General features: G+C 40.4%; 1 long non-coding RNA gene across 1 annotated transcript; it reads left to right on the plus strand.

Annotated features, from left to right (window-relative positions):
• The first annotated feature begins 37303 nt into the window (after positions 1–37303).
• Positions 37304–38772, plus strand: LOC129013772 (uncharacterized). Its single transcript, XR_008494074.1, has 2 exons — positions 37304–37390; positions 37968–38772. It is a non-coding gene; the product is annotated as an uncharacterized LOC129013772 (long non-coding RNA).
• Positions 38773–72089: the final 33317 nt, after the last annotated feature.

Raw genomic sequence — 72089 nt, forward strand, 5'->3', positions numbered from 1 at the left:
AATGCTCTAGGAGGGAAGAAATCATGGCCATGGAATTCATTATTGTTAAACTGACACATGCTCAAAATATTTAATTAACTAATTATCCAAAATAGTAATTATCCCTCACTTGCCAAGCCCACTGAACCTAAGGGATGCGCAGGGAGTGGCAATCATAATGTCCAAGAGGACCGGAAAATTTGAGGGTGTGAATTGAGCTGAACTTGGTCTACAGGGAAACTGCTTAAATAGGCAGAGTCCCATGTCTGCTAGCAATTTCCACTACAAACAGATTCTTCCAAACAGGCACAGAATCATTTCAGTAGCCAGGCTTTCAAGAGCAGGATCCCTTGAAGAGGCTAAAAGGAACAAGGCAGGGACTTGGGTACCAACCAGATCATCAGACCACCGATTTGATCTGTGGATGTGATGATGAGCTGAAAAACCAACCAGAACTAAAAACTGTTTTTAAATGGGAAGATTCTTGGGTATCTAGCTCTAAAGGCTCAAAATGAATAAAGTTGTATTGATGAACTCCCCAAGGCAGATGACATACCAGGTCTGCAGATGATTCCAGACTGACTCAACCACCCCAGTAATTTTCTGAGATACTTTAAGGCATGGATCTCTCTGTACTCTCTATGACCATGTACAAGTCTCTTAAACTTTCTTTACCTTGGTTTTCTAATCTTTAGAATGGAAATCATAAATAGTGCCCTGCAATGTTATTCTAAAGATTACATAATATATCTGTGAGGACTCTAGTATAGCCCCTCGCATATCATAGGAACTTAATATATGGCGACTATTATTATTTAATGCTTCCCAACTAAGCTAGACCAGGACGCAGGGCTGAGACCTTGCCCTGGAAACTCATACAACCATGAAATCAGCTCCACAGAACTTAACTGGCTTAATTGCTGACATCTCTGATGGCTGTTTTGTCATTGAGTACACCCAAGTCAAAAACATAATGTGGATCTTGAGACAGACGGTTGTTAGGTCCTTCCAGAACAGTGAAAATTTAGCAAGTTGTTATGGGTTGAATTGTGTTCTCCAAAAATTCATATGTTGAAATCTTAACCCCCAGTACATCAGAATGTTACCCTATTTGGAAATAGGGTCATTGCAGTTGTAATTAAGAAGGGCAATGTTGGTTTTAAGGTGGCAGAGAACATGGCTGAATTGTGTTCTACTGTTTGTGGAAGGTAGAATTTGTAAGTCGTAAACTTGGCTATTTAGCTGAGGAGATTTATAAGCAAAATGTTGAAGGTGTGGCCTGGTTTCTCCTTGCTACTTATAGTAAAATGTGAGAGGTGAAAGATAAATTGAAATAGGAGCTGCTGAGCAAAAAGAAACCAGAATTTGAAGATCAGGAAAATTATCAACTTATATATATTACAAAAAATTTAAAAAGTATGTTCTGGAGAAAGCACCTAGGGTGTGGCTGAACAGGTGTTTGCTATAGAAACTAGGTGGAGCCAATCAACCACCTCAACAAAAATGTTGCCAACTTGGATGGAAGGGGACAGAGACAGGAAAAAATGAAGGAAAGATGCCAGACTTCTGGGCTTCTAAAGGCAGCAAATGGGCTTATAGAGATGTCTGGTTACAGATATGTGTTATCTTTCAAGAAGAAGGAAGAACGACCCCAAGGGTGGGGCCACCTCCTTGGTTCCAGAAAGAGAAGCCACCTCCTCCATTCTAAATGGCAGAACCGTTACCTAGGGTGGAGGGGGTGAGGTCACCGCCCTGGCAGGCCTAGAGGATGGAACATTCAACCAAAGAGGATTATCCTCAAGCCTTGAAATCAAATGGAATTTACCCTGCTAGGTTTCAGGCTCACTTAGAACCATAACACTTATTTTTTCTTCTGATTTCTCCCTTTTGGAATGGAATATCTATCCTATACCTGTCCCACCATTGTATTTTGGAAGCAAATAACTTGTATCACAGGTTCACAGATACAGAGGAATTTTGCCCCAGGGATGAATCATATGGTGAGTACCACCTAGACTTAATTTAGATAATATGTGAATGAGATTTTGGACTTAGACTTGATGCTGGGATGAGATTACTGTATTTTGCATGTGAGAAGGAAGTGAATTTAGGGGTGTCAGAAGGCATACCATTATGGGCTAAATTGTCCTCCCCATCCCCCTCAAAATCTACATGTTGAAGTATTAACTCCCAGAACCTCAGAATGTGACCTTATTTGGAAATTGAGTCATTACAGATATGGTTAGTTAAGAAGAGGCCATACTGGAGCAGGGTGGATCCTGCCCAAGACCGTGGGAACCCACCTCTTGCATCAGCGTGACCTGGATGTGAGACCTGGAGTCAAAGATCATTTTGAAGCTTTAAAATGTGATTGCCCCGCTGGATTTCAGACTTGCATGGGGCCTGTCACCCCTTTGTTTTGGCCAATTTCTCCCATTTGGATTGGCTGTATTTACCCAATATCCCCACTGTAACTAGGAAGTAACTAGCCTGCATTTGATTTTACAGGCTCATAGGCAGAAGAAACTTGCCTTGTCTCAGATCAGACTTTGGACTGTGGACTTTTGGGTTAATGCTGAAAAGAGTTAAGACTTTGGGAGACTGTTGGGATGGCATGATTGGTTTTGAAATATGAGGACATGAGATTTGGAGGGGCCAGGGGCAGAATAATATGATTTGGTTGTGTACCCATCTAATCTCAACATGAATTGTATGTCCCAGAATTCCCACGTGTTGTGGGAGACACCCAAGGGGAGGTAACTGAATCTTGGGGGCCAGTCTTTCCCATGCTATTCTTATGATAGTGAATAAGTCTCATAAGATCTGATGGGTTTATCAGGGGTTTCCACTTTTGCTTCTTCCTCATTTTCCCTGCCACTGCCACGTAAGAAGTGCCTTTTGCCTCCCGCCATGATTCTGAGGCCTCCCCAGCCATGAGGAACTGTAAGTCCAATTAAACCTCTTTTGCTTCCCAGTTTCAGGTATGCCTTTATCAGCTGTGTGAAAACAGACTCATACAGACCCCTAATCCAATTTTACTGGCGTCCTTATAAAAAGAGAAAATTTGAATGTAGACATGCACACAGAGAGAATACCATGTAAAAATTGGAGTTATGCTGCTACAAGCCAAGGAACTACTAGAAGGTGGGAGAAAAGCCTGGAATGGATCTGTCCCTAGAAACTTCAGAGGGAACATGGCCCTTCTAACACCTTGATCTCGAACTTCTAGCCTCTAAAACTGTGAGACAATACATTTCTATTGTTTAAGCCAGTCAATTCTCAGTTTTCAGTACTTTGTTACAGCAGCCCTAGCAAACGAATACACAGGTTCATATGAAACTTCTAAACACAAATAATTTAAAATATACTTGATGAGATTATCTTGGGAATGTTGCCATTAGAAAGAAAATTAAACTCCTCACTGAAGAGCAATTGAATGCTGTCTACATGGAATAGCTCAGTCCTTCTGAAATTATTACTGACTTGTTAAGACTGAGTGATTACATTACATAGCAGATTAAGATGAGAAATAACCCATTTTGAAAAACTCCAAACTAGAATGCAAACTTGTCTACACATTCATACCAAATTCTGTGAACCAATGAGCGAAGGAACTATGGAAAATCTGAGAGCTTTTGTGTAAAGCAATGATATAGAGGATGTAGACATAGACACACATATATACTACATGCATGAACACACACACACACACACACACACACACACGGTTGTCCATTGGTGTCCTCAGAGGACTGGTTCTATGACCCTTCACAGATACCAAAACCCATGAATTCCCAAGTCCCCAACATAAAATAGAGTAGCATTTGCATATAACCTATACTCATCCTCCCATATACTCTAAATCATCTCTAGATTACTTCTAGTACCTAATACAATGTAAATGGCGGGTAAATAGTTGTTATACTGTATTATTTTTATTTGTATTATGTTTTATTATTGTATTATTTTTATCATTTTTCTCAAAAATTTTACATTTCTTTTTATTTGGTTGAATTTGCAGATGTGGAACCCACAGATATGGACGGCCAAATGTACATCTATGTATACATACATATATACTCATACATTATCTTAAAGCTATACTGTCTTCTCAATGTTAAAGAAGTTTATCACTCTAAATATTGATGAGTGTTTACCGTTCTCAGCCTCCAGTCCTTGTCTCTTCTAGCATTGCTCTGTTTTGAAGCTAAGCTGGCTAGCCGGGACTGCTCCCAGAAGCACCGGTTATCAAAGGGCCAATCCCTTCCTGTTGATTCTGGAGACCAGCAGCCACTTAGAACATTCAGCCTTTACAATTCAGACGTGGAGAAACAAGTCCAGAAAATAGTTGCACTTTAGATCAAATGATTTTGAAGGGAAAAAAAAATGGGAGACCAAGAGCAACTAAGAGTTAGAGGAACTGATTCTTTCCTCACAAATGAAGTCGAGTTTATTCATTCCTGCCCTTTTTTTAAGGACAATTAATGGGAATTTCTAAAACTCAGAATGTCGAAATCATTAGTGGCTGATCACTTGAAGCAAGAATGCAGCTGTTATGATTAATGGCTGAATTTTAAATATTTCAGTGGGATCAAGGAAATCTCCGCACTGCCGTGCACTCCACTGCTTGTCATATGTGCCTCCCCAGGGTGCTACAGAGAATGTGATGACATCTCAACAGGTTCTTTCCTCACTAAAATATTATGTAATTCCAAAATAAAATCTTAACTAAAATTCAAATTCACTCATTCATCAGCCAGCATGAAGTGAGAGAGTGTAGTAGAAAGAGTATTTATGAACCTGGAAGGAAAAAACATGAATCTCGATCTCTGCTTTGTCATTTTATGCAAATGTTCAAATACTCTAAGTCTTGATGGTCTCATCTGCAAAAGGTACACTGTTCAAATACTCTGAGTCTTGATGGTCTCATCTGCAAAACAGAACTGGGAATGAGAAAGCCTTCCTTTCCTGATGTACAGAGAGTTTATGCAAACTATTAAGTGCTATTCAAATGTAAAGTATTAGTACCTGCTATTTTCAAGGAACATGGACATAGGTGAAACAGAATAGAGAGTAAAGAGTGCTAAGGTTTTAAGAATATACAAGACCTGGTTCTGCCCTCAGGGAGATTTCAGGCTTGTGGACACATAAGCTCATTTTATAGATAATTATAATTTCAGGTAGAAAATGTAAATACCATAGAGATGGGGTCACTTCGGCCTTGGGGGCTGGTAAAGAATTAACAAAGGCTCCAGGGAAGAAGTAATATTTGTAATAAAGGCAGCTGAAACCTGGAGGTCATGCTTCCTGAATTTTGCCAAGTTTGGGGAGTCAGAAGGGAAACCAAAGCCACTGAGGCAACGTGAAACCTTCCAATTCCCTTGTCGATGTAGGAACCCAGTGTTCTTGTGAAGCCGCCTGAAAGCATGGCAAAAATAGAACAGGTCAAGTGTGTCTCCATATCAAACCATTTCCATCTCTCCAGCATTGCTAAAAATGAAAGTCAGGGTGACATCTGGATAGGGATGATATGCCCTTGTTCTTGTCTGTCAAATGCTCTGACTCCCAAAACCAAAATGAAGAAAATGAGACTGGCATGGTGGATAAGTCTGTTGTAATTTGTCTAAAAAAGGAATGGAAAAATATAAAGAAATAGTTAACTAGATGGACACAATGGGGGACCATGCCGGGCCTTCTCCCTCGGAGCATGAGAGTCCTGCAGGACCTCCAGCCCAGTACACCCTCACACCTTGCCAGGTTAATCTCCTTCAAATGCAGTTCTGATCACATCTCCAATATGCTCAAGGACTTAGGCATGGCTCCCTGGTGCCTACAAAATTAAGCTCACATTTTTAAAATTAAAATCTGCCACAACAGGGTCCTAACCAATCTTTGCAACATTATCTTCTTTATTCATCTTCATTATCTCTTCTTTTTTTTTCCAGCCTAACTGACAACATGCCTTCCCCTGAATCTGCTCTGAATGCTCCTGCCTGCTGCTCAGGTTTTTGTTCTCTGGTTCTTAAGGCCTCTCTGTCCCACAACTACCTTCTGAAATTGTAACCATTGTACAAAGTCCAATTCAAATTTCATCCCAATCTGATTAAACAATCATTTGCTGAGCCCCTTCCATGAGCTTTTTCCATTGGGTCACTGAATGAAAAGATGAGTAGGACCTCTCCTGCCTTCAAGTTGCCTCCTAAGAAGAAGGAAGACAGACACATAAACAATTAACCATAAGACATTATGCTGGTATGTATAGTGCATTGTGTGGGCACGGACGGACTTTGAAAAAGTAATTATTATTTCTGCTAGTGAGAAGGATCATGGTAAGGCTCAGAAGAGGTAGCACTTCAGCTGTAAGGTAGAACAGTGGATTTCCAGGTAAAGACAAGAGGACGGTGTATGCCAAGGCACAGAGGCAAGGACAAAACATAGTCAAGGACAAGGACAAGGTTCCAGATTGTTGGATCCTGGAATATGTGGAGAAGGAATGAGACCTGACTATAGAAAGGAATTCTGGGACCAAGAATGGTCAGTTTTCCAAGGCATGAGTTCAGACTTTAGCCCATAGATGTGAGGGTATTTTCAAGGCTGATTTTAAGAGTGATGTCATATTATATGGTTGATGCCACCTGATAACTCTGGTAGTAGTATTGAGGGCAGACTGAGGACAAGGACAGCAGTTAGGAAGCTGTTAATAGTCCACACAAGACATAATCAGGGCTTTTAGCACAATAGAGGCAGTATAAATTAAAGAGGGGGTGTATATAAGAAACTCTCTTCTATTAGGACTCTACTACTCTACCCCTCCTCCTGGTGCGGATATTATTTCTTCCTGCTATTTCACTTAAGCCACAACTCATATTTTTATGTGTATTAGCATTTTTGACTCATATCATATTGAATTTTGTCTTATCCTCACAATTTAAAATCAAAAGTTCCTGAGTCTGATTTATAGTAGGTTCTCAAGAAATGAATGCAGAAGGGATATGCATAAAATTGCCTCAGGATGGTTCTGTTGCCAGAAATTAAATTCCACTCAATATAACTCAAAGAAAGGGGGGTTTATTACTGAGATATAGGGAGAGCTCACAGAAACTGGGGGCAGGAAATAGAATCAGGCCCCAAGAATGACATGATACTTCTTGGTTCAGGGACAATTATGAACCAACTCCCAGGCTCTGAGTCTCTCAGTTCAAATTCTTAAAAGAGAAGATCTATCTATCCCAGAAAGAGTCAACTGTGGCAAAAGAAATGGGGCCCCATGTTACAAACATGGCAAAAAGAGTCCACCCTTTGGCTAGGGTTGATAGTTTCTCACCTGTAGAAAACATCTTTGCTAGAGATAGTAATACTTTTCAAAATACTTCACAAATGTTGGTCTCAACTATGCACAAACCTCAAATCCTGTGAAATAGGGATGGATTTTTTTTAAAAAAATCTCTCTTTTACCAGCAAGTAAAGAGGCTCAGAGAAGCTAAGTGATTTGCTCAATATCACACAGAAACTCATTGGTAGAGCAAAATATCCAAATCCAGGAATCTACCTTCCTCAAACCCAACACTATTTTGATCACTTTCAAAACATTCCTTTCCATTCATTCACTGACCAATATTTGCTAAGTGTGTGTGTATATATATATGTGTGTATATATATATATGTATATATATACACACATATATATATGTATGGGCTAACTCTTCTGCTTGAGACTAGAGAGGTGAATTCTTAAAAATCCATTTTACCCATGCTGATCACTGAAGAAACAAGGTGATATCTTTCAGTTTACCACTCAAGAAATGTGACAAATGGGAAAATGGGTTATTAAAGTACCGAAACTTCTCCTGAAAGTTTCTATAATTAGTGCAGGTACTTAGTGATATTCTAAAGTTATTTTATTCAGCAATAATATTTAAGATTAATATATTCCTCTGGTATCTATAGTAACCGGTCTTTCGGCATAGTATTAAGGTTGGGGATTTATTTATATTTAGGCTTCACCCAAGAGGAAGATTTTTGTATAATTTATTGCTACATTTAGAGAGCATAAAACCTTTAGGCCACAATGTGTAGTTAATATTCAGAATTAAGTCAGTTTATTATGCATCAACTGGTAGGTCAAATTCAGCTTTGTGTGCTATAATTTATAATACAGGTTTTTGCCTGGAGCAACATGGAAGCCCTGAAGCAGTGCTGTGAATTGTTACAACTAAATCGGGCACTACCTGCCAAAATATATGCCATTGCTTGTATTTCTATTGCACGAAGACTATAAACATGATTTCCAAGAGCTCTGTGCTGCAAGGACATCTAAATAAAATATCAGTTTCATGACCGGTGTCAGCATTTAGAAACTTATTTCCTGTACTTGCAGCTGCTGCAGGTCTGGGTTTCTGTGGCAATTCACATCTTAGCCACTTACAAAATGGCAGTTTATAGGTTTTATGACTACACCATGTAAACATATTTCACTCTTTTAATGGGTGCACAAACTACACTGCAGTATAAGCATTACTAAAACTATTTGGAAAGCAACCTTAAATATGGCATTTAATAAGCCAAGATATTTTAATAAAAGATATAATGCATACTTAAACTATATTACAGATTTCTTTCCCTGAACACCATTTGTGTTTTTGATAACTGTTTACCTAGTTCCTTGGCTAGGATTTTGAAACTAGAACATGAACAAGCTCTTTTTGGACTGTGACTTTCAATTGCCTTAATTCCAGGGGATATTTTATGGTCTGCACTAAGTCTAGCAAATGCAGTCACCTCTTGATTATGTATGAGTGAGTTTCCTATTTTATGGATCTGTAAAAATTATAGAAAATCATTTAAATCTAAACATTCCAAAGTAGGAGAAGGTTAAGTAAACTCTGGGACATACAGTCTATGTATATGGCCATTTACATGATGTTTACAAAGACCATTTAATCAATTTTTTAAAATTGTTGAATTCTGGCCTAGCGTTTACCGGTGAAGGTCAAAGTCCAAAATTAATGCCAGAAAAACAAGTGAAGGAAGCTTATCTACTGTAAAATTACATCACACGTTCCAGGCACTGGGGAGATGAAATAGGTTTCAGTAATACATGTCTCTGTCTTCTCTCTAAAAGGGGTGCCCAGGAGTCTGTGCAATTGGCATTAGCGGGAAAAGCATCAGCCAAGAAGGAAAAGACAATGGGGAACAGATTTTGCCCTAACCTTAACCCTAATTCTAAAAAATTTAGACATTTCTAATAGTCATAACTGACCAAAAGTCTTCAAATAGAACAGTGAGGGCAAAGCCCCTGGGGTGGGAATCAGTTGGCATGTACTAGGGACACGGAGAAGGTCTTTATTTGTAAAGAGAAGAGTCCTGACTCCAACTTTTCATAAACTAACAATTTTAGTCCAAGATACTAAATTTTTAGTAACCTTTAGTAGAGTACTTTTTAAGATTCTACTAAGTAAACCTTAGTTCTATACAGAAACAGAAATGAAAAAAAGGGAAAATAAAATCTTTCTACAGACACACCACTTGTCAATAAGAACCAAAGAAAAGGAATGCAATTTAAAATCAAATCAGAGAGTTGAACACAAATCAAGCTTTAAGAACCACTAGATAAAACCAGGATCTTTTCCTTTTCTTCTCAGTTAGCATAGCAGGGGTTGCCTGTAGCTGGGAGCCTATGTCATCAACGCTGCTCTGCTGCTCTCCCTAAGATATCTAGGGATTCCAGGGAAGACACAATCTGTGATGTCAGCATCGGCTGTCTCCTGTGATGCAGCAGACAGAAGGCAGACAGGCAGAGACAGCCATCCAAATAACAGTGGTCCCCTGGGTGGCTTAATTGGATGACATTTAGGGTCTTTTCAACACTGCAGTTCTATACAACTATGCCTCCTGACTAAAAGGACAGGATGTACCACTTACTCACCAGACATGTACGAGAACATTCTCCACCATGGCACACTGCTTCCAAAATGGCAGGAAGCAACCTCAAAGCAGCGATTGTAGTTAATATGTGTTTTATGTCCTTTTGGCTTGAGTATGAAGCACACAGGTGTGGGGAGAGATTACCCCTGCCAGCCACAGGGGCCCATCCTGGCACCAGAGGTGCAGTTGCCGCTTGTCACCTGCAATGGGTGCTCTGAGCATGTCTTTGAAGGAGAAATTTGGCTCATGCCATGAACATATTTGCTTGCCTGACTAAAGAAAACAGGTGTGTAACCACCTTATGTAAGGGAAATTGCTGCTCCATGGGCCGTGTGATGAGCAAGCTGGAGCAGGTGTGCAGCCTGGCAGGCAGACCCCATACATGCTCCCAGAAAGATATTAGGCAACAACTGCAGCATGGTAACTGGCTGTTCCTTTGTGCTTGCCTCACAAGCCATGAGGCTGAGAACATGCCAAAATCCTTGCTACTCCCACATCAGAGAGAACTGCACGCAGCAGCCAGTAGGTTTGGGATCAAAGGCAGATGATCTTTAGGGCAAGTAATCACCAACTTGAGGGTCTCCACGCTTCAGGAAGCCCCCAAAGTTCCAATTCATACAGCTTATATATAGAAAAAATTTGATAGAGCTTTTTCCAAATTTTACAACAATTCTAGAAATTTTTGATATTGCCAATAACTATGTATGAAAATGAAACTAACTTTTCCAAACCACAAAAAATAAAAATTACATTTTGATCAAATATGGTAAAGAAAAGACTGAACTAGCTTTCTATTTTCTCTTTAGAAAATACTATAAACTTGTCATATGAAGAAGATGTCAACTACAGAGATGTGTCAGGCAATTAATTATTAAAGTATAATGTTATTTTTCTGGATTTTGTATAATGTTTGTGGTATTTGTCAGCTTTCCGAATCCATAATTTGTTGTGATTTCTTTCCTTGTTCTAAATAAATATTCACTATTTTACCTAATTTTGTATGTGGTTGATTTATTACTTTTCTTAAAGAGGAGCCTTCTAAAGTGTATAGGCTTCAGATTCTACAAAACCTTGATCTGCCCCAGTTTGAAAGTTAACAGCAGGAATGGAAATTACATGGTAAAAATAAGGCAGCATGAAAAAGAAAAGATTTAAAAGAATCAAATTTGAAATCTAGAAATAAAAATATACAGTCAGTGAAAAAAGTTCAGTGGGTGAGTTGAACAGAAAACCAGACAAAACCATTGAGACATTAAGTGAATTATAAGAATAGACACAAGGAAACTGCTCAGAATGCAACACAGAGAAAATATGAAAAAGGGTTAAATACGTGGAAGATATAAATACGTGGAAGATATAATATAAATACGTGGAAGATATAATGTCCAAATGTACATTAGGAATTCCAGAACATAGGAAAAGAAAAAATAGAAAAGAGTTAACATTCAAAGAGATAATACTTAAGAATTTTCCAGAATTTAAGAAAGAAGTCCTCATATGGCAGGAACATAAAAATTCTCAGACAAATAAATTAAAAGAAACCCACCTCTACACACATATCAATAAAACAATAGAGTATTATAAACAAAGCCATTCAGAAACAAACAGAGAAATTAACAAGCAATAACATTAGGCTAAGACTTTCTGCCACAACAAAGGATTCCAGAAGACAATGGAGTATGTTATCTAACTAAACCAACATTCAAGAGTGAGCACAAAACAATGGTGTTTTCAGAAAAAGACAGAGAGTTTACTACACAAATCCTTTCTGAAAGATCTGCTACAAGTGTATTTCAAGAAGAAAGAAAGTGAACCTCAAATGATAAAAAGGCTTCAAAAGTAACACTAGGCAAAGATACTGGCAAATATCTTTTGAATATTTCTAAAATATCCAAATGAGATTTTTCTTATTTAGATTTCTTTTGGAAACATCTAAATAAGCATTGAGTACTAATCATAATAACAACGACAAGAGTGGGAAGGAGCCAGGTGCAGTGGTGAGCATCTGCAATCCCAGCTACTGAGGAGGTTGAAGTGAGGATCCCTTGAGCCCAGGAATTTAAGTCCAACATGGGCAACATAGTGAGACCCTCATCTCTTATGGGAAGAAATCAAAGAGGAACTTAAATACTGGAGAAAAATAAAATGAATAGCGTCGGTGCAGAGATCAAAGCTTAAGTTCTTATATTGTTCTGGAAGAGAGTGAGGTAATGAATGAGGGTTAGAGTTTTGCTAAATCAAAAAATGCGTGCTCATACAGAAATCAATAGCCTTCACATACATAATAACCAGTTATAGAAAATAATGGTTAAGAAATTTACAACAGCAAAAGATTAAATATATAGGAAAAAACCCAGCAAGAAATGTGCAAAATCTCTATAAACAAAACTTTAAACCTTTTGGAAGACACGAAAGTAAACTTAAACAAATAGAAAGAATCTATTCTTAAGTAGGATGACTCAACATCATAAAAATTGTCAGTTCTCCTTGTTAATTTATAAATTTAATGTTAACTCAAGAAAATTCCAACAAGCATTTTTAGGGAGTTAGACCAGTTGATACTAAAATTCATATGGGGAAAATATGTAAGAATAGCCAGGAAAGCACTTTAAAAAACATCAACAGAGGCCAGGCGTGGTGGTTCATGCCTGTAATCCCAGCACTTTGGGAGGCCGAGGCAGGGTGGATTACATGAGGTCAGGAGTTAGAGACCGGCCTGATCGATATGGTGAAATCCTGTCTCTACTAAAATTACAAAAATTAGCCAGGTGTGGTGGCATGCACCTGTAGTCCCAGCTACTCAGGAGGCTGGAGGCAGGAGAATCACTTGAACCCAGGAGGTGGAGGTTGCAGTGAGCCAAGATCACACCACTGCACTCCAACCGGGGCAACAGAATGAGACGCAGTCTCAAAAAAATAACAACAACAACAAAAACAACAGAAAAATGAAAACAACAAGGGGGAACTAACTCTGTCAGACAGACATTAAACCATAATGTAAAACCCATATAATTAAAGCAGTATGGTATTTGCTCATGCATAGACAAATAGACCAGCCAAATATAATAGAAAGCTCAGGAATGGATCCAAGTACACATGGAATATTAGTGTATTAAAAATATGACATCTAAAGTAACTGGGTCAAAGATGGACTTTTGTTTTTTGGGTTTTTTTATTTTTTATTTTTTGTTTTGTTTCTTCTTTTAAAGACAGACTTTTGAATACATGGTGCTTAGGAAACTGGATAGCCATTTGGAATGAAACAAAACAAGATCCATGCCTCATTCAAGAAATAAAAATGTTTTATGAAATAAATAAAAAATAAGTTCCAAATAAATATAAATTTTAAAATAGAATCATACAAGTACTAATACATATATATATATATATGTTTATATATAGTCACTTTTCCCATGCTTAGGTTAAACAGAAAGTCACCCATATATATGGTATATATTAAAAATTATTCTAATTATGACTCAAAATCCAGAGGTAACAAAAGAATAGATGGATAAATGTTTCTATAGAATTTTTAAATAAGAATAAACAAACATTTATTGTTAAAATTTTAACTATTTATGGGAAAGACAAAACATAAGCAAAGTTAAAAGACAACTGACAGAGAAAATACTTTCAGCAGATACTACGGACAGGGCTAATATCATTAACATATAAAGAACTTATAAAAACTGAGGGACAAGGTATCAAAACCGCAATACAAAAATGTGAAAAAGATATGACAGACAATGTACCAAAAGAAAGATATAAATATGACCCTCAAACATAAAAAAGATGTTAAACTCACTCATAAGTAGAGAAATGCAAATTAAAATGACATTCCATTTCTTATCAGATTAGTGAAAATTAAAAAGACTACTTCTATTGACAAAACTGTGGTGAAAAAGAAAACAATTGCTCTCAAACACTGCTGTGAAAATGGAAATCACTACAATCCTTTTGGGGTTCACAATATCTGATAGATTACACATGCACTACCTTTTAATGTAGTAATTCTACTGTTAAGAATTTACCCTGAAGATATACCTCCATCAATACAAAAGTACACATGCATGAGGTTATTCATTGCCACATTCTTTGTAATTGCAAAATACTTGAAACGTTTAAATACCCACACACAGAAGAGTAATTGAATGAACTCTGGTACATTCGCACTATGGAATTCTATGCAGCCATAGGAAGAAAGAGGAAAATCTCTATGAACTGACATGGAACAGTGTCCTAGTTTTGTCTACTAAGAGAATCTAGAAGCAATGCACACCTAGCAACCATATCTTGTTTTAAAATTTGGTCTCCACTAATAGAACCAGAACTCCTCGGAGAAATGGCAGACTTTAGGGCTAGAGCAGGAACAGTACAAGGTGAGCCTGAAACATCTCATGTTGCCAAAAAGTAAAGAAACGCTCAAAAACTAATGGGGGCATATCCACAGGAGCCAACTTGAAAATGCTCCCAATGGCCAAATCTGAAACATTTTAAGCAATAACATAAATCATGATTATAATGGATTACGGCCCATAGAAAAAACAAGCGAGTAAATAATAAGAATAAAAAAGTTGAATAAGGAAATGCAAAAAAGGAACAACTCTTCCTTATAGTATATTTTAGTTAATAAAAATAAAAGAAGTGATGGTGATAGAAACATTACCATTTTGCAAACACTGTCATAAGTGTTGCAGGCAAGAATCATCAATGGATGCTAACAGTGACAGATAAGAGTATGACGATGAAAATCAGGATGCTTTCCTGTTTCAAGGCATCTTCCTACAAGACATATCTCAATTGGAAAGGAGAAATGGTAACATTACAGTGGAAAAACCTGACAGACATCACCATAACCAAGTGACCAAAGTTAACATCACCAGTAATGAGAAATTGGTATCATGTAGTACTAAGAACCCATAGTGTTTGCGGTATTCATGCCCAAAATGCATAACTTGAATCTAATCACAACAAAACATCAGATGAATCCAAAGTGAAGATCATTCTGCAAAATATATTTGGCTAGTATTCTTCAGAATGTCAAGATCATGAAAGATAAGGAAAAAGCAAGAAACTGTCCCAGATTAGAGGAGACTAAAGAGATAAAACAACTAACTGCAATAAATGATACCGGATTAAACCCTGGTCCAGGTAAAGGACACTAGGGGGACAATTGGAAAAATGCAAGTAAGACCTATAAATTAGTTAATAGTATTATATCAACGTTAATATCTTAGTTTTGATGATTTTACTGTGATTATGTGAGATGTTACAATCTGCAGATGAAGAAGGATATGTTGGAATTCTTTGTACTATTTTTGCAACCTTTTGTAAGTATAAAATTATTACAAAATGAAAATTAAGAAATAAAAAGTACATTTAAAAGATCGCATATTAAAATTTCAGGAATACCACCAGAAAATAAAAACAAAGAAAATAGAGAAAATGAAAGCAATCCAACAGAAAACAGGAAGCAGGGTGGATGGGGGGTGGGAAGAAGCAAAGAAAAAGCTTGTTAAATACAAAACACAAAATGAAATAGCAGAAATAAGACCAAATATATCAGTAATCACAACAAATTAAATTCATTATTAAAAAGCAGAGACACCTAGATGAATTGTTGAATCCAGCAATATTCTGTTTTGTTTATCTGTTTTTTGAGAGGGAGTCTCACTCTGTCACCCAGGCTGGAATGCAATGGCAGGATCCCGGCTCACTGCAACCTTCACCTCCCAGGTTCCAGCCATTCTCCTGCCTCAGCTTCCCGAGTAGCTGGGATTACAGGCAGCTGCCACCATGCCTGGCTAATTTCTTTTTTGTGTTTTTAGTAGAGACCAGGTTTCACCATGTTGGCCAGGCTGGTCTCAAACTGCACATTGAAAGCAAGGTTGAATATGAAGGAATTGATAAGTAAAATTTGAACAAAAAGCATTAAAATATATATGTGATATACATACATATCATAAAGGAATATATTTCAAAATAATTAATGCTAGCTTTTATGACTAACAAACCTCTGAAATGCCAGCGGGTTAATATAAAAAGATTCATTTCTCACTTACATGAAGTCAGTATAAGTTAGACGGCCTGCTTACATATTTTAGCTATGTCATTTGAAATGTAAGGCCTCCAGATCACCATGGCAGGGGAGGAGAGAAATGAATGAGGCACTGCAGAGCCACACTTTTCCCCACAGTTTTGAAGAAGCACACTTTTCCTCACATCTCATTCTCCAGAACAGGTCACATGGCCCAACCTAAGAGCAAGAATGTAGAGTACTAACTCTCTCTACCACAAAGGTGGAACACCATGATGATAAAAGGGAAAAACCACCCAGGAGATATACCAATCATGAATTGTGTGTGCCCAACAGTATCTGCTTAGGTAAAGCAAAAAATGACAGAATTACATTAACTTGACAAATCAACACAGATAGAAGGAATTTTTTAACACATTTATTAGTAAGCAATTGTATTAGTCTGTTCTCACATCGCTATAAAAAAAATACCTGAGACTGGCTAATGTATAGAGAAAAGAGGTTTAATTAGCTTACAGTTCTGCAGGCCGTACAGGAAGTATAGTGGCCTCTGCTTCTGGAGAGACCTCAGGAAGCTTCCAATCATGGTGGAAGGCAAAGGGGGAGTGAGGCATCTCACATGGTGGGAAAAGGAGCAAGAGAGAGAAGCAAAGTGCTACACACTTTTAAACAACCAGATCTCATGAGGACTTACTTGCTATCATGAGGAAAGTACCAAGTGGGGGTTGATGCTAAACCATTCATGAGAAACCACCCCCATGATCCAATCATCTCCCACCAGGCCCCACCTCCAACATTGGGGATTACAATTTGACACGAGATTTGGGCAGGGACACAGATCCAAACCGTATCAGCAATCAAGCAGACAAAAAAATTAGCAAAGGAATAGATTTGAACAGCACTAATATCAATCTTGATCTAACAATGACACATAGAACCCAAGTGCAGAATATATATTCTTTTCACACACATATAAGTTGAGCACCTACTAGGTCATAAAGGTTGTTTTAGAAATTGCATAGACTCTATGTTAAAAAGAACTCACAAATCAACAACAAAATAATTAAAATAAAATTGAATAAAAAATCATAAATTTGGAAAGCAAAAATCACACACCTAGGTAACCAATGAGTTGTTTGTTTGTTTGTTTGTTTGAGACATTCTTGCTCTGTCACCCAGGCTGGAATGCAGCGGCACAAACTCGTCTCACTGCAACCTCCACCTCCCGGGTTCAAGCGATTCTCCTGTCTTGGCCTCCAGAGTAGCTGGTATTACAAGCGTGTACCACTAAGCTAGGCTAATTTTTGTATTTTTAGTAGAGATGGGGGTTTCACTATGTTGTCCAGGCTGGTTTCGAACTCCTGACCTCAAGTGATCCACCAGCCTTGGCCTCCCTAAGTGCTGGGATTAGAGGTGTGAGCCACCATACCCGGCCACCAATAAGTTAGAGAAAAAAAATCACAGTGGAGGTTATAGAATATTGGGAACTGAATAACAATGAAAGGACTATATATCAAATTTATGGGAGTCAATGAAGACAAGAATTATAGAGAAATTTATAGTCTTAAATCCATGTATTAAATATTGAAAATAAATGAGTTAAGTATTCAAGAAGAAAAAGAAAACATTAAATTCAATGAAAATAGAAAAGAATAAATAAGAGTAAAAGTAATGGAAAAAAATATTAATGGTCTGCAAAATTAAAAGCTGGTAGTTGCATTACTAATAGAAACGGAAAAGCTCAAGCAAGCATGCCCAATTAGAAAGAAAAAGGGATGAACTACACATACATAAAAGAATACTACAAAAAAATGAATTCTTATAAATTCAAAAACTCAGATAACATGAAAAATTATATACAAGTATATAGATAAAAACAGAAATAAGTGTGTATACACAAACACACATAGATATACGTATACATGCAAAATTTACCCAAGAAAACGTAAGAACATCTGAATAAACAAATCACCATTAAGTAAACTGAATTGCTAGTCAATGGTTAGTTTTCCATATAGAAAGAGATAAAATTGAATACCCAGCTCACACTGTACACAAAAATAAACTCCAGAAAAATTAAATGCCTATATGTAAAAAAAAAATCCCAAACTTTTATAATTATCATAATATAATGTAAAAGAATATGTTTAGGAAGTTAAAGACTAACATCTTAAGACCTTAAAAAAGCAAAAACCATAAAGAAACAAATTGATAAACTTGCCTACATAGAGATTAAAATTTATATATTACAATACATAGCAAAACACACAAGTAACAAACTGGAAGAAGATATTTTGCTAGTGATATGGATTTGAATGCAGGATACAATTCCTATAATCACTAAGAAAAAAGACAAATATACCATTAGAAAAATTAGTCAAAATATATGAAGAAGCAATGCACAGACAGGGGAAAAATAATGTCCCTAATCATCAGTCAAATGCAAATTTTAAACTATAAGGTGTCATTAGGTAAGCTAAATAATACCAAACATGGAAGAGAACATGAGGAAACAGTTGCTCTCATACAGTGCTGGTAGGAGCATAAATTGATACAACCACTTTGAAGACGAATTTAGTAATTAAAAATGTGACTATCTTTTAGTTCAGTAATTTCACTCCTAGTCAAATATCTTCCAATCTCATCACACTCTCATCCTCCTGAAAAAGAAAATCTAACCAAATCCAAATGGCTTTACAAGTTATTTTATCAAACCCTAAAAAGAAAAAAAAAGAAAACCCAGAGAATCTCATCCTATATTAACCAGTTTCAAGAAATTAGGGAAAAATGAAAAATTATCCTGTTCATTTTATATGATAACCTTGTTATAAAAGATAGGATAACTTTGATAACAAAACCAGAAATTCTCACATGTCTTTATAAGAAGAATAGTACAAAAATGCTCACTGCAATATTATTTGAAATAGCCAATATTTACAAAATGGAAATTTCCATTGGTAAGGAAATGGACACATTATAGAATATTCTCATTACGGACTACTATACAGCAGTTAAAATGAATGAACTACTACTCAGCCATAAAAAAGAATGAATTAAAGGCATTTATAGCAACCTAGATGGAATTGGAGACTAATATTCTAAGTGAAGTAACTCAGAAATGGAAAATCAAATATTGTATGTTCTCATTCATAAGTAGGAGCTAAGCTATGAGGATGTAAAGGCATAAGAATGACACAATGGACTTTGAGTACTCAGAGGGAAAGGGTGGGAAGGGGGTGAGGAATAAAAGACTACATCTTGGGTTCAGTGTATACTGCTTGGGTGATGGGTGCACCAAACTCTCACAAATCACCACTAAAGAACTTACTCACATAACCAAATACCACCTATTCCTCAAAAACCTATGGAAGTAAAAATTTTTTTAAAAAATTAAATTAACTAGAGCCATGTGTATCAACATAGATTGCAAAAACACAAAAATGAGAAAAAATAAGTTAAGAACACTAAAGAAGGTATATTTGTGTAAAACAATAGGTAGCTGCATGTTCTATAAATGCACGCACGCACACGCACACACATACACACACACCACACCACACCAAATATACTTTAGTGGAGAGGAAAGGAGGAGAATGAAATCGGTGAGGGGTACAATAAGTTTCGACTTGGCTGGAGAAAAAAGTGAAAGATTAAAACAAAACCAAGTTTTCTCTGACTCTTTCTGCCCAGGCCAGTGCCCCTAGTCAGGGCCTTCCCCAGGATACCAGTGCAGGAACAGCATTTTCTTTCACCAAATTTGAATCACTTGCACATATTGCATCATCGGTAAATCAGCCAGCATCCCATAGGGCACTTTGATGCAGCCAAAATATTTTAAGTTTCCCATCCTTCTCCCTTTCTAAAGACCAAAAGACTACAGCTGGCTTCCCTGGCTTCTGGCAGCCATGAGAATTCTTTTATTATTGCCTGGGACCCCGGCAAACAAACATCTCTAGTCTTCTCTTTCCTTTTCAGGCTCTGCATTCATCTTCCGAGACCTGACCACATACAAAAGTTAGTGTGCCCTGCTTCTCCTTGGAGGGCCCTGTGCCTTGATGAAAAATTCCTTCTGGACAGTACAGCATAGAATTCAGAGTGCAGTCTCTAGAGTCCTACTCTGTCTGTGCCTGTGGGCAAGGCACCTCACTTCTATGTGCCTCAATGTCAGCCTCCATGAGATAGAAATAAAAATAGGACCTCCTGGGAAATGTTTTGGGGAGCTTAAGTAGTAAGAGCTCACCTTTGTTGCATGCTTACTCTGTGTCTGTTACCAAGCTAAATGCTCCACCTGTCTTATCTACCCCGCTCAACAATGCAATAAGGTAGACATTTTTGTCTCTCCTTTCAACAGATGGAGAAATGAAAATATTCTGTCTAAAGTCACACAGTCAGAAAGCAGCTTTGGTTTTGGGTCTTTGACCATTATGCTACATTGCCTCCCTGTATAAGGGAGGTAAGAAGAATCTCATGCAGTACTTCACAGAGTGCTTGGGATACAGAAAACACTCTACAAGTGTTAGATGTTGTAGTTGAGAGTCATACTCAGGCAATGCAGGATATAAACACAAAGCTTTACAGTAGTTCCCAGGCCCCGTCCACCAAGTGGGTCACTGAGCATGACTCACTCCTGGGGAACAAACCTGTGAGAGAGATCTGCTTATGAAAGGAAGTGTAAGACAGGTAAGAGAGCTGTCTATTTTCATCACTATGGCTCTGCCCCCGCAAACCCATTCCATGAGCTTTCTGGCGGTAAGGATCACAGCCTAGCAATGAGCATCTGCCTTAACTTGCTTGTTTCATAGGCTTTAGTCATTCTAAGCTTCATAATATTGCAAGCTCTTCAAAGGTAGCGACTTCTTATGTGTCACCTCCTCCCTGCCTCAGCACCTGTTTTCACTGATGATGTGCTTGTTTTGTCTTAAATCAATTAATGGTTAGATTATTTAGAGATAAGTTGTTTCAACCTAAAAGACTGAGACTCTATGGAATGAGTTGAATTTTTGAAGCAAGGAGTCAGCTGGGATGCTGCTTTGGTGTCTGTGGAAACTGAAGAATAAATTAATAGGAAATTCCTCCCTAAACTAACTGATCAATAAATAGAGAACACTTACATCAATTTCAGTAAGCTCACATAAAGGAATATTATACAATCAATAAAAATTACAGTTATAAATAAGAGGGTTTTTTGTTTGTTTGTTTGTTTGTTTTGAGATAGGGTCTTGCTCTGTCACCAGACTGGAACGCAGTGGCTCAATCTCAGCTCACTGCAACCTCCGCCTCTTGGGTTCAAATGATTTCCATGCCTCAGCCTCCAGAGTAGTTAGAATTATAGGCACACACTACCACACTCTGCTAATTTTGGTATTTTTAGTAGAGACAGGGTTTCTCCATGTTGCTGAGGCTGGTCTGGAACTCCTGGCCTCAAGTGATCCACTTGCCTTGGCCTCCCAAAGTGTCGGGATTACAGGCATGAACCACCCACACCCAGTCAAGAGCTTTTAATAATCAATGTTAAAGCAAACTAAATATGGCCTGAGAAGGACTCTGTACTTCTATATTTGAGCCCTTCTGGATGAACTGTAACTTAGCCTAATAGTCTGACAAAATTGACAACCTAACTTAGTAATATGCACCTGTAACAAAGACTGAGTATTGGCCAGTCCCAATGGCTATACTTCAACCACTCAAAGACTACTGAATGTTCAAACTGTGTTCAAGTAAGGCAAACACCGAGCTGTAACCAATCTCACTCTTTCTGTGCCTCATTTCTAATTTCTGTATGTCACTTTACTTTTTTTGTGTATAAATTTGTTCTGACCACGAGACACCCCTGGAGTCTCTGAATCTGCTGTGATTCTGGGGGCTGCCCAATTTGTGAATCATTCACTGCTCAATTAAACTCTTTTAAATTTAATTTGGCTGAAGTTTTTCTTTTATCATAGAGAAGAATGTTTATAATATAATGTTAAGTGGAAACGTAGGATACATAATTACATATAAAATGCAATCTCAGCTATACAGAACATAAGCACAGAAGAAAGAATGGAAGGAAGTATGGTAAATTCACAGTATTTGTCTGAATGGTGAGATTCTGAATGATTTGTATTTTTCCTTTAGACTTTTCTGTGCTTTTAAAATTTTTACAATAAGCATTTACTTGTTGTATTAACTGAAAATGTTAACTTTTGAAATGGTTCCTTCATAGAACGCAGCTTCCTAGGCACACTGGCACCTCCTCTTGTCCCTCCACCAAAGACGGTGAAAGAATGGAGTCTGAAAGCTTGATCTGGGCTTTCACTCTCCCAGCCACTGGTTAGAGAGATTGGATGAGCTCTTGTAAGCCTCAGTTTCTTCTTTAGATAAATAGGAATATAGGAATAACAGCTCCTCCTTACCCAGATATTGTAAGGACCACCTGTGATGGAACAGAAGCGGAAGCACTTTGTAAATCCAAGTACCATCTAAACCTTAGCTAGTTGTATTTGCTCTGCTGTGATAGCAGTTTTTTACTATTGCACCCCCGCCCCCAACACACACACACACACACACACACACACACACACTGACTCATACAGGCCTTTCCACCATGCTTTTGTGGGAGAGAACACTTACCATGGCTGCCTTTTATCTACTCCTATCCTAGGCCACACACTGCTAGTCTTGCCTCTCCAGTGGCCTGCTGCTGAGGGGCCCAGAGCCACACCTGCTTATCTTGGGTGGTAGCGGGTGGGGGTGGTTATTGTTGGGACAGAAGAAGGGTGACATCATCCTGGGTGCTGCCCATGAAGTGACCACACAGCAGGGGCAGCCAAAGGCAAGTGCAGAAAGAAAAGCTAACACGGGAAAGGAAGCACCAGAGTAGAGAGCAGGGAGGGCGACATTTCAGGAATTGCAGCTTCTATAGCTCTAGGTTCCCCATAGGGACCTGCCAGTTCTGGACACAGAGAAAGCTTTGTTCCCCATCTGGTTGACTTCTCAAGATCAGCCCTGTTGATCAGAGCTCAACACACCATCCAGAGCAACACCTTAATCAACTGTAGCTTTTTATAGCCCTTATATGTTGTAAAATATTTGGACATATATTTTCTCTCTTGATCCTCACAACACTGCTGTGAGAAGTGTATCTTCTCCATCCTAGATCCTGGATAATTTAAATGCATCATCCAAGGTTATGCATTCTACTACCAATAATCCTGTTGGATCTTAGCTAATCTAACTGTGCCTGCTGCTAATTCTTCTAGTCTCCAGATGACTAATATCTTGCTATGTAAAGACCCAGCTCTGTTTTCTCTTTTAATAAATTGTAGGAATTACATATAATACTTGGAGTTGGCCAGTGACGGTGGCTCACACCTGTAATCCCAGCACTTTGGGAGGCCGAGGTGGGTGGATCACCTGAGGTCAGGAATTCAAGACCAGCCTGGCCAACATGGGGAAACCCCATCTCTAGTGAAAAAAATATATACAAAAATTTGCTGCACGTCGTGGCAGGAGCTTGAGGCAGGGGAATCACTTGAACCCAGGAGGCAGAGGGTGCATTGAGTAATTGCGTCATTGCGCTCCAGCCTGGGCAACACAGTGAGACTAAAAAAAAAAAAAAAAAAAAAAAAAAAAAAAAAAGGAGTTATTCATTCATTTCCATAGTTATTAAGAGCCCATAGTGCATCAAACACTGTTCCTTGCAATACAGGGTTGGAAGAATAAGGATGAGTTATACAGGACTGGTATCTCACTATCTTTCTCTTTCTCTTTCTTTACAGCAAAAATACATCTGTCAAACCTCTCTCGTCTCTACCCTTTCATTATCTCTCTCTTGGACTGTTTCAACAGGCTCATAAGTGGTCTGCCAGCCTGCAGCCCTGCCCTGTGCTTGTCTATCTTTTTATAGCCGCTCAGGGCCATCCCTAATCCTCTGGGTTAGCCCTCCACTTGTTCCATATGGCTGCAGGATAAAAAACAAGATCTTAAGATGGGCTGCAGGGGTCCCTCTGGGTCTGTGTCCTCCCTCAGCCCCCATGTCTTTTCCATTCTCCCTGCACTTTAATACTGCCCTGCTGGTAGGTAACCACTCCCAGGCCTCCAACACAACTGCCTTTGTCCATTCCCAGCCTTTGCGAATACAACTTTCTCTGCCTGACACACTCCTTTCTCAGTCTTGCCTAGCAAATCTCTATTTAGCCTTTACAACAAAGCTCAGATGGTCCCTTCTTCTAGAATACATTTCTGGTAGTCTTCCCCAACTCCCAGCAGCCCTCATCTCCTATGTGGAGTTAACTCCTTGTCATGTTGCACTATAAACCTTTTACTATTATTATTATTATTATTATTTTCTAGTCAGAGTCTCACTCTGTCACCCAGGCTGGAGTGCCATGGTGTGATCTCAGCTCACTTCAACTTCTGCCTCCCAGGTTCAAGCGATTCCCTGGCTTCAGCCTCCTGAGTAGTTGGGACTACAGGCACGTGCCACCATGCCTGGCTAACTTTTTGTATTTTTAGTAGAGACAGGGTTTCACTATGTTGGCCAGGCTGGTTGCAAACGCCTGACCTCAGGTGATCTGTACTCCTTGGCCTTCCAAAGTGCTGGGATGACAGGTGTGAGCCACCTCGCCTGGCCCATGTAAACCTTTTAAACCTGTTTGTCTATCCTTCCAGATGAATCCACTAAAGAGGTTATACTCACATCTTAACACCTAGCTCACAGCCTGCCTGGCACATAGTAGAGACTCAATAAATAGTTTTAAATTGGATTAATTGAATGGAGAACAAACTGTATTTTTAATCATAACTTACTCCCCACCTAAGAAGAAAAATCTTCTGTTGTCTTCATACGTCCTCTAGCCTGGCAGGCAGCAGGGAGGAGGAGAGAGCTTGTGATTCCACAGGTGCTGTGGTTTGAATGTGTGTGTCCCCTCCAAAATTCATGTTGAATAAGAACATGGTAACATTAAAAGGTGGTGCAATATTTCATTGTAATACAGGGCCCAGCTGACAATGTTTCAACTTTACCATAATATAAAAGTGATATGCATTCAGTAGAAACTGTACTTAAAGTAACCATACAACCATTCTATTTTTTACTTTTAGTAGAGTATCAATAAATGACATGAGATAGTCAACATTTTATTATAAAATAAGCCTTGTGTTGATGATTTTGCCACCTATAGGCTAATGTAAGTGTTTTGAGCACATGTAAGGTAGGCTAGGCTAAACTCTATATGTTTGATAGGTTACACGTATTAAATGTATTTTTGACTTAATATTTTCAACTTACAATGGGTTTATCAGGACATAACGCCATTATAAGTTGAGGAACATCAGAAGTATTAAGAGGTGGGGCCTTTAGAAGGTGATTAGGTCATGAGGGTTCCTGTCTCATGAATGGGATTAAGGCCTTTATAAAAGAGGCTTTCTGGCCAAGCACAGTGGCTCATGCCTGTAATCCCAGCACTTTGGGAGGCTGAGGTGGGTGGATCACCTGAGGTCAGGAGTTTGAGACCAGCCTCACCAACATGGTGAAACCCCGTCTCTACTAAAAATACAAAATTAGCTGGGTGTGGTGGCGCACACCTATAATCCCAGCTACTTGGGAGGCTGAGGCAAGAGAATTGCTTGAACCCGGGAGGCAGAGGTTGCAGTGAGCCAGGATCATGCCACTGCTCTCCAGACTGTCTCAAAAAAAATAAAAATAAAAATAAACAAGATAAAAAGAGGCTTTCTATAGCATTTGCCATGTTTGTCCTTACATTCCTTTTGTCACGTGAGGGCACAGCATTCATCCCTTCTGAAGGATGCAGTAACAAAGCGTCATCTTGGAAGCAGAGTGGGGGCCCTCTCCAGACACCAAACCTGCTGGCTCCCTGATCTTGGACTTCTCAGCCTCCAGAACTGTGAAAAATACATTCTATTTTTTAAATAAATATCTAGTCTATTCTATTCTGTTATAGCAGCACAAACGGACTAAGACAACATACTATCTGTTTTAATGTGTTAATCTTAAAACCATTCCTTATGCTCATCCATGTTCAGTACATGTTTGTTGAAAGTAAATTTTGTGTGTATGTGTGTGAATTTTAATTTTGTGGATTTTGCGAATTTTTAATCTTGTGAATTTTGTGAAAGTGAATTTTTGTGTGTGTGAATTTTAAAAAAACAGCAGTTTTTGAACATCTACTACCAGCTCTGCCCTAGGGAGTACACAGCAGGATTAAACATGCTCTCTACCTGCAAAGAGAAAAGGCTGTCCTCGAGAATAGGATCTGAGCACTTGGGCAGGAGAATGCTGGAAGTCCAAGTTTGGGGAATAATGAACAGTAAAGAGGAACCACTGAATCCAGGGGGACAGACAAGCTATCTCGGGGATAGGAAGGTAGGGCCAAGAACAAAAACTCAAGCCTTGAGTCCTGGGCTCCCTGAGGTCTAAGCAGATGAAGGAGAACAGCCCTCTAGAGTAGAGTGCAAATTGCAGCAGAAAGGTCAGAGGCAGAAAAGACAATCACATTGGACAGTAAGACAGATTCTCTAAGGGCAGTCTGGTTGGGCTCTAACAATCAAGAGGCAGGGGCCATTTCTACAACTCCTTCTATAAATCAATAAGTATTTTTCCACTATTGAATTTTCACCAACTGATTGACAAGAAGACATGAACAGGCTGGGAGAGGCCCTTAAGCCAGAGCAGATCCGTTTCTTTCCATCAAGATAAGAACAGGAGGAGGGGCAATTCTCCACCCCTGCACCTCCAAAGTCAGCTCCCTGGGTGTTATTAAGCACCACCACATCAGTATTCCAACCCCAGAGTCCCTCCAAATACCCATGTAAACATTCATTTACATTTAAATTGTGCTTCTCTGGATTCAGACTCTTTCTCTGAAAACTCTAACAATCCAATTATCAAGAAAACCAACATGTCATTTCTAAGCCTGGTGGTAGAGACTTTCTCCTCCCCCAGGAAACCCCTCGTTCAGCAGGAAGCAGCTTCAGGTGTCCCTGTCTGGATGGGTTTAGTCAGCATCCCAGCACACTCAAGGATGATCCTGAAAATATTTGTGCTCTTCAGTAGGGAAGGATGAGTGTCAAGGAAGCGTGCTAGCAAACCATTGCATTCATTTTAATGGGTAGAGAGGGAAGGGTAGTCAAGGAAAACTTTAGAGAAGAAAAGTCTTGTAAAAACTGCTGGAGGTGCTGGAAAGAGCTCTGCTCTGGAAGTAGAGCTGGCTTTGAATCCCAGCGTGGTGGCTTCTTAGCTTTCTGAGCTTCACTTCATCTACATCTCTGTACAGCAAGGTCAAAGGGTTTCAGTGACCTGGGCTAATATGTGCCTTGTACAGTCGTCTTGATGATTAAATGAAGCAATGTATATGAATATCCCTGGCACAAAGTAGACATTCAGGAAATGCTTTTCCCTTCCTTGTGAAGGCTGGGAATGCTGATTGGTAGAAAGCAAGAGATAAGCATCCTCCTAGGAGGAAGGGACCAAATCATCAGGCAAACCATGGAGGGTTGGGCAGTGAAGGAATTTGCTTGTCAGTTTAATGCCTTGAAATTTACTCAACTCAGTGAATACGGGGCTTCTTTTATCAGATCTTGGACTAAGAGTTCAAAGGCTGAACCTAAGGACAAGAGAAGGGGAAGAAAGCACTTCACCCAGCATGTGATTAATATGAAAAATGGGTCAAGCCTAGGGATGCGCTAAACCTATTCCCTCTGCAGTGTCAGTGAGGTGTCCCCTTCCTACTTACTAGAAACTAAACCAAGTCAAAGGAAGAAAATTGAGAAAACAAAGAAAGGGCTAGGAGAAAACAAGTAACACAAACACTTCAGGTTCTGCATACACGACTCAGAGCTCCCACACCCAAGCAGGCCTTGGTGTCATAGATTCCAGATTGCAACTTTAGCACACAGTCAAACTATTAGGTCAGTCTTCTTGAGGATCTCACATGGCTAAGGAGTATTCTTTCTAACAGATATTTAAAACCCAAATGCTTTCAACGACCTTCAGCCAATATCTCCATAGTATCTGGTTGGTCAAGATGCCTTCATGTACCCGCCTCTTGTCAGCCAGTCCGACAATCACCTTCGGTGGAAGGAAGAAGAATCCTTCTCACTAGATATTTTGGGAGTGGGTTAGATGAAGAAATTGGGACACAGCGAAGAACCTGGCCAAGAAGAATGAAAAGCTGATCTTATTACTGTTCTCCTCAGATGTGGTTTGAAACCTGTCCCATCTCAGGGTGCTCATTTCCTCATTAGTAAAACAAAGATGTTACCCATGTAGCTCACACATGTCTGGGGCAGGAGTAATAGGGGCTTACATTCATGTAGCCCCCAAGCATATTCACATCATTTTTTTTAAGACCTTCACAATATTGTTGAAAGGAAAGCCGGGAAAATGGCAGTTTCTCCCCTTCACAGCTGAGGCATCTGAAATTCAGAGAATTTAAGTGTCTTCTGAAGAGCAAGTCAGGAGTAGAACTGGCCCCAATCCCAATGCCCATTCCACTCCAACCCACTGCCAATTTTTTGCTATAAAAATGCAATCGATTGTAAAGTATTCATAAAATATGGTGTTTCTTTTTATATAATTTTATTGTTTCTCATTTTAACCAAAGTATTGCATATTCATCATAGAAAATTTAGAAAGAACAAATAAGTAAAGGGAAGAAAATCATGATTACCCATAACTTCACTGAAATATAATGTTGTTTGAAGAACAAGTAAAAAGACAATATGCCACTGTACTAATCACCTAATATTCAATCCTGAGATCACCAAAGATGATAGGGCTCAACAGTTACATCGGGCAGCAACCAGAGACTATGCTCTTGGGGAGAGAGACGCTCATGAGGGGAGGGGTGGCAGCAGTTAAAGGAAAAAATAGGATCAGAGTTTTAATGCAGACAGATCTGTATGCTGTGGGGAAAGGCCAGTGGAGAGGGACGCAGCTGCTGCTCCAGCAGGGAAAGGAGAAGACAGCTGGAGTGACCCCCCTCCCAAGAGGTAGGGCCCATGTGGAGAAACAGCACCATTGGCTTTTTGTCCATATTATCAGGCCAGGCACAGGATGGAAGAGGGGAGAGATGGTGATGGGTCTCTGGAAGTTCTTTACTGATTTCCTCTGTGTGAAATTGTTTTCTTTAGTGATGTAGAAGGCAAGGTCTATCTGAAAGTGTAAGGAAGATATCTGAGGGTTTCAGGAGACAAGGAGAGAGTAGAAACAGTTGTCTCCGGGAAAGAGAGAGAAAACAGCAGTGAGGACTCTGGTGAAGACCTCAATTTGTTCTTATGTTTTCTCCAGCTGCACAGGCATAGGCTTGGAGTAGATAACGAGTTGGATATAATCAGCCTTGTGGCTAAGCAAGTCAGAATGAAGAACTAGGAGAGAAACTAGGAAGGTGGAGGTGTGCAAAGGAAGCGAAATGGTAAAGAAAAAACAGAAGGCTTCTGGAAATCTGGAGAGAGACATAATGTTGGTGGATTCATGGCTAATAGGTGAAGAAGGGCTATTGGAGCTGGTGTAGAAAAGCATGTGAGCTAGAAAGAGAGAAGGAGTGGTCAGGAGATGTTTAAAATTGTGATTGCTGGTGGCACTGCAGTTATTAGTAATGACAAGGTCTAGGCTTTGACCTTGAAACTCAGCAGCCGAATTAGGGTAGGATAGAATCATCAGCAAGATGAGATCAGGGAACTGAGAGGGCCAAGAAAAATAAAGATTCTTTAATTCACCTTAAAAAATGTATTGGGAGCATTGTGTGTATTTATAATGAAATTACCAAGAATTAAGATGGAATAGTGTTGGAGACTGTAAAGTGAGACAGAACTTAAATTGTGGAGAAAATGTAGTAGTGACCCAAAGATAAGGAGATGGCTTTGCACTATACATTACTGGGTATTGGATCTTGGAACCCTGACATTCAAAAGCACTTATATGTGATGTTACTTAATTTATTTTTTGCTTGTTTGTTTGTTTGTTTGTTTAAGACAGAGTCTCACTCTTTTCCCAGGCTGGAGTGCAATGGCACGATCTCAGTTCACTGCAACCTCTACCTCCTGGGTACAAGCGTTCTACTGCCTGAGCCTCCCAAGTAGCTAGGATTAAAGGCGTGCACTACCATGCCGGGCTTATTTTTGTATTTTTAGTAGAGACGGGGTTCTACCATGTTGCCCAGGCTGGTCTTGAACTCTTGGCCTCAAGAGATCTGCCCGCCTCAGCCTCCCAAAGTGCTGGGATTACAGGCATGAGCCACAGCGCCCGGCCTGATGTGACTTAATTTGAAATTATTTAGGAATAGAAATTTTTTTTCAATGGATTAAAAAAGCAAATAAATGAGCAAAGAATATAAAATCTTAAAATGTATACATTCTCAGCCTCCTCTGTTGAAGAAATTCCATCGTTTTAAGGTGTAGAGCTTCCTTGGAAGAGTAATGAGTTTTGTTACCGCAGACATTTAAATTGCTGGTGATCACCCTGAACTACTGGAAGTTTTGTTAGAGCAGGTCAAATTCCTTTAAAATGTAGGGGTTTTTGTTTGTTTGTTTGTTTGTTTGTTTTGTTTTTGAGACAGTCTTGCTGTGTCGCCCAGGCTGGAGTGCAGTGGCGTGATCTTGGCTCACTGCAGACTCCACCTTCTGGATTCAAGCGATTCTCGTGCCTCAGCCTCCCCATAGCTAGGATTACAGGTGTGTGCTAATACACCTGGCTCAGAGGAGGTGCTTCTTTTTTTTTTTTTTTTTTTTTTGCTTTGTTTTTTGAAACAGAGTCTCACTCTGCCACCCAGGCTGGATTGCAGTGATGAGATCTTGGCTCACTGCAACCTCTGCCTCTCAGATTCAAGTGATTCTCCTGCCTCAGCCTCCTGAGTAGCTGGGACTATAGGTGCCTGCCACCCCACCCAGCTAATTTTTGTACTTTTAGTAAAGACAGGGTTTCACCATATTGGCCAGGCTGGTCTCAAACTCCTGACCTCAGATAATCCACCTGTCTCAGCCTCCCAACATGCTGGGATTACAGGCGTGAGCCACCGCGCCCAGTGGGAGAAGCTTCTTAAACTCAGATGTGGAGGGTGAACATGAGGACAAACTTGCAAAAACATGTCAGAGAATACCATTACAAAGATGTAAGAGTAACAGACTTAGAAGTTCAGAGAGTGACAACTAGCTCCCAGCAGGATGAAGAGAAGATACCATGAGGATAGGTAAAAGAAGAGTCTAGAACAGTAGTTCTGAATCCTTAGCTTGCAATAGCAACAACTAGGTTGCTTATTGAAATGCAGGTCTCTCCCGATCTGATGCACGCCAGCTTACTACTTCGCAAACTCCTCTTCTAAAGAAGTAGACAGTGCCAGCGCACGATGGGTTCGGGGCATGGTACACAGCTTACACTTTAATCTCTACAAGATGGGAAATTATTGAAGCATTTCTCACCAAATGTACCAGAGGAAAAACAAGTGTGTCTTCATGGCTAAATGTATTTCAAATCCACATTTTCCCCCTCTTAGCCTAAGCAAGGAGATTTCCAATATCCCAGGAAACTATAACCTTCCTTGGTATCATTAACAGACATTAGAAATAGGATCTAGCCCACAGGAGATTCTTAATAAATGCTAAATAAATAAATAATAAGTAAATAAAATGTAATAGGGTTTATATAATACTGTCACCTCCACTCAATATCATCCCAAACTTAATATTGCTTTCTTTTAAAGGCCTTATATATTCCCAAAGTTCCTTTTCAAACTCTAAACCCATTCAGAAAGCCTTTGGATTCAGCATGCCTTCCTTCACCAAATTTATAGGAAGGACAATCTTGAGCCATCTGGTGCCTATTTAATTTTTAACCACCTCTCCCTTGAAATATTTCTTTCTTCATTCTTATTTTGTCCTAAAAACTTGGCTATGAGCTAAACTGCACCATCTGTGACTTCCAGTAAATACAACTGTTGCTAATGAAATTACCCAGTTTCATCATTTTGATTTAAATGCCTTGCCTGTTTTTCTTCTGACCTTTCGTTGCTTGCCATCAAACTCAAGCTTTTGTGAATTCAGATACATACGTCCATGTAGGTCAGTCTTGAGGAATAAATCTTCTCTGTGAAGCACAAGAACCTGGGCCAAGCCCGCTCAGCAGGCTGACATGGGAGGTGGGGGCCGGGGCTGTGCAGAGAAATATGGATGGCACTTGTGCCCGTCCGCTCAATGTGCGCAGGGCCCCAGGGCAGACCCCCGCCATGTGACCAAGTGGCCGCTCGGTCTGGCTCTCCGGCCTCCCATTTGTTAGGATGCTGACGATATTAATGAGTTGGGGTGTTGGAGTCCATTCCTTGGCCTTTGGTGTCGGTTCCTCCCTGCACAGGAGTGCTTGACCTGATTGAAGAAAAGGAAAGTTCAGAGATTCTAAACTTTGCCCAAGTGGAGGGAAGGCCTTCCAGAAAAGGAGATACTTTTGAAGAAATCAGGTCCTTTCACTGCCCAGGACAATGCTTTCATTTAGGTAGCAAACCGCTGTCTTTATCATGGCCCCATCAAGGGAATAAAAGAGAATGAAATAGACATTCGTCCATCAAGTCATTCAGTCATCAAATTGTTATCAGTACTCTTGTCAACTATATCAGATAATTAAATAGTGGAGGGTATTATTAGTACTTGCATTAGCTAACATTTATTGTGTCTTCACTGTGTAGCACGCACTGTGCTACGCCCCTTACCTAATCAGTTCATTTAATCCTCATAATAATCCTATGTCCTATGGCTGGGAACTGTTATTATTCCCACATGACAGTGAAGAAGTGAGGCTTAAAGAGGTTAAGCCACTTGTCCAGAGTCCCACAGATTCTAACTCATGCTCATAAACTTGCTGCTTTATTGCTTTGCATTTACTGGTGCTCTCTTGCGTGCCAGATACTGTGCTGGGAACTGGGGATGCAAAAATGACAAAGATGTAGTCCTTGCCCACTTTCCAGGGAAGCAAGAGATAAAAATGCAAATACACCATCTGAGTGAAGCTACAACAAAGTAGGAAAAATATTGTGGGGTCGCAGAAAGAGAAGGGATTCTGTCTGGGGAAGCCAAGGAAAGATTCACAGCAAGGAGACATGAGATCTAGGTTCGAAGGGAGATGGCAGCCCTGGCAGAAGGAAAGAGGCATCCAAAGGAGTGGAAGTGTATGAAAAGAGAGCCAAGGGGAAGGAGCTTCTGCGTGGGTGGAGATGGGTGGGAGGGTTAAAGGACTGGGAGGTGTCCTTGCCCAGACTGAAGAGATTGGGATGGTGGGGGGAGTCAGCCCCACAACTTTACACCAAAACTGTCTGTCACTGGGTCTCTACAATCACCAGAGGGTGGGGTGGAAGTGGGGTGGAAGGTGGGGATGGAGTAGATGGAGTCTCCAAGGCAGCCCAGCACATCTGGCTAGCATTTAGCCTAAGAAGCAGCAGGACTCACCTTTCATTACTGAATTTTCATTAGCCTTAAGGACTCACCCCCACCCTCAAGGTGGTTAAACACTCAGGACAGTGAGGAGATACCCAATAGGCCCAAAGGGGGTTAAGCTGTAGCCTCACATCTCCCCGATTATCCGCTATCTTCACTTTAATCTCTGCCTCTCTTCTAACATCAGGATGCTGCTCCTAATGACCAGGAAGGAGATCTGTAAGTAAAAGCTGTTTTTAGTTCCACCAATAGTAAAGATACGTTCATTGTCTGTAAGTGTGTTGTCAATGTAGTGTGACTTCAGTGAAGACAAAATCTCCACAATCCCAAATGCACCCCCACTGATTCTGTCATCAGTTTCAACATCACTTCCTTCTTAGGACCAGGCTTTAAAGGCTAATGCTGATAAGAGAACCCTACCGGGGAGGGCTGACACCAGGAACAACTTCATCTGGAGCATGCATCAGATCAGCCAGTCTCCTCCTAGGGCTCTGGGGAAAGGGACAGGTGGGACCAAAAAAGCTTTGTTATCCCGGAACAAGGGTCAGTAAACATTTTCTCTAGAGGACCTGACAGTAAATATTTTAGGCTCTGTGGGCCACTTGGTCTTTGTCGCAATTACATAACTCTGCTGTTGCAGCATGAACACAGTCATGGACAACATGTGAATGAATGAATGAATGTGACTGTGCTCCAATAAAACTTTATTTGCAAAAATTGGGCATGCAGGCTAGATTTGGTCCACTGGCCGTAGTTTGCTAACCACTAAGACAGATCAATGGGCACCTGTACAGAGAAATAGGATGCCAATCTGAAAAGAGCTCATGGGATGCTGAAAGTGGGATCTACCTAATTAATTTGGTTGCGGTCAGCCCCTAAACATGTTACAGCTCCCGGAGGGTGCTCCTGGGAACAGTCCCCTTTTCTGACCTCCAAAACACATCCTCAGTGTCATCCTGGCTTCATTCCTCATTTTCAATTAATCCAATCTACCACTAATGCTGTGGGGTGACAGCATTTTCAATTAATTCAATCTACCGCTATTTCCTCCAATGAAATCTCTAAAACCATATAAAGCTCAAGAGGTTAAGAAATATGTTCATAGTTATCTACACACAAGTAAATGACAAAGCCAAGACTTAAACCAAGTATGTCAGACACTAAAAACAGATGAATATCCTCACTGCATCTTTACTTTCCAAGAGCCCCTGGGAAATATGTTTGGCATAAAGCTGTCCATGGCAGCCTCACACAGCATCTCTGGGAACCCTTCCCAATGACCCTCACCTTCTGTACTCATAGCTGGACCCCCTGCCAACTCCAAGGGAGATACTCAAGAAATAAGACCCGTTTTTAAATATAAGTGCAGGTGGTTGTGGGTGCTGGGATTCTAGGCATACAGTCAAACTGTACTATGTAAATAGATAAGTCAGAATGTGAGCTTTTAAATCAAAGGTGTAAGTTTAAAAGTAACTTTATAAGAAAGTTAAATCAAAAGTTAAAGTTAAATTTTTAATATTAAGAGCAGGGTCTGAAACAAGTGTCTATGAGTCAGCAGGAGAAAAAAACTCTTATTTTATAATAGCTGAACTTTAATGATACATACGTGGTCAACTTCTGAAAATGTTTGAGGTGGCTTAAATATACATGTAAGTGATTAATACAGGGGTAAAAGAATTAGCTTAAGTAGCAAAAGGGGAGAGATGCTTGAACCATGCTGCCAGAGAGTTCATGATCACATGAGGTAATCACAATCGCTTAGGCCTCAGCAAGACTGTTCTCTCTGCTGCAAAACTCTAAAGCTGTGGCCCTCAAAACTTAGGGTGCCCGGGAATGACCTGGAAGGCCTACGTTAAACAAATGACTGGGATCCCTCTGCAGATTCCAACAGAGTAGGTCCTGCCTGGAACCTAGAAATCATTGTTTTCAACACACATTCCTGGTAGTTTTGATGAAGATGGTTTAGTGATCATCTATGAGAACTGCTGATTTTCAAGAACTTCATGGCAGGCTCTCTGAACAACACAATCATCATCATTATCTCAACAAGAAACTTAAGCAAAGAAATGCTCTTTGAGTGACTTTTCAAAAAGCTCAATCCTTGGTAAAACATTGAGGACAGAGGATTCTATCACTGCCCTGGGAGGACGTTTCCATCAGGAACTAAGGAAGTTTAGTGCAGATATTACATTTCTGGCAATCCCACTCTCTTCAGAGATGGGGCTTGGAGAGCCTAGGAGAATGTATGGTTGGTTTCAGATCTTCATGTTGGGTCTCCACGTTGCCTCCAGAAGAGTGAGTCAGTCTGGCATCTCTCCACAATATAAGGCCACATGCTTCCCAACTGGATGGTCAAAACATTGGGGTCACAGGGTCCTCTTTCTCCTCTACTCTTTACATCTTGCCATAGCCCCTAATAAATCTAATTCCTCTAAGCACCACTCTGCTCACCCCTCTGAATTCCTACTGCTCTGGGTGTCCTCTGTGTACCCTAGTCTCTCCCTAGCCCACCTCTCTGTGCCCAAGAGACAGAGCACATGGATCCCACCAACACTTCCTGTGCCTTCTAAGCTCTGGTTCCCTTTCTACTGGGTCAAAGGGTGGCACCAGCTGCAGTTATTCCTCCGCCAAAGGCCGGGGTTCTGAATGGCCATTCTCTCCATGTTGTAGTGACCACCCTCTCCTGTCCCTCTGCAAGCCCAAGAGGTAACGGTTCCCCCACTGATTTTAGCCCTGGGGTAGGGCACTTCCTTTGGTGGTGGTCTTTCACTTTACTCATGCTTTTGTAAATAGTCCTGCTCCTCAATTTCCCCATGCTATGAGCATGGAAAGAGAGATGAAGCTATACTACCCAAGAAACAAAAAGGGGCCTACTTCACAGTAATTAAAGAAACCCTCATGTGTCCAGGAAAGGTAACAACATTATTATGTAGAAAGGGAGCAACTGAAAACAAAATCATTAGTAGAACTTCACACCACAATTCTAGCAACTATCCCCGCTTCTGTGTGTCTAGGCTATGAATGAGATAATTAATATGAGAGCATATTAAATCTTACTTTTAAAAGGGTTAAAAGTAGTAAATACCTAAAGGAGTGAATTGTGTAAGCAAAACCAATTTTTCTCATCTGAAAACTAATTATTTTTATTATTATCCTTCAATTTGAACAGTTTACCAGGTGCTCTTACATGTGTTTTCTTATTTGATGTGTCCCTTACACCAGCCTTGGAAAGGGGGTAAGATTTTTCCCCTTTATAATACAGAGAATGGTGCTCTGAAAGTTTAAGGCATTTGCTCACAAACTCACTTAAGTGAGATGTTCAGGGCTCTACCTACCATATAAGCCTAATTCAGGGGAGGTTTGCAGTTGTGGTGGCCAATAGGTTTCACACAACACTTTGCATTGCTTGGTAGTAACTGTGCTGTGTTGTAAAGATTCTGAGGCTGTTTGGACTCAAGAGAAAAGAGTATCTCAACTAGCAATGTCTGGCAAGACATAGAATTGAGGAGCAATACCATGCCTCCTACAGATTTTCTGCCTTGACTTAGTGTTTGAGAGCATGGGCTTTGGAAGGGTGAAGGCCTAAGTCAGGGCCTGACTCAGTCTCCCCATTCAACCTTCTCAGCCTTGGTTTCCTCATCTGCTATCAAAGGCCATAATATTAACTTCCCCACAGAGTTGTTCCTTTTTGTTCCCAACCTAAACTTATTTTCACATGAAAAGAAGCACCACCATTATCTAAAAGGACAAATCGTGCAGAGAAAACTATGAACAGCATCCGTTCTAGACTTAACAATTCAATCAATAAGAGTAGCAAAGTGCAGGAGGGGATGAGCTGGGCTTCCAGTTAGGAATGCTGGCATCTGTCCCAGTTTTCCTTTCATAATTTGTTCTAGGGCTATGGAGATGCTTGTAAAGGATTCTCTTTCCTATTGTAAGCCAAAGAGAATGCAATCCAATGCAATGTTTCGGTCATGGAGTCTTTATTGGACACAGGCTGGCATGAGTTGATGGCACTTGAAAATCAGCAAGGTACTTTCCAAAATAATTTATAACCCTTCCTTGAAAGTAGGTCCTGTTTGTCAGTCTTGATGAGTTCTGTCTGACCTGTGTAATCATCAGCACGTGAGTTAATTTTTTAACTAACGGTTTCTTAATCTAGAAAATGAGATTGTTGGAACATAATTTTTTTAAAAAGAGTAATTTTTCTACTGGGAAAAGGAGTATGAAAACTATTTTTGTCAGTTTCCTAACTTTCTTGGTGTTATATTGTCTTTGTAGTAATGAAAATAATGGTAATAATATCATAATTTAATATCTGCTTGAACTGTTATTCTTCCCTTTAGAATCAATTTATTTTTCTCTTCTTATTTTTCTGGTGCCTTTGATTACCTCTCTTACTTTTTAAAATTTTTGTAACGCTTTTATTTTTGTAAGCATTTGTTTTCCTTGCAGAATGCAGCATGTGAGCATTACGTGCATGCTTTGTTCATGATAATAACTGAGGTATGCCAGAAAACCTCTCATCCTGAAATACATCCTCCTCACGCATGAAACTCCATGTTTCTAATAGTGGAATCCGTCCCTCTGACTTGTGTTGTCTTTGCAGCTACAAATGCTCCAGGGAGGAACAGCAGCTTCAGTCCCTAAACCTTGGTGCAGCTGAGTTTATAGAGGTTTTCCAGACCTTAACAAGACCCTGTGACAGTACTAAGACCCTGGGGATGGTGAGAAGTAGTCTGGAACCAGGAGGCTGCTACGTTTTACAGGATACTGGAGCGCAGTTCTCAGTCAAAGGCTAGAGTTCAGAAAGACATGCCTCTCAGATCTGTCTACCTTTAAGCATTTTTTTAATTAATAACTAGATATTGACCTTTAAAACCATCACAGGTATAGGAGTTTGTTGACTAAAATTCATATTTTAGATACAATTGAAATGTTTAGAAATCTTTATAAGAAAATCATTACTACCTAGGTCAGAAGCAATGCAATTCAAGCTTAGGTCTATGGTTTTTGCTCCTGATCAGTAATATGTAGATGGCGTGTGTTCTCTTACCCTCTCTAAATCTGGAAAGATGCATTTCATATTGTCTCTAATCTCAAAAATTTTAACTTTCACTTTTAATTGTTGAAAATGTCATTCTGAAATCCAACAATGAATGAGTGGATGTGTATATATTCATCATATACGTGTACACACACACAAATAAAACCTGTATCTCACAGCCCACATATCTTTTTTAAGCTGCTCTTTCAGGAAGATTTATGACACTCTGCTTCACAAAGAAAGTTTAAAAGAGAGAAAGAAAATGAAATGAAACAGTGACTGTTCCCTAGTGCAATTACTCTGTCAAATACTCCCCTAGGGAAAGGAATTTGCTCTTATTGTGAAATAAATTAATATAGAAATCAGACTCCTGCGGTAACTTTTCTTTATCCCCAGGCAGTATTTTCCCACTACTGCTCTCAAAATTCACTTTTGGCGATACACATATGGGAGGTTGGAAATAGCTAGAAATTATATGTTTGAATTTTAAATATATTCCCATTTCCATAAATGTTAGCAGCTCCCCAAATTATCAGGGAGTACACAATCGTTTAGAGATCGCCTGCCTCAGAAATCAATTGCTTGTCCTCTTCATCCTCGGTGGGGGGTGGAGGAGGAGAGGGAGCACTTTCTCTTACCACCTTTTCAACCCCACAAATAAGAATTTCTTTCCAAGAAGCTGCCACTTGCCCAGAAAATTTGGAATGACAAGGCCCATTGGGCTGCAAGAAGAGTGTAGACACGTCTAAGCTTAGTCCTTTTTCCAAAATCCACAACTCAGCATTCACTGGGAACCTTCACTCCCCACATGCCAGCTTAAGCCCTCTGTGATTCCTAATTAGGCGTTCACTGCTCAATTAGTGCCCCATTAGCTTCGTACCATGTTAACTTTAAACTACTGGTCACATTTCTCTTCACTTCAGCCATATTACTAATGGACAGAACTTACAAGCAATCATGAAAACCCTTGCCAGCTGAAACTCACTCTAATCTTAAAACAACATAAGAGCAGTATATGTAAAATCGATTAGTGACTGTCTTAACCAAACTACAGAGAAAAGCAGGGTCTTTTAGGAGGAGGCTATTCAAGGGGGAAAAATCGGGAATATGTAGTGCAAATAAATATCAGGCACACAGAAATGAAGATAATGACTAACTGCTCCATGATGACCTTTATGATTTGCAATCCTGTGCCTTCCCTTTCTAAGTCATGGAAGCCTTACTGATGAACAGGTATAAACCTCTTTTTGTAGCTTCCTAGGGGCAGATATTTCCATCTCTAAGTTATTTCACTTAGAAACAACTAATATTTATTGAGCTCTTACTTTGTACCAACCTTTAGTCTACGGGCTTTATATGTTTTAACTGTTTAATTCACACTGCGCTGAAAGTTATCTTTCCTATCTCCATTCAATGGGAAAGAAAACTGAGGCTTAAAGACCATAGATACCATCGCATAGTGTAGAAAGCAAGAAGACCCTGAAGACGAGAGGCTCTATGTCGTATGCTACATTGTCTACTAGAAGGATTTTAAAATGCCAACAGGTTTAATAACAATAAGTATCCTTATCTATCACTTATTAAGCATCTACTACAGTATGTTCTTTCACTTGTGTTGTGTGTATAAGTATAGTGCATCTGCACTCTTATTTTCAGAACGATGCTGGCTCTTACACACACAAATGAAATAATGGTGGCAGGATAATGAACTGATTAAGAGCACACGCTGTGGAGTCAGACTGTCAGATCAAATCTCAGCTCCACCACGGCTAGCTGTGTGACCTTGCACAAATTACTTGAACTTTCTAAGCCTCATCTATAAAATGAAGGCAATAATGGCAACTACTTGGTGGGGTGGTTGTGAGGATGAAAGGAAATAATCTCAGAGAAGGGCTTAGAACAGAGCCCAGTGCATAGTAAAAGTTCAATGAATACTGTAATTATTTTCCTCTGTTGACAGAGAAGAGATTTTTATAGTCAATAGGTAGGCTGGCCTGTATGACTCCTCCACTAAAAATATAACTGGTTACATTGTGGTTTCACACCAAGAAGCAGTAAGAGATGGTAGACTTTTCTTTTTTATGGTGTTGATTTAGTTTGGCTTCATTGGGCAGTTCAAAAAGCACATCTTTTGACCCATTCCCGGTATTCTCTGCAAATTGCATGGACTTTTAGTCCAGACAAATTCAGTGAAGGGTGAGAAAGGGCTACAGAAACAGAAAGGAATGCAAAAAACATTGTATAATTCTAAGAAATTATAAATTACTTTCACTAAAAGGAATATTAAGGCATCGTATTCTTTTCTATTAATTCTTACTATAAACAACACATTCTCAGTGTACAGAATTTAGAAAACAGAGAAAGGCACAAAAATTTTTTAAAGACTAAAATAAGAAAAGAAAAATCATCTCATAATCTTTTCACTGTTGGTTTTTTGAGGATAGATAATGAGTCAGTAAATACTGGCATGGCCACACCAATGGAGAACAGAGGTGTCCATTCTGATTGGCTAGACCCAGCTACAACAATTCCCAAATATTCCCAGAATTACCCTAGGCTTGTGCACACTTTGCATTCGTATGTGTTTGTTTTTGGAAACACACTGAATATATATGCTCATTCAGATTTTAAAATTGCTTTTATCACTTATATAATGAACTTCTCCTGTCATTAGACATTCTTTAAGGGCATGATTTTAAAATCATCTACTAATAACGCAGTGGAGTTGATATCATGATTTATTGAGACATTCTATTAGTGTTCAATATTCATGGAGTTTTCAATTTTTGTTATCGTAAATATCTTTTTTATATAAAACTTTGAGTAGCTAATGTGTTATAATTTGAAGCACATATTTACTTACATGCCAAAATAACATTTTAATTTTAGCACAAGCTGTTACTTCTACAAGTTACTGGGTTATTTGGTATGTTTGTGGGGATTCTGCTACTAGGAATGAAATTCACACCTGCCTTACATATACCATTAAATGTAAATGAGTGTAAAAGTGTTCTATAAATGGTAAGTTTCTATACAGCTGTGTTATTATGATTATTTATGATAGCGTTAGTACCATCAACCACAGGTATTACAAACTGTCTGCTTTCTACCTTGACTTTTAGACTTGTAGGGCTTTTAAATCCTAATAACAGACTTAACTAAATAACAGTATAACACAACTTCTCTGCCTGCAGATAAAGATATTGCATATCTTTTTCCTGATCCCCATTTGATGACCCCACCATTGCAAACCCCCACATTTTGGCACAGCAAGCACCTGGACACATCTCAGTAAACATGTAACCAGGTAAAAGCGAAAAGGAAAGTAAAATGGGCTGGGCATGGTGGCTCACACTTGTAATCCCAGCACTTTCAGAGGCTGAGGCAGGTGGACTGCTTGAACTCAGGAGTTCGAGACCAGCCTGGGCAACATGATGAAACCCTGTCTCCATAAAAAAATACAAAAAAATTTGCCAGGCGTGGTGGCATGCACCTGTAGTCCCAGCTACTTGGGAGGCTGAAGTGGGAGGATCGCTTGAGCATGGAAGGTGGAGGTTGCAGTGAGCCAAGATCAGGCCACTACACTTCAGCCTGGGTGACAGAGTGAAACTCAGCCTCACAAAAAAAGGAAAGTAAAATGGGCATCTGTTACTGGCAGTCCAGCACATATTCACCCTCCTTCTGGGCAGAATACTATTATTTTTTGTCCCATTATCACCCATGTAGCTTGAAGAGTGTGGAGGCGAGCTCCCTGAGGGCTTCAGCCACTCAGCATATGCCATCCGCAGCCACAGTGACTGGCTCAGGGGCATACAGCCCAATGTCAGCCAGTGAGACCAGGGAGTTTCCAGGGAAGTGAAATTATTCTCTTTCTCAGTAAAACTACCAGAAGAGACCATCACTTTTCCTCTAAATTTGTTGATGTGAACACCTGGAACTGTTGGTGTCGTTTTCATACCATAAGGGAGAAGCCTAGATCTTTCTAGAAACTGTATTGTGGAATCTGAGGATGAAGCCAACACTACACAAGACCAAGCAAAGATACAGGCAAACTAAGACAAGCTTGTAGTTCCAGAAACACGGCCGACTAAAGACACGCTCAAAATTTTCCTACTATCTAGAAATTCTGGATATACATTATTTCTGTAATACAAGTCTGAGCTCACACAGAGGGTAAAAGAGTATGTGTGTATGTGTGTGTGTGTGTGTGTGAGAGAGAGAGAGTGTGGGTGTGTGCGTGCGTGCGTGTGGAATGAGACAGAGAGAGAGACCAAGTCAGAAGTTAGCATGCTTACTCTTAATTCTATAAAATATACTAGGCTGAAGATGATAGAGTGATTAAAAAAAATAGGTAAAGATCCCAAAGGTGAGCTCAGATCTCCCTGGTGAAGCCACTTAGGAGATAATGATGCAGTTAATTAAGTGATTGCCATCACTGTCTTTCTAAATGGTCAAGGAGAACCCTTAGGTAATGGGGAAGCCTGACTACCACTGCAAAGGGAATTGAAGGTGGGTTTAGCAGAAGAGAAGGTAGATGGCAGAAATGGAAGGAAACCATTCCCAAGCCCTGAGAAGAAGATATCTGCTTGGTTACCTAATAATGTCTACTATTTGTTTAGTGATAATGTTTAGTACTTTTAAGCAAGAGGATTTTATGCTGATTCTCATATTTATGCCTATAATCTTTGCCATATGTTAATAAATTGTCTGCCCATAAGATGATCAATTATTTTCAGCAGCTTGTATCTTAAATGTTATGCTGGTCATCTTGATTGTGAGCTTAAATACCAGGATGGTGATGGATTCCCCTTTCTAACTTTTCTCTTTCAAAATGAGCAAAATTAGGAAATTGAAATACACCCCAGATAGATTTTTCAATACTTAGTGTAAGTTAGTAATGACACAACTGTAGCCAGGCTGGCATTTAAACACATCATTTGCTGGCTTAATTCCAAAGTAATTTCTTGTCCCTTAAAAAAATTGGAACATATAAAAATTATTTTAGCATCAATTACTTTAATCATTTTGTTAAAATTTATCTTCCTCAACTTCAGTGCATTAGTATTATAACCTGGTATCTTTTTTAGTCTCATATTTCTTCATTAATACTCATTGAAAGTACCTGCTACTTCAATAAACCCAGACTAACTTTTTATTACGTATTCATAAGTATTACTTTTAAAGGTTTTGAGATACTTCCACCTTCAATGAAAATAATAATTTGTGCTTCATAGTAATGCAAGTAACTCCTCAGAAACACACTAAAGTAATGAATCAGGATTGGAGGACCTGTACTTCTCCACTCCGCTGAGGAACATCACATTGTCCTTGCTTTAATCAACAGTGTTCTTGACTGATGGAGGTCTAAGAATTAAGACCAGAACTGATTACTTCAGGCCAAAGCAAGGTTTCTTAACACGAGTCCTTAGCAAAACCTCAAGAATTTTGAAAATCTTCAATGGTACAAAGGATTGGGGGTACAGGTAGGTAGATGCATTTTTCTGATGATGAAGTCTGTAATTCTTATCAGACTCTCAAGGAAGCTTTGAGGATAATGGTGATGGCGGTAGTGGTGATGGTAGTAGTGATGATGATAATAATTTTTAGCCTCTAGATTATGAAATTATATTTTGTCTGAATTATCTTCAGGGGGAGTCAGTTTGTAGGAGCTGATAATTGTTGAAGATATTAAATGAGTATGTGATGGTTCATAGTTTCTATAATAAAAGGTTTTTAAGGATAAACAAATAAATGTTGCTTGAGTCTGAGTGTATCTATTTTGTGGGCCTGTGGTGCCCATTGAGTGTAATCTTCCAGTGTCAAATGGTGGGTCTCAATTAAGAAGGTAAAAGAGAGAGAAAAAAAAAAAAAAGAACTGCTACTAATGACATGATCAAAAACATTTTGCAATAGTTCTGGCCTACTGTGCAAAAAAGAGCCCAAAGGTGCCTCACGCACAAATGACCTCGTGATTTCTGTCTCTGCTCCAAACAGGAAGTATGTAATGCAGTCATGCAAGTCAGAGTCAGAGACCCTAACACCAAAGGCCACCCACACTTGGCCTCTGGTCAAGCCACCTCTCTATAATTTCCTGGGATGCTCTAAGGCCAGGACCAAGCTGCCTGTTTGAAGGGCCACCAAAAAAACCTATAGCTTCCCTTTAGAATGTAGAATTTGGGGGCACCACAACCACCAACAACAAAAAACCTATGTGGGAATTGGCCTGGGTGTGGCCTTTGCTCTGGTGTGTGACTTTTTGTACTACTGCTATTTGGCATTCTGGCATTGTCCCCATCCATCACCAGCCTCCCTCTCTCTGGGCTGGTTTCCTGTCTGAAGTCTTCACCATTCTAGCTCATGTCCCTGGTTAGCCTTCATTTGGGCATTCATTTATTCACCAGCAAATATCTATCAGCTCCCAGGAGGCCTGGACTAGAAGCTGTGAAGTCACAAAGAAAAGATCACAGCCACTTGCTGCTAATAAGCTCATGTTCCAGGCTCTGGATACTTGAATAGAGGCATACCTTGGAGATATTGTGGATTCAGTTCCAGGCTGCTGTGATAAAGTAAATGTTGCAATAAAGCAAGTCACATGAATATTTTTATTTCCCAGTGCATATAAAAGTCATATTTACGCTAAAATAAAACATTCTATTAAGCATGAAATAGCCTTATGTCTAAAAAACAATTGCACATACACTAATTTTATATTTTATTGCTAAAAAATGTCAGTGATTGGCTGGGCACAGTGGCTCATGCCTGTAACTCCAGCACTTTGAGAGGCCAAGGTGGGCGAATCTCTTGAGCCCAGGAGTTCAAGACCAGCCTGAGCAAGATAGCAAAACCCCATCTACAAAAAAAAAAAAAAATTAGACAGGTGTAGTGGGGCACATCTGTAGTCTCACCTGCTTGGGAGGTAGGAGGATCCATTGAGCCTGGGAGGTTGAGGATGCAGTAAGCTGTGATTGTGCCACTGCATTCCAGGGTGACAAAGTAAGATCCTGTCTTAGAAATAAAATAAAATAATTTAAAAATAAAAAATGCTAACAATCATCTAAGCCTTATAATCTTTTTGCTGGAGGAAGATCTTGCCTAGATGTTGACGGCTGCTGGCTGATCCAGGTGGCAGTTTCTGAAGGCTGGGGTGGCTCTGGCAATTTTTAAAAATAAAATGATTAAGTTTTTTTTTCACAACTAGCATGTGATGCTGTTTGATAGCATTTTACCCACAGTAGAACTTCTTTCAAAATTGAAGTCCATCCTCTTAAACCTTGCCATTGCTCTAGCAACTAAGTTTATGTAACATTCTAAATCTTTTGTTGTAATTCCAACAATGTTCACTACATCTTCACCAGAAATAGATTCTACTTTTTTCCTTATCCATAGGAAACAGTTCCCCATCTATTCAAATTTTATCATATGGTTGCAGAAATTCAGTCACATCTTCAAGCTCCATTTCTAATTCTAGTTCTCTTGCTATTTTTACCACATCTGAAGTTACTTTCTCCACTGAAGTCTTGAACCCCTCAAAGTCATCCATGAAAATTGGAGTCAACTTCTTTCAAACTTCTGCTAATATTGTTATTTGACCTCCTCCCATGAATCACAAATGTTCTTAATGGCATCTAGAACAGTGAATCCTTTCTAGAAGTTTCTCAATTTACTTTGTGCAGATCAATCAGAGGAATTACTATCTATGGCAGCTATAGCCTTATAAAAAGTATTTCTTAAGTAATAAGACTTGAAAGTCAAAATGCTTCAATGATGCGTGGGCTACAAAATGTATGCGGTGTTAGCAGGCATAAAAAAACATGAATATCCTTGTACATCTCCATCAGAGCTCTGGGTTTCGGTGCATTGTCAATACACAGTAATATTTCTAAAGGAATATTTTCTTCTAAGTGGTAGGTCTCAACAGTGGGCTTAAAATATTCAGCAACTGATGTTAGAAGCAGATGTGCTGTCATCCAGGCTTTGTTGTTTCATTTATAGAGCACAGGCAGAGTAGATGTAACATAATTCTTAAGAGCCCTAGGATTTTCCGAATGGCCAATGAGCATTGGCTTCAACTTAAAGTCACCAGCTGCATTAGCCCCTAACAAGAGAGTCAGCCTGCCCTTTGAAGATTTGAAGCTAGGCACTGACTTCTTTTCTCTAGCTACGAAAGTCCTAGATGGCATCTTCTTCCAAAAAAAGGCTGTTTTGCCTATATTGAAAATCTGTTATTCAGTGTAGCCACCTTCCTCAATTTTCTTACCTAGATCTTCTGGATAACTTGCTGCACCTTCTCCATCAGCACTTGCTGCTCTACCTTGCACTTTGATGTTATGGAGACAACTTATTTCCTTAAACCTCATGGACCAACCTGTGCTAGCTTCAAACATTTCTTCTGCTTCCTCACCTATCCCAGCCTTCTTGGAATTAAAAAGAGCTGGGCTGTGCTCTGGATTAGGCTTTGGCTTAAGGAAACGTTGGGGCTGGTTTGATCTTCTATCCAAACCACCAAAACTTTCTTCGTATAAGCAATAAGGCTCCTTCACTTTGTTAGCATTAGTATGTTCATTGAAGTGGCTCTTTTAATTTCCTTCAATAAATTTTTCTTTGCATGCACAATTTTGCTAACTACTTTGTGCAAGAGGCCTAGCTTTTGGCCTATCTCAGCTTTCGATATGCTTCCTTACTAAGCTTACTCATTTCTACCTTTTAATTTAAAGTGAGAGACACACAACTCTTCCTTTCATTTGAACACTAAGAAGAGGTCATTGTAGGGTTATTAATTGGCCTAATTTCAATATTGTTGTGTCTCAGGCAATAGTGAGGCCTGAGGAGAGGGAGAGAGATGAGGGAATGGTAGACTGGTGGAGCACTCAGAATACCAACAATATTTATTAAGTTTGCCAACCTATATAATCATGGTTTATGGTGCCACAAAACAATTACAATAGTAATGTCAAAGATCACTAATCCCAGATAACCATAATAGATATAATAATAAAAAAAAATCTGAAATATTGCAAGAATTACCAAAATGTGACACAGAGACACAAAGTGAGCACATGCTGTTGGAAAAATGGCACCAATAGACTTGCTCAATGCAGGGTTGCCAGAAAGCTTCAATGTCTAAAAAGCAGTATCTGCAAAGTGCAATAAAGCAAAGCATGATAAAATGAGATATATTTGTGTTTAGCTTGAAGATCACCAAGCCAAGCCCTAAGAGAGCCCACTGCTTCTGCAAACACTATTATAATATTTGCCTTAAATCTCAGGCTCTTCGCATGGTAAGGAGATTCCAGTACCTCTGAGTTACACCCTTGGTTTGAGTCACACCCCTAAGTAGGTTCATCAAAAGCCAACATTCTCACCCTACCTTGAGAAGTAAGCAATGTCCCCATAAAGGACCACTGTATGTTTCTGAAATATATTACTCATAAAAATTCCACAGGCCTAAAAGCCATTACTCCAAAGGAATATAAAGTGGCAGGGAACTCTGATCCCCACTCAACTTTACCTGCACTAAATTTCACCTGCACTAAATTCCTAGGATAGTGATTCTCTCCCAGGAGCACATTTCCATCAAGGAATGGCTCAAACTCCCCTGGTGGGATGTGGAGACAACATGTAATTTAAGAAAACATATTCAATAATATGTTTCTATGGTTGAAAAATGAAAAACACAAGCATTATTTTCATAGCATGAATGACTTGGGATAACGGTATTTTTTTAACACCTACAAAGTGCCAGACCCTATGCCTTGTGCCCTACATGTCTCATGTAATCCTCATGACAACTTGATGAAATATTCATTTCTACTTTTTGATAGATGAAAAATGGAGACTTAGAGAATTTCATAAGAGTAGTAGTACCAAAGCTAAGATCAGGCTTCTGACATTTATTCTGTGTGCCTTAGAGATATCTTGTGAAAATCATTTTTTTTCCTGCAAAAATTCTCTTAGGATGTTCAGATGAACTTTGAACATCAAGTTGAGACTCTGGGATGTTACAAACCATCTGCCCACCAAGCATTATTTCACTTGTGACAGGCGGCAAGAGTTAGAGAAGAACACTAAGTAATATTTTTAAGAATTTGTTGATCAATTCCACATTTATTGAGCATCTACTGTGCGTTAGATGCTATTGGGATACTGAGTGGAAACACCATGTTTGTCCCTTTCCACCTGCACTTGGAAATAAGCTGTCGGATGACCTTGAAACTCTAAAACTCCTACAGAATAACTGTGACACTAGCCACACTTGTCTTTCATGTCCTGTGTCTGCTCTTTCTGTGTTTTTTGCAAACTTTTTTTCTCAGATACACAAAGCTCTCATGCTCTCTTTCTCTCCACACCTCAAAATCTACTTTAAGGAAGGACCACCATCAATCATTTACACATCAGTGGAAGTTTCTTTTCTGAAGGGCATCTCCCAGGGCTTTTAAAACTCACTTTCAATGGGCACAATAAATCGGTTCCTTATGAAAGAAATTCCAAATATTCACAAGCATGCTGAAATTATAACTTTGAAATAGCCAAGCACCTTCCCAGATTCATATTTCATCCATGGAGGGATTTGGTGGAAAGAAAATTTGAGAAATGGTAAAAGAAAAACTGATTACAACCCCAAACTCTATTATCTAGACCTCTCCTTTGTCTTGTCTTCTCTATCTATTAAAAGAAGCTGCCTTGTTGTTTTTCTGAGCTCTCCAGTATGATCTTTGCAAGATCATTATTTTTAAAATTTCACCTGCACGAAATTCCTAGGATAATGATTCGCTCCCAGGAGCACATTTCCATAAAGGAGTGGCTCAAACTCCCCTGGTGGGACGTGGAGACAACATGTAATTTAAGAAAACATATTCAATCATACGTTTTTACGGTTGAAAAATGAAAAACACAAGCATTACTTTCATAGCATGAAAATAAAAGTCTAGAAAATTGTCATAACTGATGGAGATAAACACAATATGTTGATTTTTAAGTAGAAATGGTGGAGGTAAGGGTGAGATAATGAGTGTATCAAAATCTTGGCAGTGAAGGAAGGGAGTTTTAGGTATATCCAATAAAGTATGGGCTTTAAAACACTGGTCTGTTCTCTTCTCAGTTTACGTGCCGAATAAGTAAATAAATAAATGGGTCTAAAATACATCATCCTCTTAGTACTTGCTACGGACTGAATGTTTGTATTCCTCCCTCCCCCTGCAAAAATGGGTATGCTGAAGCCCCAACCCCCAATGAGATAGTATCTGGAGGTGAGGACTTTGAGAGGCAATGTGGCCATGAGGGTATTGGTCTCATGAATGGGGTTAGTGCCTTTATAAGAAGAGACACAAGAGACATGATCTCTCACTCTGCCATGTGAGGATACAAGAAGATAGCTGTCTATAAGACAGGAAAAAGCCTCCTTGGAACCCAACCATGTTGGCACTCTGATATTGAACTTCTAGCCTTCAGAATTGTGAGAAATAAATGCCTGTTGTTTAACCCACCCAGTCTATGGTTGTTGTTATACAGCAGTCTGAGCTAGCTAAGACAGTCATTTTTGTACATGTTTTGCTATGCCCAGATCCCTTCAGTTAAATTTTCTGCTACTCCAGAGGAACTAGCCCTGGTGGAACTAATCATGGCTTAACCCTGAATAATTGTTTTAGATCATCCAAAATATTTCAGCTTCTGTGGTGGTCATTACCCCACGCAAAGGAGAAAGATGGACTAGTGTGCCTGACTCCAAGATCCATAACCAATGTGACCAGTACAACCTACCACTATGAGACAGAAGCCTTGAGGACTAACTTGAATCTTTATGACCTAGGTATCCTGGATCCATGCCAACAGCATACAAACTAGACTCCCCATACCACAAGGCACATTCTGGTCTGCTTGTTTGTTTGTTTGTTTTTGTTTTTCAGGCAGGGTCTCACTCTGTTGCCCAGGTTGGGGTGCAGTGGTGCCGTCTTGGCTCACTACAACCTCCGCCTCCTGGGTTCAAGCAATCCTCCCACATAAGCCTCCCAAGTAGCCGGGACTACAGATGTGGGCTGCCACGCCCAGCTATATCTTGTTTTTGTTTTGTTTGTTTGTTTGTTTTTAGAGCCCTGTTACCCAGGCTTGTCTTGAACTCCTGATCTCAAGTGATCCACGTGCCTTGGCCTCCAAAAGTGCTGGGACTACAGGTGTGTGTCCAGCTAGTTTTTGCATTTTTGTAGAGATTGGGTTGCCCAGGCTGGACTCAAACTCCTGACCTCAAGTGATAGACTTGCCTTAGCCTCCCAAAGTGCTAGGATTACAGGTGTGAGCCACCACACCTGGCCCTCCAGCATGCATAATTTTATAGAAAATGTGAGTATCATCTCTAAGGCATCTCTGTTTTTGTCTCCTCACACCAGTCCCTGATAAAATACCTCCACCAACAACCTAGCCAACTGCTCCCCAGCAGCAGTGATGCCAGGAATGAGCGTTTAGTGACACCCAGGAGATCCAGGTGATCTATCACAAGAAGCTGGTGGGCCTCCTTCCCTAGCAGCTTCAGAACAACACATTAGGAGAGCTGGAATCCATTCAAACGGGTGTGAATTTCTGGAGGGGTGCCCAAGAAAGCGCAATCTGTGGATTGTTCCTTCTGTCCTGACGTTTTGTTTTGCTTTCCTGGAAATCTGAGGACAGAGAGTGCTAAATGAATGGTGGGACTTGCAAACAGCCAGGCTGGCTGGTGACCACTTGTCTGGGTGGGGATTGATCGGTTGTAGAGCAGAGAGGATGGTCCACAGCCAGGTACAGATGAGCCCCTCCCCTCCAGGACAGGGCAAGTACAACAAGCCCAGAGAAAGCAGCAACATTTGAGGACTCATGAAACTGATACTCCCGATGAAGAGAAGGGAAATCAACTTTTCCTTCTAATTTCACAAAGAGTTTGTCCCTCAAACTTGATAGTGCATATCAATCTCCTGGGGAGAGTCCTAAAACATAGATTCTGATTCAGTTGGTCTGGGTGGGGCCTGAGACACTGCATTCCTAGAAAGCTCCCAGGTGAGGCTTTTGCTGCTACTGGTTACTGGATTTTATTTTTAGGCAATATAGCACATGTAATGATTCAGATAGGAAGCCCTGAAGTGGAGCTGGGGAGGAGAGGAGGGAGAGGAATAAGGGAAAAACCTACCTGATATTTTACACACTTGTGTATTATTCAGTTTTTTCCATTGTGTTCTATCTTTGTAATTTAAAAATGGTCAAATACGTCATCTAGTTCTCTTTGTTTTTTAAGAAAAGAAAAAGGATCATCTTTTGTTTTCTTTTTCCTTTTTCTTTTCATGAAGTCAGAATGTGCTCACACTGTGCCTGGGGGAATGACCAGGGAATTCTGGGCCAGCACAATCTGACAGGCACGCAGGTGGGGCCTAGGAGGCTCTTTCTGAATAGAACGGTGGCCATGGTAATGGTGAGACTCTACTAGATCTGTGCCTCACACACCAAGGAGTATGGCCGGTCATATACCAAAGGGGCCCAAAGCCCTGGCTATTCGTAGGTTTGGGTGGGGAGTGGTTACTATGCATAATTTAACTGGTAAATAATTTAAAACATTATTTAGATCAAAACAAACATGTAGCAGAATCCAGACATTAAATACATTTTGCAGACAAAACAGGCACTTGAAATAATATTTCTCCTTGCCCCAGTCTCCCCCACGGTATGAGGGCATCTTGGTAGAAAAATCAGAGAAATGTTGACACGTGTAAGTGTGGCTGAAACTAATGATCTCACAGCTATCTCTGGGGATGCAAACAGGGAAACGGCCCCAGCAACAGGAGCATTTCCTAGAACTAGAACAGTCATTATGGTGAGTTTCACTGTCCTGTCCCACCTAGGGGTCACTTCTCAGCTCTACAATCTAACTTTTTCACCTGAGCTAAACATCACTAAAAACTTGTCCCACAAATACAACATGTCTACAGTTAAACTCATTTCAAAGATTCCTGGGCTTTACACCTTACCCCTTTCTAATCTGGTCCTCTTTTCATGTTCTATTGATCTCCAGAGAAGCGTAACAAACCCTTCCCCAGCTTTTTCTCTCCTTTGCCCACAAGATCTGGTCTGCAAATCCTGTCATCTCCTATGATGCCAGCAGTCTCCAGTCTCCTCTCTCCACCTTGTCTCATCCAGACTATTGCCGTGGCCTCCTAGCCAGCCTCCCTGTTCCAGGCTTTCCTCAGCTCAGTATTCTTTCCAGGCGCTGGGGGCTGGGGTGATCTTCCTAAAACATGAACCCAGACATGTCCTTTCCTGTTTAAGAGTTTTAGGTGACTCCCATCCCTTCTCTCCATCCTTTCTGGATCAAAATTCCCAAACCAAACTTTATAAAAAGGCCTTTATAATGTGGTCATCACACTGCTGTTCTAACCCCATCCCCTTGTCCGGTCCACAGGTCCTTTTCTACCTCGTCCTTCTCTGACCACACTGTGTCCCAGGGACAGTACTTTGTACATAGCATTTCTTCCGCCTAGAATAATTCTTGCACCTTCTCCATCTGATGAAATCCCCTATACTCCAAAGTTCAGTTTAAATGTCACATACTTTATGAAATATCTACAGACCTCATAGCTAATCTAATCCCTCTCCCTCCTGGCTCCCACAGTACCTGCCTCGATTACTGCCCTTTGCCACAACATTGTTACTCGTTTATTGTGAGCCCTTCACAAATGAGGACCAAGTGTCGTGCATTTTTATAGCCTCAGAGTCTAGCCCATAACAGCCCATTGACCGAGTTCATAAATGAAAGGTTGCATTTCTACCTAGTTTAATTCTGTTTAATTCTATGCATTCTGACCCACGTAGGAGGAGCCTATTGACCCTACTTGAGGAGAGACAAGAGCGGCAGACCATTAACCATTTCTCCCTAGCTAAAAAACCTCCCCATAGCCTAGGAGAATGCCATAAGACATAGCCTTGCATGGAGACTTTGGTCCTGCTTTGCTAGGTGTCTTACATCAGTCCAGATGATGACGCTAGTAGTTTCCAGCAGTGGGATGGGCATACAGGGAGCAGATAACATTTCTGGGCAAGAATTCAAGATACGAAAATTGGATGTCACCAACCTCCTTAAAATCAAGTTTTTGTAATTTTGAAATCCTATGAACGAATTCCCAGGACATGAAAGTATAAAGAACTAGAAGTCTGAGTGAATGTGATTAGAACTGTCTGTGCTAGTACACATTAGGTTCCTAATACTTATGTCAGGACAATCCAGTGCTGGCTTGAATTGGGATATAAATGTTTCTGGTATATTTCATATCTCCCTAGTCAAATTGTACTGTGAACATAAACCATGTTTTTACCTAAACTGGGTTAACTTTCTGAGCTCAGTGCTGTCCTTTTAATATAGAAGAATTCCAATAAATACTTAATGATCAAGGATTGGCTGTATACATTCATGTCTATATATACTAAGTAATTTTTTTCTCTCACACTTTGCCTACAGCTTTCACTTAAAAAATGGAAAGAGATGAACCAATCAGGTTTTGCAAACAAAATAGGAATACAGGTCTGTACCTAAACCTAAATGGGTTTTGCTTTTGGTCCTGCCAGAGGCAAGGGGATAGATTAGTTAACTCCTCCAGGGATTTTCCAGCCCTGTGGTTTCACTCCACATTTTCTCCCTATAAGAGTCTCTGGTCGACTATAACCCTGTACCGAAGCTTCACTGTGGATTGGAGTTGACATCTAAAAACCACACTGGTGAATCTTAAATATGTTAATATGGATAATTTAAACCTTATAAATAGCTTTTCATAATGTGTTTTTTGCCTGAGGGGGTCTTTTGGTTGGAGTGCTGTACAATCAGGCTTGAGTTTGCAACTTAAAAAGGAAAACAATATGAGAAGTAGAAAATTTTATGTGGCTTTTTCTTTCTCTCCTAAGCTCATGTTTATTGAAAGAGCTGGTGGTGAGTCAGGGGAAAATGGAGTTGTGAAGGAGGCATTCTGAGATTGCTTAAGCTTACTGTGGGTTCTTATTAAGTTGGTATATCTTCAAAATCAAAAGCTAATTATTCCAAGGACTCTCATCTGAGATTGGAAGCCTGCCTGGGCCATGGTGGTTCGCACTGAAGCTTCAGTGATCAACAGGTAAATATTTGTCTGATGACACCCAGAAAATGAATAAGCAAGAAAAAGATATGTAATTTAATGCCCTATTCCTAACTTAGAAACAAAGAAATAAAAACATAAATTGGCCTTTAAGACCTAGTATAATAATGATTTCCACACTGCTTGTTATCTTGTTAAGTATATGTCTTCATTATCTTCTAAAACAAGTGTCCAAATTACAAGAAAGATTTTTATTCAGACTTTGTGCTTAGAAGTTTCTTTAGAGGTACAGAAGTTGCTGGAAAAATGTCAGCCCCAGGAGTCCTTCTACAAGATGCTCGCGGTGGTCAGCATCCTGGCAAGCCCTCTTGTACCAACTCAGGAGGGTATCTGTCTTGACACTACCTGGTAACCAATTCGAAAAGTTCTTAACAGAAAATGTTGAGCAATTTATTTTATTTAAATTTGCAGTTCATTTCATGCTTATCAAAGAAATCAAGCAGCATAAGAACTTCATAAAACTAATTTTGAAATATGATTAGGGGCAGAAGAGCACTGTTTGAAATCGCAGATTCTGGAGTTCAGATCATATTGACTTAACTCAAAACTACCATTTACAGAGGGTGTGACTTCAAGCTTCTCTAAGTCTCAGCCTCCTTATCTGTAAAATGGGATCTTAATAGTATCAGATTCATAGGGTGCTTGAAAGAATTAAGTGGGAAAAAGTAATCAACATGCTTGAACATGGCAAGCTCTAAGACATTTATTATAAGTGTGTGAGATTTGTACTTCCAGGATCTTAACCCTCAAAGACAATAGTATAGTGATCTTAAATTGATAGTGAATCTACAAATTATGAAACAAGCCTCAATATAGAAGAGTAGGATGAAAACAAATCACTGTATCTATTATTACTTCAAATCTTTTAGTCCAGGCACGGTGGCTCATGCCTGTAATCCCAGCACTTTGGGAGGCCAAGGCGGGCTGATTATCCGAGTTCAGGAGTTTGAGACCAGCCTGGCCAACATGGTGAAACCTCGCCTCTACTAAAAATACAAAATTAGCTGGGCGTGATGGCACAAGCCTGTAATCCCAACTACTCAAGAGGCTGAGGCAGGAGAATCGCTTGAACTTGGGAGGCAGAGGTTGCAGTGAGCAGAGATCATGCCATTGCACTCCAGCCTGGGCGACAAAGCGAAACTCCGTCTCAAAAATATATATATATATATATTTTAATAATAGAGTGTTTTTCTAAATTCCATGCTTTTAAACAAACCGTGTTTGTGTGTGCAATTTTTTGCAGAAAAACTGGTGTAAAAATGTGATTTTATGTATACACGCAGTCACTATGAAAGGGACCCAAGGTCCCCTAGGAAGGTTCTTTTCCTCCTTGCTCCACTCCAAGGGTGGGCGGGTAGGTGCACGTCTTTGACATGACATGGTGGACAGGCACTAGACTGAAAGGCAAGAAACCAGGTCTGCTGTTACATAGTCTTAAGACTTTGATTGAGTCACTTCACTTCTCTGGGCCTTGATTTCCTCATATGTGAAATGAAAAGACTCAATTAGATGGCTCTGTTGTCCCTGTCATCTCCCAAGTTTTATGCTCCTACTAACAACAAAATACCTGTCGAATGAGTGTTCTGAATAACTGAATGTTCTGTTTACTTGACAAGTAACATAAGTACCATAAATGAATTACACATGTTCAAGAAAGAGATGTTCATCGCCAGTGGCTTGGTCTTAGAATCAACTGCTGATTTGATGACTCAGACAGCACTTCAGGATCTGGTAGTGCTAGAGGCTCATCATTAGAGACAGAAACCGTAAAACTCCACTCTAAATCATACCTGATTATTTGAGCTTTGCTGCTGGGGATAATGAGCTTGTGAACTTAAATTTGCTGTCCTATGTGTCTTTTCTTTTAATTTTCGAGAGTATACCTTTCAAGGTAGATGTGAAATGAAAATGCTTCACTAGACTAGGTGTCAGGGTGTCAAGCATATAATTCTAGTTCTGATACTAACTAGTTCTATAACCAAGTAAACCACTTTGAATCTCCTTTTTCTACATATAAGATGGGAAATCTGTATCTGTCCTATCGCATAGGGTTGATGTGAGGTTCAAAGTTATAACACGTTGTAAAAAAACTGGATGATAAAAACCACCAAACAAATACCATCAACTTATTCTTCTCTGTGAGAGAAATGGGATGATACATCAGTCCAAACAGGATTCAACATGCCAATTCCGTGAGGTGAAGAGGCCCGCCAAATGGCTGGAGTGTTGCCATTTTCCATCCGGATGTTCACTGCCCTGTTGACTCAGCCTAAGTCCACTTGAAGACATCCCATATGCCACACAGACTCTCCTAATATATTAAGCTCTCATTTAGATACTTAGGTTTTGATTACACACCAAACCTTGACCTGCTATTCAAAAAACAACTAGGAAGAGAGAGAGGGAGAAAGAAGTCCATCATTAAAACTTACACGCTTAACATTCAGAAAAAAAAAAATGGAAAGAGCTAAGCATTCTTAATCAGTTATCACCTATGAACAGTTATGTGTGTGTGTGTGTGTGTGTGTGTGTGTGTGTGTGTGTGTGTGTGTTTGGCAGATTATGGATCATAACATCATAGGATCTCACTTATTTCACTACAAAGGTTGTTATAAGCACAGCTGAGTCCCTTCTTTCTAACTAGCCTGTTGCTACAAACTTTATTGCATGAGGACTTCACTTTCTTGATTTTCAACTGGAAGTGAGAAATGGTGTTTTGAGCACATGTTATACCCTCCATAAAAAGAGGACAAAAAGAGAACATACAGAAGGACTCTCCTCCAGTCCAGGAAACCAAAATAAAATTATAAAGCAAAACACCCATGAAACAATTGCAGCAGTTGGAGAGGTCAATAGTATTTGACTAGGAATGGCCTGAAATCCACAAGAGGGTCTTCTTAGGAACATAGGTTACTTTTCCTTTTTTAAGTTCATATCCAATTTTTGTGATCATTGTTAAACATTCAACTGAATTGATTCAATTGACTGGCTATACTTTGACAGCTCGAAATCCTTCCTAAGTACCAAGTTATTTAATTAACTCATTTTCAATTAGCACAGTCGCTTCTAGCCTAGTGTAAATTAAGTCTCCTCAGACTCAAGCAAAGGAGAGAAAGGAGGCCAATGGAAACTGAGACTTCTGTTGTGCATCTCATTCTGTCGGAAGTTTCCAGTTCAGGTCAGACTCATAAAATAATGTATTTTTTTGTGTGTTTAAGTGTTAACTGGCAGCCAGGTGCTAAGAGAGTGCTGAATCAGCCCAGAAGAGAGGGAGGAAGAAAGAAGAAAGTTTGGTTTATAGGCTGAAGCAAGCAAGGGAAACAGAACCTGGCGAGAGTTATATATTGCTCAAGGCAGGCACAGGTGGATGGAACTGCAGGCCAGGTCAGAAAGAGAGAAAGATTTATGTTCTGTGCAAATAAAAGGGCAGAAGAAAAATCACCAATCCGGTTGGGCAGCACTGAAGTGAAGGAAACAGCTGTTCATACAGCGAAGGAATGGTCAGGTAAGACAGGCTGGAAATAGTAATCAGAAGGCCATCTGCTGACCTGGGATGGCATGCCCTGGAGGCACGCAACAAATCCTGTCCTCCAGGAGGCCGAGCAAAGGGGCCATTACCGGCCAGGCAAGTAAACAGTGCCAGGACAAGGCATTAAAGTTACATGAGCCTCATGCAAGAAGTTGCCCAGCGAGTTTACTTCCGAATGTGAAGTCAAGTGGAAACACAGTGTTTTCTTATTTGAGGACTTGGCAAACCCACTCCACCCAGCCTCTCTGCGAAGCAAGAATGCAGAGAGGTAGTTCATCAAATGTCGGTGCCTATTACCCATCACCGTATCCAGATGCAGCTGCTCTACCCCTCCTGGCTGCCAGTGTGGGTGGCCACTGGACTCACAGTCGGGGCAGCTGCTGGCCTGGGGATATTGCAGCCCAAGTGAGTGGAGAGCGAGTCGGGGGTGGCCTTTGATCATGGAAGGCAGCCCACCGGCCATAGAATGGAGGAGCCAGAAGGGCCACCAGGAGGAAAGAGGAAACAAGTGTAGGAACTGGCAATGACCTTGCATTAATGGACATCACACCCACTGAAATAAAGACCCACATGAGTGGGGCTTTGCTCTAAGGAAGCCGACAGCTGATGGGCCCTACCAATACTAATGAGCATCATTATATTCCTCATACAAATGAGCCAAATTTCAGACAAAAGGTAGGAGAGAGAAAAGATTTATGTCATAACACAAAATACAAAATGTAAGACCAAATGTCACTAGAGAACCAATTGATAATTGGTGAGACAGCAAAGGCAATCAGAAGAAAGCGTGGCCTGTCTAAAGTACTAAGATGAATAAGAGTGAGTGTTGCAACACTATTAGTTAGTGACCAAACTACAAAGCTGAAGCTGAATTTCTTGACCTCCTTCCCTTCTCTTCCCTTTACCCTCATGTTGCTATTTCCCTGTGCTCATGGTGCTGTAATTAATACACAAACACATACACACACACGTAAAAATACACACACATACAGATGGAAAGAGTGAAAGTAGTAACATTTACTGAATTCATATTATATGCCAGGCAGACTTCTAAATCCTTTATAGGTTTTAATTCACTTAATCCTTACAACATGCCCATGCGGTAGATACAATTTCTATCCCCATTTTATAGATGAGGAAAATGAAAATGAGAGTTTATGCAAGGTAACACAGCCAATACATACGTGAGCTGAGATTGGAACCAGGCATTCTGGGTTCCAAACTAGCATCTTTGACCAGAGCTCTCCTTCTTCGTTTGAGAAACCAAAACCGCAGACCAGAAACTCTGATGAGAAACAGGTGAGTTATCCATGCCAAGCTCCTCATAGCCAGCCTTTCTTCTTGTTCTCCACACTCCAGCCCCGCCGCCTGCTGCTGAGATATCATCCTCTCCTCTCCATCCGTTCAGATCCTCCGTTTTCTCTATGGCCCAGCTCAAGATTCAAGAGCTTAGTTAGCTGCATGCCAAACCCATTTCTTCTTCCTGGGTCCTCGATGAGACTACATTTCCCAACCTCCTTTGCACTTAGGTATGGCCATGTGACTGCCTTCTAGCCAAAAAACGTGGATTGAAGTGATGAGAACCACTGTCAGGCCCACCTAATCAAACTCTGCATGCACTTGGAATCCTCCTTCCAGTCTGAGGTAGCTAAGCAATAGACCTCAGAAGCCACATGTTGAAGACAGTGAAGCCATGTAATGGAAGGTCCTTAATCCCTATCCCTGCTTAGAGGAAGGCCACCCATTAATCAGAAACTCCCATCTGGGTCTCATGTAAGTAGGAAATAAACTTCCACCCATCGCATCTGAGTCATTGTAATTGGAAGTTTGTTTACTACGACAGCCTAATATGAACATCCTAATATGAACTTTTACAGATCCAGCTCTATACTAGGTTCTGTTTGAATAAGTTAGTCCCTGACCTTAAAAATTCACAAAAAAGAAGAGAAAGAGAGAGAAACAAGAATAACATAAATAGAACGTGAGAATTTTGCAATAAAAGAATGTTTAAGATTCTTCTAATATTCTATGTGAACAGAGCTAAAAGCATGCCATCAGGAGAAGCCTTTAGAGACATGGTGACCTCTGAGGAAGAGGTGGAGTTGGCTCCTCTCTCTGATAAGCCTTTCCCAGTTATTCCATCCCAGCCCTGAAGGAAGCTGTGCCATAGCCCGAGTGTGAAGATCCTGCCCCTGAGGGGCATGACAGTCAGCTTCTTAGTGACAAGCAGCAAATGAACTCTGGCTGATTGAAGCAGAAAGAAATTCGTTAAAAGGATAATGGCAAGCTCACAGAAGCCCTCGTCTTGGTCAGCTCAGACTGCTATAACAAAACACTATAGACAGAGTGGCTTAAACAACAGACATTTATTTCTTCAGCTCTAGAGGCTAGGAAGTCCAAAGTCAAGGTGCCAGCCAATTTGTTTTCTGGTGAGGGCCCACTTCCTGGCTTGCAAACCGCTGACTTCTCACTGTGTTCTCACAATGGGGGTGGGGGTTAGGGTTAGAGAGTGAGCGCACTCTGGTCTCACTTCCTCTCCTTATAAGGGGACTAACCACATTATGGCAGCCCTATCCCCTTATGACTTCATCTGAACCTATTTACCTTTCAAAGGCCCCACCTCCAAATACCATCATATTGGGGGTTAGGGCTTCAACATATTAATTTTGGAGACATACGTTCAGGCCACAACACCCTTGAAAGGAAAGCTAGGCTCTGTGGCTCTGCGGCTCTGCTGCCAGTCACCACACCCAAAATTATTCCATAGAGCTGTCCCACCAGAACACCACCTCCTCTGCCATCAGCCACTTGATGGAGGCCTGGTTCCATCAGCACCACTGCACTGGACACTGCCATGGTCATCTCCTATGGCGCTTGCCACCCCCCACCTGCACCACAATCATTTCTGACAACATCTGATCCCCCTACGAAGACAGTGGGTCCATCTCCATATGTTTCTCAGTGCCTAGTCAGCAGTCTTGAGCATAGGGGTTAAATGAATCCATCAATATCTGATGAATAAATAAGAATTCCCATTTAATATGACAATGCCTAAAGTAACAAAGCTGCAATAATTGTAGTTACAATGCAGTGGGTATTTGCTTAACACCAGTTACTTCTTAAGTGCTTTATGTGCACTCTCCCACTGAATCTTTACAATAACCTTATTTTTATAATAAACCTTATCTTTGCAATAATGCCAAGTGAGAAAGGCATTATTAATATCTCCACTTTACAGAAGCAGAAGCTTGGACTTAGAGAAGTAAGTAACTTGTCCAATTTCACTCACCAAGTAAGTTGTAGAAACAGGACCCGAGTTCTTGATTATTCTCCAAAGTTATACTTTTAGATCATCTAAAATAGACACCCACCACCCCACAGGCTCATGTTAAATGCCACCAAGATAAGAAAAAATTCCCATAGTTCATTTCTTCCCCTCCTCACTCTTCCCTCCTTTCAAAAAGTTAATAATGGAAAGACACATGACATACCTACCACAGATTATTGTGTCAGTCCATTCAGCTAATTTCAAAAAAGATGATGCTAATTATTGGAGATAATGAAAACTTGCTCTTCAACTACAACCTAAGGGGAATAGTCCAATTGATTAACAGGGATTTCAACCCACGCATTCAATTTCTCTTGCTCATTTTGTAATGGATGGGAAAAATTGGTTTGTAGATAGAGATTTTTGAGAGCTAAGTGTCTAAGACACTGAAGGGAGCCACCTCATTAAGTCCTAGGCCTGGTTAGGCAGGCTCTCGAAACCAGAGGCAAAGCCAACGGCAGGTAAACTCACTACAGGCATTATTTAATGAAAGTTTGCACTTTATCAGAGAATTCTTCCTGAATCCTCAATTTTTTTCTTTCTCTTTTAACCATTCATTATTAGTCTTTTTAAAATGCAGCATCGAAACAGTTAAGAGTAAATCTAGGATTTGCAGAACAGTAAGAATTTAATCATGGCAGCAAACTAAGCCCCAGAGACAATTTTAGTCTCAAAGTCAAAATATAGTGTATCTGACTCCGAGTAAATTGACTTTTCACAGAATACTCTAACATAATGCATAATAGTCATGCACTCCAAGAGAAGCTCCTGGGTATTGGTCCAGAGCCCACAACCGGAAGGAAGATCATAGTGTATCTTGAATAAAATTACCCATTCTAAAGGTCCTCAGCTATCTTGAATATTTTATTAAAAACCTTTTTGTGGTGGAGACCAACCGGGACCTCTTTCTCCTAGGAGCAAGCTGTCAACGGTAGTAGAATTGAAAACCAGACAAAGTCAAGCTTAATTAGATCTCCCCCCAACTCCAACCTCACATTTCTGGTATATTCATTCCTGACCATAATCCTTGATAAATAACAATATAGTGGGATTCATTTCCCCCAAACCTTTCAAAAAAAGAAGCACAATTGTGAACAGGTGGAGAAAGAAAATAAAAATGCAGCGACAGATTTTATAACTCTATACAAAATAATAGCTGAACCAATAATGTAACCATAATAATGTAATCAGAAAACTCACAGAGATGCCTCAAGGGTGGCACTTGGCAAAGGGCTGGGAAATAGTCCAGCTAGTTAACAGGGATTTCAGATGCATCAGCAAGAAGAAAAAGTTTCTGAGCCTTTGCTTTGAGGCCAGCACTGTGTGGAGCAACACAGGAAAAGTGACTGATACATTCCCGTATTTTATGAGAAAGTCTCAATGTCAAAAAGCCTCTCCCCTAATTTCTGTGCTTCCTTGCATTCTTGTTAAAGCACATGTACAAACTCTGGGTTCAGAAACTATGACCAGTGAAAGAATGGTGGACATAACTCATTATTCATAAAGAGTTTATAGTTAAGATGCCATAGTAAGGGAATAAAAGCAAAGACTACTGAGTATAGTTGGCAGAGTTAAGAAATCATCATTCTTTATTCCAAGCCCACTTTTATGGATTGCTATGTTCTGTTTTATGTCTTTACATTTTTCTACTTTCTTAAGTACAATAACTTCCTTTCTCTCCAATTCGACAAAGTGTAAGAATTCATAGAACATTTCGTTTGCCTTATGTTTTAAGGTGACTTTCTATTAATAACATTATTTGCATTGTAGCTTCATCTTGGGGAAACCCCTTTAGTTAGTCTACCCTTTGCAATAATTTTTACAGTGTTGTATTTCACAAATAATTTAATATGAGCCTGGTTTCTTTTGAAACTGTGTGCATATCCATTTTCCCTTAGTTTCACAATACACAACACATCTGTTAGTTCAATGATAACAGATGTTATACTGAAATTGTAATAACTTGTGAGTTAACTGTATTCAAAACTTTATAGTTACACAAGTTTCAATAACTTAATCCTCTACCATTATCTCTTCAAATTGATTTAGCCCTGCAGAAGTTGGAGAAAATCAAATATTCATTGTGTTTGTTTTGTGCATATATACAAAAATCAGATCATGATTTATCTCTCCTGGTATTAATCCTGTCTTCCCTGGAAAGATGGAGTAAAAATCATAACAGCATCAACAATCCCTCCTCTCTTTACTCATGAAGACAAATTTCATAGCCAATTCAGGATTATTATGCATGCATCTGTGTGTAAGCATTTTTTATGGATTTGTAGAAGCCCTATAAATCTGATCTGCATTTCTAGCCATTTACTGTTTAAACAAATGACCTTTCCTCTTATCTCAGGGGCACAAGCCTACCCCCATTTGGCCATTTTATCTTTTATTAGAGAAGCATCTCTCTTCTTTTAAAGCAAACCACTTTTTTTTCTCTCAAGCTTCCCTTTCGTCTTTTTTTCCATATCCACAGATTACACACCCTCTGCTGAAATGTGTGGGTTACAACCAAAATCCTCCAGTAGACAGCAGACAGTGGGGCAGTATAGTGGGGGGCTGGGAGAGCAGATTAAAGTCAAGAGACAGTCTCCATCTTCCAGTATGTTCCATATGGGTACAGAGCAGAAGACTTGTGTGCAACAGGGGGTAAAAATACTTTAGGGAGCGCTGGGTTTCCCACCACATGCTAATGGTTTCAGGGAAGGGAGAGGCAGAGAGCAGTGGAGGACGAGAAAAGCATCAAAGAGAAGCACAGCCTTAAGGTGGACCTTGGAAAATGCACAGGGTGTGGGCCAAAATGCAGCATGAGGGCACTCCCAACAAGGCCAAGGCTCCAAAGGGGATTGGGAAGACTATGTGAGGGAGAATTCTGGAGTATGAGCAGAGAAGAGTCTGGCCTCTCTTTTGGCTGATCTGCCCCAAATAGAGAACCATGCTCTTTTCCATTTCCAACCCTTTCCTTCCCCGTCCCTCTAAATAAAATGTAAAGAAACACCAGCCTTTTCACATGCACATATCACTAAACACACAGCCCCAAAAGTCACCAGCTGCACAGGCCTGGGTTGGGGAGGAACCCCCAAGGAGAGGGGCTGTGTCAAGGTCTCACTGGGCCCTGACTTATGTTCTGACTCATGGATTCTACTGACCTCAGACAGTTCCATTATGCTTGGCTCATTCCCAGGCCAAGTTGCCATCTCCACCAACCACCCTCTAAGGGTCTCTCCCAAAACTCCAGACAAGTGCATGTTCAAACAATGCAAATGGGCACATAGCCTTCAACAAGTATCCCTAAATCTATTTATTTACAAGTGAGAAGAACTGCTTGAGGTGAGAAAACAGAAAATGAACTACAAAGTCAATAATGAGTACATGGTTTTGCTCTCATCCTGTGTCTTAGGAGACAATAGCGCATACCAGGCTGCAGAGCCAGACTGCCCAGGTTCAAATCCCACTTCAGCCACTTTCTAGCTGGGCAAGTCACTCAACTTCTCTTTGCCTCGATTCCCTTCGTTTATGAAATGGGTGCAATAACAGTTCTTACTCCATTGTGGTGTTGTAGGGATAACAAAACATGGAAGTTTCTCTTAGCACAATATAGAGCATGCAGTATTTCCTATTACTGGGGCCACGTCCCTTCATTAGTGCTGGTATTGAAAGGTTAGAATCTTCACAGCCCACTGATGGAAGAAACTATATCTAGCTCAACAATCCCTTTCCACCCTCATCCTGGGCTTGCTCCTTGGCCTTCACCCTGATGTTCTTGCTTGGATCTCCTTTAATCTGAGTGATATTTTAGGTGATGATTTCTGTTTTGCAAATTTAGTCTCTTTTAACATCTTTTGAATATTGCTTGTTTCTCCAGAAAATATTACTCTTCTATAAATGCGATGTTGGGCCCAATAGGTATACAATGAATGCCTGGCAAATTGAAGTTGACTGTGTAGACACTCATGGGCTCTTCTCAGTCTGTATCGTGTCATTGTTCATGACTGTCAGTAAATATTTCCATTATTTGTTATAAAATCTCCTCACTTGTTATAAAACCTTAATGGAATATGATAGATTTTATGCACTTCTTAAGGACAATAGAAAATAACACGAGCTCTATGTGTTACATGAAAAACAAAACAGTGGGCCTTTTTAAGCACAGAAACAAGGGAAAACAATGATCAGATACATATTTGTAAAAAAATTATCCTGGGGACAGAAAGACTCAAGAGGATCAAGTTTAATTCTAAATTTGATTGTGTTCGAAAGTCTGACTTCCTTGGCTGTACATGGAACACACATTTCCGGAACGTGCTCTCTATCTGGGCACACTCACCGTAATATTCTGCTTAATCTTCGTGATGCTATGATGAATGACTTATTATGGAAAAGAAATAACAGTGGTAAGAAAGAATGCCCAGAGAGCACCAACAGGGGGCTGGGGATGGGGTAGAGTCAGTCAGGGGAGGTTTTATTCCATAAAATAAAAGCAAAGATGAAGTAATTGACCCACGTGGTACCCTGGTGTGATCAGCATTTGGAGGGGAGAGGAGAAAGGCCTGGTCATAGAAGAGACTTGAAACCTGATTGTGAAGGCCACCATTGCCCCACTGAGGCAATGGGGAACCAAGAGATGGGTGTCTCTGTTGTCCTCATAAGTCTTAGAAGACTCTAACTTATCATTTGGATGTCACTTGCCTGAATTCAGCAGAAAGACATGGATTCTCCAGACCCTCTTAATCCTTAGAAAAGACCAGCAAATAAGCCTGTGCTATCACATAGGGATCCTCAGTAAGTTCTAAGGACAGCTTAGATGTTCACATGAAGTTCCCAGGTGAGATTTTAGAGGCCCTTGCCCAGCACAAAGTATCCTTTCTGGTTTTTTGGTTTACAGTTATAACTTAACAAATTTCTTCTCCAGCAAAGCCCAGTTTTGATTCTCCTGCTTCAATATCTCTTCTCTCAGATCTGTGGATCTTCACGGATCCATTACCAACTTGAACCATTTTTGTTCATCTGTGAGAGAAGCCAGGGACATCTCGCACCGGAGCATCCTATGCTTGCTGATGATTATTAGTGCAGCTCCTCTCAGACCATGGCCAAGCCTGGGTCCACAGCTCTGCTCCTCCTGTGTAGTGAGCCAAGCTCTGCCTCCCACTATCTGCCTGCTTAGAACACAAGGTCTCATCTATCGCAAAGTAAAGAGTCCTGGAGTACATATTCTATACAGGCAGGAGATTCCCAGCTGCATGTGTGGTTACAAAGCCAGCTTTCTCTAATTTATCACAGGTTTCTGTTTTTGCTCCACCTTGCATCTCTCTCAGGTCAGCTAAGTTCCCTCTGACTTAAAGAAAGCAAGCTTCCTGTGGCTCTGTGCTCAGAGACAGCCCTTGTTTGAGGCCTTTGTCACCTCAAGCTGGGTGTTCTGTCTTCCTAGGGCCTTTGCCCAGAATCTTTCCAGCTGGATGACTTCCCGGGCCCAGATCATGCCTCTTGAGCTTCTATTCCTGCTCTTGTTCTGACTCCTGGCTCCTCAATGCACAGGCTGTTTGCCTGGTTTACACTTCCAGCCCCAGAGCCTTGTCTAGCCCAAGTTGTCTCTCTTACCATCATCCCTGTCTCCTGCCATCAATCCCTGGCTCATCCCCATAGCGGTGTTCTGAAAACCTACATGCATGGACTACTTCTGCCTAGCAAAGAGGCAAGCTGTATAACGACGGCACATACAATGCTTCACGGAGGGTCTAAAACATGCCAGGTGCTTTTCCAAAGATGGCACCCTCAAGGGGCTGCAGTCTGCTAGAAGACATAGAGTATTAGTAGGAAATTAATACTCAGTGGTGAAAAATGCTAAGGGGATGGTAGAAATAGAATGTGGTTCTTGCACAAAGGATCAGCCCAGCCAGCACTGGGGAAGTGAGGGAAGGCTCCCATGAGAAGACAGTAACTGAAATATTAAGAAGGATGAGGAATTAGCTAGGCAAGGGAGAGAGGAAAAAAGGGAGGATTGTTCCAAGAAAGGAGGCTGGTATGTGCACGGGGCAGGGAAGGAAGAGAGCATGCAGCATTCTGTGGCCTGTGGGTGATGCAGTTAAGAATGCAGCAAAGGCCGGGTGCAGTGGCTCATGCCTGTAATCCCAGCGCTTTGGGATGCTGAGGCGGGCAGATCACCTGAGGTCAGGAGTTCGAGACCAGCCTGGCCAACATGGTGAAACCCTGTCTCCACTAAAAATACAAAAATTAGCTGGGCATGGTGGTGGGCACCTGTGATCACAGCTATTCGAGAGGCTGAGGCAGGAGAATCGCTTGAACCCAGGAGGCACAGTTTGCAGTGAACCAAGATCGTGCCACTGCACTCGAGCCTGGGTGACAGAGCGAGACTCCATCTCAAAAAAAAAAAAAAAAAAAAAAAGAATGAAGCAAAGAGGATAGGTGGGAGTGGCCAAAACCAAGACTGAAGATGTAGCCACGGCTAAGGCATGAAAAGTCCTATAAACTCGGCCAAGAATTTGGAACTTTACCCAGAGAACATTAAGAAGACATTTTAAACAGGAGGCCGATATGATCAATTTGTTTTAGAAAGGTCCTTCTGGCCATGATATGGACCTAAGTTGGAGGGGAGCTAGGATTGAGGCCTACTAGTTAGGTAAGTAGTCATTTGCAGAGGTGCTGAAGGCTTGAGCTAAGATAGAGACAATGCAGGAGTAGAGGAGTGGGCAGATGGAAAATATTGGAGACTCAATGAGGAAGAGCTATGAGTGAACATGCAGTCCCAGGCTTCTCTGATCTGGCAACAGGGAGGTCTATGATTCCTTCAGCTGAAACAGGGACCTTAAGAAGAGGAATAGGTTTTGAAGACAAGTTTGAGGAGCCTGTATTTGTTTCTACATACAAGTGGAATTGGCTAGACATGGACTTAGAAAGTGGAAACTCCACTTTATACAACTCAGTCTGTGCTATCTGCAAGGATAATGCATTCCACAAGCATGTCGCTCTGTGGGAAATAGACTATATGTCTTTCTTTCTCTCCTCAGGTATCATTATCTCACTCACATCAAACAATCAAAAGCAGGAAAAAAAATAATTCTCCTCCTCGCTCTTTTCCCTCATTTTATCAGGAAGGAAAATCGGTTCCAAAGGCTTCCATACCGAAAACCACCCTTAAGTCTCATCAGCCAGAGCTGGGTCACATGGCCAGCCCTGAGCAGGTTATTCTCTGGAAAAGGGGAATCCAAGTGCCATGATTGGCTGTGACCAATCACAATTCAACACCCTGAGGCTGGAGCGGGGTCTGCCTTGCTGAACTTAAAACTGCCCGAGAAAAACTGAGCAAAATCTGTGTTCAAGTTGAGTTAGGTTATGCTGTGGTGGCTTTAAACAACAAAGCTCATTTCTCTCTCTTGCTACGGGTCCAGTGCAGAGTGGCAAGGGTCTCTGCTCATTGTTATCCCCGCAGGGAGTCTGGCTAATAGAAGCTCCATCTATCCCTGTGTTTCCATAATGTCAATGGCAGGGGAGGAGAACTCCTGAAGTCTCACACAGGCAATTAAATAGGGCTAGACCTAACAGCCAGAACTTCTGGACACGGCCCTGCTAGGCCATAAGGGAGCCACGAATATCATTCCTCCAAGTGACTGGAATGAGAGGAGAGGCAGATACTGGATTGGAGAGCATCATTCACAGCTACCGAACCTGTAATTCTTAGCAAATCCAGGGATTGCCCTGCCATGGGAAACCAACTATCTCCTAGGATAACCCATTTCACTTTTTCCTCATCCTTGATTGATAAACAATCCATCTTTATAATGAATTAAAAACTCCCTCTGCAGCATCTGTCCCTTGTTCTACACCCTTACAGAACAATGTTTTTATCTTTCCCATGACAGACCTTCAACTATTTGAAGATAATTATCATGCCCTCCCAGGTCCTCACTTTAACAAATTGAATCAAAATTTCAATTAGTGGTTCAAAACTTCAAGCATCTGAAGATACAGTGACATTGAACAGCAAGTTTGGAAAAGTACAGGAATTTTGATTCGCTTCAGAGAAGGAGCACCAAACTGACATGTTGGATCAGACAAAGAGATAATGGATGGGAAGGCACGCTGCTATCTAAAACTGGGGACAGAGAACCAAATAATATAAGACGTCTTTTCCTACTTTGACTCAAATTAAATGTGAAATCCTCATTCCTCGGTTGCCACTTCACTTCTGGCCTGATAGAGTAAAGATGTTTCTGCAGTTATCTTCCTTGACTGCTGGAGGTAGCACCAATGAAAACATACAAAGAAAGCTTGATATCCCTCCAATTCTACTAATTGACTCATCTTATGTTTAGACAAGTGTTGTTTGAGGCTAAATTACAGAGCCTTAATTCAGACTGAGACTCTTAGAATCTACGACTAATGAATCTTTCTTTTTCAGAAGTGTTTCTTAATACAGCCACTTAACTAAAAAGCCAGATGAGATGGCAAATACAACTTCCCTTCTTTCTTGGATGTGCCTGACAATTGTGGGTTAATTGCATAACCAGGCAGCCAGTTAACACCTGCCTGTGGATTTACATACTTCCAGTCATATATCATCTCCCACCTAATACAGACTTTGTTGAAACCCGAATGTTTTACCAGGACTGGAAGGTCGGTCCCATTTGTCAAAGCAGGGACAATCCCTTTGTCTTAGACAGCCTTATCTAGGTTGTGGAGTTGCTCAAGGACATCATCTGCCTTCCCATCAGCAGAGCCTTGAGAAAGTTGAGCTGTGGGAACAGCGGGTCTTCTTATTCATTTATTTCTAGCTTCTCCTTTTGTCCTTATTAGCAGGCCAGAGCCTACAGGCTGATAAGACAAAGACACCCATCGTTTGCAAGGACCTAAGAATATAGTTGTTTGAGACATTTGCTAACTGCATCAGAATTAATTTTGATAGATTTTATTGTGCTCGTTTCAACAACAAGTAGGGACAGGCAGCCTTGTGAGATCAGTGAATGGGGTGCATTATCATGAAAAAAGAGGAATACTGGCTAATGTCTAATAGGAGATCCCAAACAGCAAATTCATTGATTTGGCAATTATTTATTGAGTACTTACCATAGAGCAGACTTTGATAAGCACTAGGAACTACGATGTTCCCTGTTTCCTTGGGGCTCACATGCTGGTGGAGGAGCCAGGCATTAATCACACAATCACATCATACCTAACATTCAGGCCAGCACAGTGGCTCATGCCTGTAATCCCAGCACTTTGGGAGGCTGAGGTGGGTGGATTACTTGGGCCCAGGAGTTCGAGACCAGCCTGGTCAACATGAGGAAACCCCGTCTCCACCAAAAATAGAAAAATTAGCTGGGCATGGTGGCAGGTGCCTGTAGTTCCCGCTACTCAAGAGGCTGAGGCAGGAGAATTGCATGAACCCAGGAGGCAGAGGCTGCAGTAAGCTGAGATCACACTGCTGCACTCCAGCCTGGGCATCAGAGTGAGACTCCGTCTCAAAAAAAAAAAAAAAATCTTACATTCAAGGAATACTTACTAAGTGCCTGGCTCTGTTCTATATATGTTACATACATTCATTCACTTAATCCTTACAACAATCCTGTGAAGCAATTACTAACCTTATCCCTATTTTACAGGTGAGAAAACTGAGTTACAAAGAAATGAAGAAACTTGCCCTAAATCACACAGCCAGTGAGTGACAGAACCAAAAACAGAACGCAGGCAGGCTGGGTTCTAATGCCGTACTGCCTCTCAGCTGACCTGGAAGCCTTTTTAAAGACATGCAACCACACCCACCCCAGGCAGAATAAGTGGCCTTTTCTCTGGTGCTTCCTTCAGTGCCTGTTCTACCAGTCACCACACTGCATTTCATAGGTCCATACATCATCCTCAGCTACATATGGTTATCTTTTTTAAACACTTCTACTACTACTAATTGACTCATCTTATGTTTAAACAAATGAAATCAAGATGCAGTCAACAGTGGATAGCCAAAGTTTTATAAGTAGAGTACAGGACCAGGCCAGAGCAGGGCTCTGTTGCCAGATCAAAGAAAAGTTACTCTCATGTTGTCTAGTAAAAAGAGAAGAAACCTAGAAAGCTACAGATACAGAGTCACACACTTAGAGCTAGAGGGAGCCTCTGGAAGCACCACGCCATATGACAGGAGAGGAAATCGAGACTCAAGAGCAGAAGGTTTTGCTCAAGGTCACGTTGAAGAATCAGTTCTTGACAGCGATTAGCCAGACCCAAGTCTCCTGACCTCCACCCAGCTCCGGGCTCCCTCTGCCCTTTCCCACTCCTGCCAGAATTCTTACAAGAAGCCAGCCCACAAGAAACCCAAAGCCAGAGGCAGCAATGAGGAATGTCCTGTTTACATTTCTGTTGTTTAAGTAGAATCGTTTGTTCTAATGACAACAAAAAAAACTCTTGCCTTCAGCAAAGACATTCGTTAACAATAAATGCATTATTTCCCCCAGGAAAAGTTTGAATTTTACTTATTTACAGTGACACAGGTTTACTCAATGCTTTCTTTAATTAAACTCCTAGTTAATATTTGATGTCTCTCAATCCAACTTTCCCTGAGCCAAGAACCGATCAATCCTGACCAACCAACAATGACTATTAAGCCATGGATTTTAAAATGGTGATTTTTACCCCTCCATGGAACTTAGCAGCTTTTTAACCACATGAAATATGCACAGATACAT

The sequence above is a fragment of the Pongo pygmaeus genome, chromosome 16 (genome assembly GCF_028885625.2).
Source record: "Pongo pygmaeus isolate AG05252 chromosome 16, NHGRI_mPonPyg2-v2.0_pri, whole genome shotgun sequence".
NCBI lineage: Eukaryota > Metazoa > Chordata > Mammalia > Primates > Hominidae > Pongo > Pongo pygmaeus.